The sequence below is a fragment of the Myotis nattereri genome (genome assembly GCF_964212035.1).
Source record: "Myotis nattereri genome assembly, chromosome: 3".
Classification (NCBI taxonomy): Eukaryota; Metazoa; Chordata; class Mammalia; order Chiroptera; family Vespertilionidae; genus Myotis; species Myotis nattereri.
The window spans coordinates 128,445,601-128,517,689 of record NC_138077.1 but is presented as its reverse complement, the minus strand read 5'-3'; the positions used below and the strand labels follow the sequence as shown (position 1 = coordinate 128,517,689).

General features: G+C 40.9%; 1 protein-coding gene across 1 annotated transcript; it reads left to right on the top strand.

Annotated features, from left to right (window-relative positions):
• The first annotated feature begins 48,087 nt into the window (after nucleotides 1–48,087).
• On the top strand, nucleotides 48,088–71,865 carry EEF1E1 (eukaryotic translation elongation factor 1 epsilon 1). Its single transcript, XM_081087244.1, has 4 exons — nucleotides 48,088–48,193; nucleotides 56,445–56,645; nucleotides 62,318–62,413; nucleotides 71,228–71,865. The coding sequence occupies exons 1-4, from the start codon at nucleotides 48,107–48,109 to the stop codon at nucleotides 71,366–71,368; spliced, it is 525 nt and encodes a 174-aa protein (XP_080943370.1). The 5' UTR covers nucleotides 48,088–48,106; the 3' UTR covers nucleotides 71,369–71,865.
• Nucleotides 71,866–72,089: the final 224 nt, after the last annotated feature.

Below are 72,089 nucleotides of genomic sequence, written 5' to 3'. Positions count from 1 at the left end.
CTGGTCACTCGATGGCCCCATTCTGCTGTCTCAATTACCAAATAACCTCCCATCACACCCACTGTGCTCTGCTCCTCTTCTCCTTCTCTGTCCCTGCTTACTGCCTATGACCACCCTCCTCTTTCCCTCTGTTCTTACCCACAGTGCAGTTGTCTAATCTCCCACCTCTTCCCAGGCCCACTCCATAGCCAAATGCCCAGGGGTGAGGGCCTGTGGTCTAAACAGTTCCTCATTAATTGACCAGCTCCTCCTTTCTCCTGCAATTGATCTGAGTCTCCTACTCAACTCATCTGCCTAACCTTTGCTAAAGTGGAGTGTGGGAGACCTCATAGAAGGGACTCTCAGGCATCATAGCCATTTTGTAAATGTTCCCCCTCATTGCATGGGGAATGCCTCTAAACCTCCTAAGGTGAACTACCATCACACTCAAGATTTCATGGGGGTTGGCAGAGGACAAGATGAGGGAGAGGGCTAAGACTCAGAAATGCAGTATTTGTCATACAACCACACACACTGGGTTTTTATTCTTCTTGGGCAGCCACCACCTTAGAGCAGTAAACCATTTGTTTAATCACTTTGCTTTTCCCTGACTGCTAGTAATGAAATGCTGCACTCTCTAAAATAATTTCCTGACTATTTGCTAAGATTCATCTCTGACATTTCATTAAATATGATCATTTAACTGTACAAGTACAAATGCATTTTTAATTTAGCTTACTGCCGATATTACAGATGTGGGGAAATGAATTCGTATTGCTCTGGGACAAATATATTATTCACATATGCATGCGACAAAAGAACAAATTATTAAAAATTACTGAAACTTCCATGAAGATTTATATTTAACTTTTGCATTTTCAATCTCCATGTCATTGTGAAAACATATAGCATGTCACTTTGTCAGCCATGATTCTATGAAGAATGTGTGAGCAATTTCTGAAGGATCTTGATCAATAGTCTTCATCTTTGTCATTAACACAAGGTGGTACTTAAAGAGATGGAGACTGAGTTTCAAGTGTGCAGTTATGAGGTTAGCAGTCTTATTACTAAAGCAGTAGGTTATTTGCCTTCCTCTTAAAAAAAAAAAAAACAGCAATAGGAAGTGTGTTTTCTATCCTGAATACTATAAATCCAACCATAATACATGCTAAAGTTTTCTTTATAGGAAAGTAACCAAAATGTCAATTGACATTCTTGAATGTATTCTTGGTGTCTATTGTAATTGGATTCAAAACTGACCATTGAGAAAACAGGCTAGGTTTTAGGCTTTGAGCCAGGAAACCTATAACTTACAAGTCATGAACTAACAATTATTGTCTCATAGGGTGTCAAGTGTTTCCACAGAATGTACTTTATAGTTGTGAGAAGAAGTAAGCTTATTTTAAAAATCTTTATAATATAGTTTAGATGAGGACAACAGCAAAATAACAGAGGTCTGAGGCAAATGTGTAGAATAAAACTCATTCCAAAAGTGGAAGTTAGAAACTTGTCATTTCCAGATATCAAAAGCTAAAAGAGCTCAAATATCCTTCACACTCAATACACCAATATAATTAAAATAGTAGTTTCCAGTCATCTGTTAATTAGTTCCCACATCAGTTACTGATTATGAGATTTGAGGTTTGGAAAGGATCTTTGAGATCATAGGAATTACACCTAACTTGATCATTTTACAAATAAGAAAAAATGAGGTTCAAGTAATTTGTATGAGCACACAATAAGTTGGTAGACAAATTCAAACTAGAAGCCAGGACCCAATTCCTGGTTAGCATGTGATCCTCAAGAATCCTAAAGCCACATAGTCAGAGAATGTAAGCCTCACTTTGCGTATGAGAGGATATTGAACTTCACAACAAAAGCACAAGTATGCAGCTGAGCAATTGGCATCAACTGAGTGGCCTGTGGCTCACTGTTCACCCTGAGCAGGGATAAGAAGGATTAAATGATAACAGGACATTAGAGGAATTTGTCTCATCAGCCTTGTGAAGAACAAGTAATCTCACAGACCTTACTCCTAGTTTAGCACTTTGTTAGTTGATGCCTGTGATGGATGATTTAATGTGTCATTTCTACCGGGCCTTGAGATGCCCAGATATTTGGTCAAATATTATTCTGGGTGTGTCTGTGAGGTTGTTTCTGAAGGAAATTAACATTTAAATCAGCAGACTGAGTAAAGCAGATTGCTCTTCCTAATGTGAGTGGGCCTCATTTGTTCCGTTGAAGGCATGAGTAGTCCAAGACAGCCTACCCTTCACTGATTTGCAGGGAATTTCTCCTGCTGGCTGCCTTCAAAGTAGGACATTGGCTTTTTTCTGCCTTCAGACTCAAACTGAAACAACAGCTCTTCCTTCAGTCTCAGCCCTGGAACTAAACTAGGTTTTCTGAGTCTCCAGCTTGCCAACTACAGAACTCAGAACTTGCCAGTCTCTAAAATCACTAGAGTCAATTCCTTATCATTCAAATCTTTCTCTCTCTTCCTCAATATGTATTATATTGGTTCTGTTTCTCTGTAGGACCATAATATAATGTCCCTGGCATATTCAAATTTAACATCAATTATAATTGCTTTGTTAAATTGTTAACTCTCTGTTCATAAGGCAAACATTGTAGAAACCCAGAGCTCAAAAGAGTTTGCAGAAATACAAAAACCTGCGTGCTAGAGCTATTGGATTATATTTCTAAAGTTAATGCACATAAAAATCTTGTGTTACAATAAAAAGGCTATCATTCTCCAGGCCTCAGTTAAGTGTGAAACTGACCAACCCAATCATCATCTTTTCCCAACAGAGGAGGTTTTAAAATATCACACTGAGTAATCACACCACTAGCAAGATCACTGGCACTGCTTCCTCACTCACATTTGATTTGGGTTTTCTCTATCTAATGAACAACATGTCTTTCTCCCTTGCCAACCTGCGAAAGGGGATGTTTCCAGGCACCGTGTGTTAAAATAGAATTGAAGAGACACAATTGCCCCAAAGTTTTCTTCCTTTGGAGTGGTAGCATAGGATCACCTTGCTACGGTGAAGCAATTAGGCCAGCCAGTAAGTGCTTTAATTCATGTGCTGCAGGCTGTACAATGCCACCATCTACAAATGTTATTGTTCTGCTTCTGTCCCAAGTGATAGCATTGAATGAAGCTGCGTGCCTGTGAGGACTTTAACTGCTCATCAGCAATGAGGGGAACGAGGGGTGTGCAAGCCTCCAAAGTGATAAGGTGGAAGTGAGATTACCATTCACAAAGATTTTTTTTTAAACCACAGGAGCAAATATGTTCTTTTTCAAAAGCTGAACCACAATCTTCTAATTCAAACAGATTTTTGAATGCAATGTGTCAACACATTAGGAAAATAAGCCTGTCTTTTCCAGGCTGAGAAAGAAGCTGAAGCCAGGACGGAAGTGAACAGCTCTCCTACCAGAAGTGTTTGTTTTCAAATGTTTCCCTATGCAAGTCTGCCACTGGGTCCAGCATTTGAAACATGTGATGATGTTTTGTATCACACCTTTACTTTAAGAAGACTAGTGGCAGTCTCTTTTGTCTTCTGTGAGAAGGAAACTGAACCCTCTTCTCGTGCAAGCAAATATTTTCCTTTGGGTGGCAAAGAAGGAGCAGCTGCATTCTGACCAAGGTAGGAATAATAGAGATGATACACTCACTAGAAATGAGACATAGGGTTGGCATCCTAAAACAATCATCTGGGGAGGAGTACTGCATTTCCCTTCTCTCCTCTTTGGACTTTTGAGTGTCAAGCAGCGCTTTATATGGGATGTCCAGCTTGACCCCTTCACCAACCCAGTTCAGCAACAAACAAGCCTTGTGTAAAAGGAATGACTGCAGTTTCTCAGTCTTCATGCACCTTGGTCCAGAACTGTCACATCTACTCAGTTGCATCCCATTCCGTATCCTGACTGTTACAAACCTCCACTCATTTGTCAATCACCTCTCTGGTGCTTGTCCCTCTGCTCCAAGATTGGTGTTCAAAATGGCCACCAACCATCCCCACTCAAGCCCTTCGAATTCTGGTCTCTTCTCTATCCATGAACTAAGACTGATAGAAACCTCACTGTTTAAAATCAACTCCCCCACCTGACTACTATGCTTGCAGGTAGCTCCTGTTAGAAATGAGTCACCCTTTGGACAGTGGACGTGAGTGGTTGCACAGTGGAAGGCAGTGAACTACTGGAGGGAGGTAAGTGAGCTTCTCATCCAAGCATAAATTCACATAGGTTGCCCCACACATTTTAGCTAGCCATGCAACCCAGAAAATGTTCAGCACCAGCAAAGTTCATCTCCACAGGCTCTACCTCCCACTTCTGTGCTCCTATTCAGCCTCCAACGCTCTCCCCATTCCTCTCGCAGGCACCAAGACTCTCGTTGCCTTTCTGATGATCCTTCAACTTTATATCAGCTTCCACTTTCATTAAAGGATGTACTATCAGTTCTTCACACCCCAGTTGTGTTATCTCTAATGAGCAAACCAGTACTCAGTGCCCAGTAAGTGCATGGTTCTACCTAATGAGAGCAGCAGCAAGGTGGAGGACAGAGAGCACCTGGCTCAGAGTCCAGAAACCTGAGCACAGGATCAACCACATTAACCACTCCGTGACTTTCCCTTCAAGGACGTCAGCTTCCTTACCTCTAAAACAATAGCACTGGACTCGGTGATGTTGAAGAGCTCCGTCATTTTATGGACCCGTGGACTTAAGGTTGCCCAGTATTTTATACTTTCAACTATTGTCATGCACTTATTCAACATACATTCTATCTGAGCTTCAAAACAGCCCATAGGGTGGATTGGGATGCTATTACTATCTCCCATATTAGAGGTGAGGACTCTAAGTGTCAGTGATATTAAATTACTTCCACCAGACCATATCGCTCTGAGGAGACTTAATATGTGGCCAGATAGACAGAATTCATGTAAAAAAGGAAAAAGAATAATAAAAGGTAACATCTGTTTGTAAAGCAGTAAATATGGGAATTCAGAAGGACCACCCCACACTTCCAACCCCCAAATATCACTTGGGACAACTCTATTTGGAAAAGAAAATACCTCCAGATGAAGGGGAACTTGGGCTGGACCAGAATGAAAAAGCAGATTTTAGTAAATTATGGTGATTCAAAAAGGCATTTGTGGCAAGGGAAACAGCATGATATGAGGTCCTATATTTACACTTGGCAGAGGATCTTGCTTTCAAATCTACTAGGAAACACTGATTTCAGAAAGTAAGAAGTCACTACTGAATGCTATTTCTGAGCCATAACTAGAACTGTCCACTGCATTGTAGAGTGAGGTGGTACTTATGATAAATAGAAATAAGGAGGAGAAAAAATTTTCACTGATTCAGATCAAGTCAAATACCTTGTCATGTATCAAGGTTTACTCTAATCACCAGAAATGTCTATCTCAACTGTATCTTTACTGTTGTCCACGATCAGACAAAGAAAATAATCCTACTTTTATTAAAATTACAAAACTAATTTCAATAAAGGTGTTAATACACCTGAAATACTCTATCAAGCAAAACATCTATTTTCCTTTTCTTAAGTAATCCTATATAATAAAAGCCTAATATGTTAAGTGTCCAGTTGTTCACTTGGCCATTCAACCAATCAAAACGTAATATGCTAATGATATGCTATCAACTGCTCACTATGATGTGCACTGACCACCAAGGGGCAGACACTCTGACTGGTGGGTTAGCTTGCTGCTGGGGTCCAGCCAATTGGGACTGAGCCAAACAGGCTGGACATGCCCTGGAGCCCTCCCGTGGTCCCTCCCCGGCTGGCCAACCTCCCGTGTCCCTCCTCAGCCCCAATCATGCACCAGTGGGGTCCCTCAGCCTGACCTGTGCCCTCTTGCAATCTGGGACCCCTCGGGGGATGTCAGAGAGCCAGTTTCAGCCCAATGGAAGAATGATCAGTCACTATGATGCACACTGACCACCAAGAGACAGATGGTCAATGCAGGAGCTGTTCCCTGGTGGTCAGTGTGCTCCCACAGGGGGAGCGCTGCTCAACCAGAAGCTGGGCTCACAGCTGGTAAGTGCAGCGGCAGCAGCGGGAGCCTCTTCCACCTCTGTGGCAGCGTTTAGGATGTCCAACAGTTGGCTTAGGCCATCAGTTGGACATCCCTCGAGGGGTCCTGGACTGTGAGAGGGTACAAGCCAAGATGAGGGGACCCACCCCCACACCGCCACCGAGTGCATGAATTTCGTGCACTGGGCCTCTAGTTCTTAAAATAATGTCCCACCTCTTCCCTAATTCTCTCTCTGACAAATTAGAAGAAGAGGTAAAAACATTCTCCTGACCCTGCTCTAGATTTGAGTTTTCCTTTATGTCTCATACTTAAAAAAAAAAAAAAAAAAACCTGCTATGTGTAAGAGCAATATTTCAATTATTTTTGCTGTCTAAGCTCTTGTTTACCTTTTACTCAAAATTTAATATTCTATTTATTGTTAGTGTATGTTGAATCTTACTTGCCTTAAATTGCATGACTTAAAGAGGCAGGACTATGTATATTTAATTCCATTTTAAGGAATTCTAATGCTACTTCTCATACACACAAATATCTGTTAGTAGTGAAAACAAGGATAATGGAGGTGAGGATGATGATTAAGATGATGATGATGATGATGATGATGATGATGATGATAATGAGGTGGATTATGACAATGATGGCAAGAATCATAGTGATTAATGATAAATTCTTCTCCTTCAATAACTTCTGCATCATATATAAGCCATTTTCTTATGCCTTTCAAATTTCTTTCCTCCTCAGTGATACCAGCTTTCACTAAAAGGCTTTATCACTGCTCTTCAAGATGATTTGGTGAGAAGGAAGAAAATGAGAGGAACTCTTGCTTTATCACAAGGAACTCAGCAATAACGCATGTCAAGTGGGATAAGGGGGAAACATAGGAAAAACAGTAAATCATAATAAGCCTCAGATGACCTCCTCTGAGTAGGAAAATTATTAAAATAGAACAGAAAGTAAATGCAAGAAAGTTAAGTTTTGCCAATAAATGTTTGAAATGTGAGCATGTCTAAGGAGATGCTGGAGGCAAAAATGCCATCTGATAACAGTGATTGGTCTGAGAAGGCAGGGCTAGGCCACCTCAATCCTTAAGATGGACCAGAGCTGATTAGCCCTGACAGGTAACTGAATAATTGCTCTAATCACTTCAGTGAGCCCTCTACCTTGGCCCAGCAAAGGAGTGATGCCTTAGCCAGCTTTAGAGACCAGACACCCCTAAATCTGACACTCTAACCAAGATGCATGTATTATAATGAAAGCATTATTTCCACTATTGTTCATCAGAAAAAAAGATGAGGGAGAGTTCGATAGAGACCTCAAAGTTGGCATAGATAAGGACCTCATTAGATGGCTCAGGAGTTTGCCTATACAGGATAACTTGGTGTGATGACCAGTTAATGGAGACTGAGAAATAGCAAGGTCAAAAATATGTCACTCAGAATACAGTTGTGGATTCAGCTCTTCCACGGAGTAAGAGATAATTAGAGCAGTGTGTCATCAAAACTTTTCATGTCAACTATGGAACACACTCTCTCTAAATCAGAAACTGTTAAATCTGCTTAAAGCTATGAGCGACTGGAACTTCTTTCCAGCCTACATCTACTCATCAGAGATGCCAACTTACTTTAGAGGTGCTTTATTTTAGTCTTATCTCTTGCACATGTGTTTGTTTTGCTACAAAATAAAACATAAATGATAAAACCTTTTTAAACCTTGAGGAAATAGATTTTCTATGACTTTCCCTAATACTCAAGCATTTTTGCCTCACTACTCAAAATTTTTAAGGAAGCCACAAGAGCTTATTCTGAGTCTGAGCAACCAGTTATCCTAGCACTCCACCCACTATCAAGGAATTTTCATGGCAGAGAAGCACTGCATAAAAATCTCCATAAAGTGCTAGGGACTATAGGAGCTCATGGAGCTGAGTCTAAGTAATCCTTTTAGTGTAACATCACCATCCATTCACCAATGTGCAGACTTTTCTTTACTACAGAGCTTAGCATATCTTATTAGAAATCATTATTTTTTGTGTCTGTTTCCCCACATGAACCTGAGCTACTAGAGGGGCAGAAACCAGTGTGCTCACCTTTTGATCTTTAGTGCCTACCCCAGTACTTGGCAATTAGTAGGTGCTGAATATGTGTTGCAAAATCAATTTTTCTTTAAGCCTGAATAATTATTAGGTTAGCAAAATGCCAGAAAATCTTTTTAACTAAAATTGTGTTTTTGAACTAATTTTCATGTTATTTTGATACCATTCCTTTTCTCTTTCTCTTCTCTCTTTGTTCTTTCTTCCTCCCTTCTTTTTCCATCTTTCATTCATCCTATATCATTCACTATCAGGCTTATGTAAGATTTTCCTTAAGGAAAGAGTATATCAGAGAAGAAAGTGAAAAGAAATAGATATTTATTGAGTGACTACCATGTGTTTTATGGGATGCTAATTTTTAAACATTATCTCATTACTAGAGGCCCGGTGCACAAAATTTGTGCAAGGGGGAGGGGGGAATGGAGGAGGGTCCCTCAGCCTGGTCTGCAACGACACCAGCATCCCACACCCCGGCCTCTGGCCAGAGGCCCCTCCCTCCCTCCCTCCGCGTGGCATCTAAATACTTCAGTTTGCATTTCCTATGAATGAGGCTAGAACCTGATCAGCATCCTCAACAGGGCCTTTCTTCCCTGTGGCTAATTTGGGCTTCCTCATACTATGGTCTTAGAAAAGTTGAATTACTTTCGTAGCTTTTAAGAAGCAGCATTCCAAGCAGCCAGGCATCCAGCCCCACCCCGGTTGCTCCATGCCTGTGAGTGCTGCTTAGAGGCCCTCCATGGGTGGGGCGGGGCAGAATGCTGGCCCAGCCACTGCCATCTTTGTCACAGAGTGACGGTCAATTTGCATACTCCATCTTTATTAGATAGGATACCCTCACAAACATATTGAGAGGCAGCTAATATCTCAATTGAGAATCTGGAGCTCAAAAAAGTAGCAAAGTTGCCCTTTGTCTATTCTAACTCCAAACTGCATGAACTTCGCCCTGTACCAAACTGCAAGTAAAAAAATAGGAAAGTTTCTAACTAATGTCAGGTAAGTCACATTCTAAAATACTCAATGTTTCAGTGGATTTCCTTATTATTCAAGTAATAGAATCAGCCAAATTTTCTGTACCTCTCTTCTAAATGTTATCAGAGGGGGAAGGCCAGAAGAGGTCAGTGGGAGATGGTGGGACATATGTAATACCTTCAACAATAAAGATTTTTTTTTAAGTATTCATGTTCAAGTTAAAAACAATAAGGAAAACTACTATTTTGTTTTACACAGCTCCATTATAGTGTATTGAATTTGACCCTAGTTTAGTTTATTAATTGGAAAATTATCACCCCAATACCTCTGACCAAATTATTGTGTGTGAACAGTACAGGTGTGTAAGATTAATTAAATAACACTTTTATGAAATACTCATCATCAGGAAATTCCTTTATTGTGATCAATTCATGTAATATATTAAGAACTAGAGGCCCAAACACGAAATTCGTGCATGAGTAGGGTCCCATGTTATATTGACACCATTAATTGATACCTGGTTGGCGATCAGGGCTGATCTGTGGGGCGACCAGTGGGGTGATCAAGGGAAGGGTCCCCCTATTGGCATCCACCTTGGCCAGCCTGGCACCACTCGCTCACTGGGAAAGGTGACGAGCAGGGTGGTCAGGGGTGGTGCCAGCTGGCCCACTCACCAGCCAGCCCCGCCCCTGCCTCCGCAGGTCGCCTCCCTCTGCAGGGCAATCAGGGGCCCCTGCTGGCACCCCCCTTGCTGGCCTTAGGCCTGCGGGCTGGGGGCAGCTCCTGTGTTAAGCATCTGCCCCCTGGTGGTCAGTGACTGTCATAGCAACCAGTCATTCCACTGGTTGTTGTGCCGTTCGGTTGATTTGCATATTAGCCTTTTATTATACAGGACTAGAGGCCCGGTGCACAAAAATTTGTGCACTCGGGGGGGAGGAGGAGCCCTCAGCCCAGCCTGTGCCCTCTCGCAGTCTGGGACCCCTCGGGAGATAATGACCTGCTGGCTTAGGCCTGCTCCCGGGTGGCAGAGGGCAGGCCCAATCCCTAGGTACAGTCCCTGGTCAGACTCAGAGCAGGGCTGATTGGGGAGTTGGGGCGCCGCCCCCTGTCATGCACAGAGCAGGGAGGATCGGGAGGTTCCGATGCCACCCTCAGTCATGCTCAGGGTAGGGCTGATTGGGGGGTTGGGGTGCCGCCCCCTGTCACACTCAAGGCAGGGTCAATGGGGAGGTTGCGGTGCCACCCCCTATCACGCACAGAGCAGGGCCAATCAGGGGGTTGGGGCGCTGCCCCCTGTCACTCACAGAGCAGGGCCCATCACGGGGGTTGGGGCTCCGTACCCTGTCACGCACAGAGCAGGGTCGATCAGGAGGTTGGGGAGCTCCCCCCTGTCACGCACAGAGCAAGGCCAATCAGGGGGTTAAGGAGCTCCCCCCTGTCACTCACAGAGTAGGGCCGATCAGGGGTTGGGCACCGCCACTGTCACACTCAGGGCAGGGCTGATGGGGAGGTTATGGCTTTACCCCGTCACACACAGAGCAGGGCACATGGGGGGCGGGGGTTGGGGCACCGCATCCTGTCACACACAGAGCAGGGCCGATCAGGGCTTGGGGCGCCGCCACTGTCACACTCAGGGCAGGGCCAATGGGGAGGTTATGGCTCTACCCCGTCATACACAGAGCAGGGCCTGTGGTGGGTGGGGGTTGGGGCACCACACCCTGTCACACACAGAGCAGGGCCAATCAAGGGGTTGGGGCACCACACCCTTTCAAACACAGAGCCGCAGGGCAATCAGGGGGTTGGGGAGCTCCCCCCTATCAGGCACAGAGCAGGGCTGATCAGAGGGTTGGGGCGCCTTCCCCTGTCACGAACAGATCAGGGAGGATAGGGAGGTTGTGGCCCCGCCCCCTGTCATACACAGAGCCGCAGGGCGATCAGGGGGTTTGGGCGCTGCCCCCTGTCACACTGATCCTGGTGCCAGGAGGCCTCTCGGCTCCACTGATCCCGTTGCTGGGAGGCATATTACCCTTTTACTATATAGGATAGAGGCCTGGTGCACGGGTGGGGGCTGGCTGGTTTGCCCTGAAGGGTGTCCTGGATCAGGGTGGGGGTCCCGCTTGGGTGCCTGGCCAGCCTGGGTGAGGGGATGATGGCTGTTTGCAGCTGGTCACACACCCTTCAGGGTGGGGGTCCCCACTGGGGTGCCTGGCCAGTCTGGGTGAGGGGCTGAGGGCTGTTTTCAGGCTGGCGGGTGACTGAAGCTCCCAACTGCTCCTTTTTTTCTTTTTTTTTATTCTGGGCCAGCTTTATCTCTGAGGCTTGGCTCCAGCTCTGAGGCCTCGGCTGCTGAAAGCAGGTATCTGGTTTGTTTGGGTTCTATAATCGAAACACTGTTTCAACTCCAGCTCTAAGATCCCGGCTGGCTGAAAGCAGGTTTCTGGGGTTTTATTTAGCTTCTATATTTGTAACAATGTTTCAAACTGCAAGCTCAGAGGCCGGCAGCGGCAGGCGGGGGATGATGGCTACCTCTGTCACTGAAGCAAGCAAGCCTCCTATTCGCTTCAAGCTGCCTTGCTGCTGGCCGCCATCTTGGCTGGCAGTTAATTTGCATATCGCCCTGATTAGCCAACGGGAAGGGTAGCGGAGGTATGGCTAATTACCATATTTCTCTTTTATTAGATAGGATTATACAAATGGTAACATGTAGCTAGTGTCTGCTATTTTTTAGTACAAGCGCTTCCATGTTATATGAAGAACTTGAGATGGGGGAGAGATAAGTACTTTGTAAAGAGCACATGACAGCAGGTGGACTTTAAGCCCAGTTATGTCCAACTACAAAGCCAATGCATGTCCACTTTTCAAAAGTTTGTAACATGAGTTTCTGTCTTTAAGGCATATAGTGAAAAATAATTTTTAAAACCTTTAGTAGACGATTTTGATTTTAGGAATCAAAAGCTTAGCTCTTTTATGTGACACCTTGAATAAGTGATTTAACCATTTTGAGCTCAGTGCTTCCTCTGTGGTAAGATAAGAGGAATAATACCGACTTCAAAGGAAGTGCTTGAGGTACAGTGATCACTAACTAAGTCTGCCATTTAACTCTTCCTTTCCCTAGGAGAGTAAAGAGGAAGAAGACATTTCCTTGAAGAGGATAGAGGTGCACCATGATCTGTGAAGGGCTTCTTCCATCCCTTCGCACTGCTCTGTGCAGGTTGTTGAAAATGGCTGGTGTTTCCACAGGAAGGACACTTTTTGATGCCCTTCTCCCTGGTCCCTCTTCAGTTGCAGTGTTTTTTCCCACCACTGGTCTTCACTGAAGCCCATAGAGCAAACGAAGAACTTGGCTACATGTCCCTGAAATCAGAGTGACAAAAGAAGCCCTTATACCTGTGCCTCTAGGTCTTCCGAAGCAGGAAAGCTGCTCCTGATGCAGCCTCTGTTCCATGAGTAGCAGAAGGCGGGCTGGGGAAAAACAGCCCCCGTGCTGCAGCACAGGTGTGAGCAGCAAATGCAGCTCTGATATCTTCCTTGATTAAACCTGGGTTAACACTGAAGTAATTCTATTTGGTCGTTGTTCACTGTTGAGAACATAGTTTCCCAAAACTTTGCATTAAATTAGGCTGCCCTAACAATAACAATGAGAAAACTTCCTCATAAGTAGGACTGACCTTTCTGGAAAGTGATGTAAATGATTGTAACTGTGATGATGTGTTTTCCTACTTGGCCTCTGGGTTGGGAGGAGGGTGGTGCTGGAGACCAAGTTTTTATTTCATGATTGTGACCTAAAATCCATTGTAAAAAAATATCACTATTACCACAAAACACTGATCCCACATAAAATACAAAGCATTTTGTATTTTACAACAGCTTTTATTTTACAAAGTAAGGGTTATACTTTAGGCTTTTATCAGTCATTTACCAGTTAGTACAAGTTATTTCCTAAAAACAAGTTGGAAAGCATGAATGTGGGGGGAGGAGGAGTGCAGGCAGAAAGATGGAGTAGGGGCGAAGAAGCACCAGGTCCTTAGAAGGTGATGCAACTGCAGAACCACCTCAAACTGGCTGTATCCTGTTTCTTATAAGATACTGGGTTGTTTCTCAGAGACAACAGAGCAAAACTGCAAGTCATACAGCCAAAGCAATCGCAGAGGAGAAAATGATGCAAATGACACCTAGAACCCAAGTTTCTCCATGCCCCTTTCCCCATAGAACCAAAGGTCCAGGAGAAGATCCGAGCCTGAACACTGGCACCCTTTCAGAAGCAAAGCGTCCGTTGTCCAGGAAGACCCAGTGCTGCAATCCCTTAAATCTCTCCCCAGAACCCTGGATCAAAGAGGCAGATGTCTCCTTGCCCTCGACCTCGCAATAAACCTTTTTCTTATCTCAAAAACCAGTGCCATCGTAATGGCTTCTATGTGCCTCATTGGCTCCATACAATGATATCTAGAGCACCAACAGAAAAGAAATTTGATGCCTGACCTCCCGAAGGCCAATTCTCTTGTTTGACATTTTTGCCAAGGCCCAATCCAAATGTTGAAGGAGCTAAATCATTCTCACATAACTAGCAAGAAGCATCAAAAATCCACCTAATGGTGTCCATTTATTTCTTTCAAAAATGGCTTAAACAAATCAGAAAAATTGTCACACCCTTTCTGATACACTATGCACTACTTTTTATTAGTTGGGAAGAGAAAGCAGAAGGAACTGGGAGAGGACCCCTGGATGGTGGGAGAATATTGGATGAGTACTCCATCAACTATTACCCTCTGAAGAAGGGTTCCACCTTGCCCTTCTTCAATGCTATACCCCAAGATCTGTGCCTGGTCCTTAGTGACCATTGTTAAATGACTGTCCATATGAATCAATATCATAAGACTATCATTAAACCCCTATGAAATATGCAGGGCAGGTATCATTTGGCCAATGAGGGAACTGAGGCTGGGAAAGTTAAGACATTTCCCCAAAGTCAAATAGGAGAAAAATACAGGTGCTCCTGGTTCTTCCTGAAAATCAGCTTATCCAAACAGGTGCCACTCTCAATGAGCTGAATGTTTGTATTCTCCCTCAGATTCATATGCCAAAGCTCTGACCCTCGATGTGATGGCATTTGGGGGTAAGGTCTTTGGGGGAAAATTAAAGTAAAGTCATAAGAGTAGGGCTCCCCTGATGGAATTATTAACCAAAATTCTCTCACTCTTCCTCTCTCTCTCCCTCCTTCTCTCCCTCCCTCTCTGAGTCACAGCAAATAGGGAGGCTTTTGTAAGCCAGGAAGAGGGTTGTCCTTACCAGTAAGTAACCAAATTTACAGGCATCTTCATCTGGACGTCAGCCTCCAGAAATGAGAAATAAATGTCTGTGATTTAAGCCACCCAGTCTGTGGTATTTTGTTTTAACAGCCTGAGCAGACTAACACAGCCTCCACGTTTACCCTCAATTTATTTGAGTCACTTGTCACCACCTGATATGGCACTATATTTCAAAGAATCTAAAATACTGTCTATTGTGGCACACACCAGAATTTTATGAATACCACTACAAGGAGAACTAGCTCCAATTACACAAGGACACAATGCTTCCTTATCACACAGAAAACCATTTTATACTCATTAAGAGAGCTTTTAAAGATCTAATTAGGCATAGATTTCCTCATGTATCCTCCTGCACATACATTTTTTAAAAGTGAGATAAATTGGTTAAAATACTTCTAAAACTTTTTCACGGAGTCCAATTCTTTGGAATCATTTTTTTTTTTTTTTTGAGCCAGAGCCATCTTATCTTTGTTTTGCCACACAACATCACCTTTAGTGCCTTAAGATCATTGACCATGCATCATTTCTTAAAATAAGTCCATAAGAAACCTTCAACCCACCAGGAGTGGGCTCCTGCCCAGCTTTGCATCATGTGGTGTGGGCGGCTACACTCCTCTGAGTCACCGCTGCCCCACCCCATGACCATGTGTTCACAGAGGCTGAAAGAGTGTTGTACTCTGCCTCTAGGGTTCTCTTCCAAGTCCCTGACACCCATTGTGAAGTCTTTGATATCACATTTCAGGAAGTGGCCCCTACAGACCAGTGGCTGTAAGATGCATCTCAATATCAGAGATATTTTTTAAATTATCTGCATGTGGAATCAATAAAATGCAGCTTTTAATGGATTTGCTATTTGCTTCACTAGAATGTGAAATCAGGGATTGTGTCTAATTGCTTACAGCCATGTCTCCAGCCCTAGAACAATGCTGGCATGTTCAGTGCTCAATAAACACTTATTGAAGACATGGTTGAATTAATTCATTCATGAATGCAATTAAGTTAACAATTTAAGAGAGGTTTCTTCTTTTCAGTTAAATTTGTTATTTTTGTAGAAAAGCAGTATTTTTAACATGATATTTTCAGAGAGAAATAAAGAAAAAATAAATATCCCTCTGTTAAGAGTTATAGTTAATTGAGTGTTCTTCCCTTTATTTGTGTATACTTTCTACATTTTCTAACATGAGATTATTATGTTATTAATTTTATAATAGAGTGTAACATCTACACATTATTTTAATTCATGTTGCTTTATTTTTATGTAGTAAAAGGTTAAAGCCATCCATACTGCATAACAACAGCATAGTCTCAATTCAATTATTTTTGTATTAACTCCATTTTCAATACTTGAACTTTTAGAGCATCTTAGTATAGGGCTTCTTAAACATGCAAATCTAAGCCTGAGGGTAAATGGAAGGAGACTGAGTCACTTCTCTTCAGGAACCCAGGCTTGGGCCCTGACTCCTGTGGCCTTGAGCAGATCCCTCTGTTCTCCCAGGTTCTGTGGGCTTCAGGAAGGCTCCCTGGACACCCAGAAGTTCTGTATGATCTCAAGGTTCTGAAGAAAATTGCAGGCTATTGGCAAGCTTATAAAGCATGCTACTCAAAGAGGCATCAAGAAGCTAAGAAAATTAGGGGAAATATTTCAGTCAAATAATCAGCCTCCCAGACTAGTCAACTCCAATCTAGATCAGTGATGGCAAGCCTTTTGAGCTCGGCGTGTCAGCATTTTGAAAAACCCTAACTTAACTCTGGTGCCGTGTCACATATAGAAATTTTTTGATATTTGCAACCATAGTAAAACAAAGATTTATATTTTTGATATTTATTTTATATATTTAAATGCCATTTAACAAAGAAAAATCAACCAAAAAAAAATGAGTTCACGTGTCACCTCTGACACGCATGTCATAGGTTCGCCATCACTGGTCTAGATGGTAAGTGGGAACAGAGGGTGCTATGGGATGAAGTGTACCCCGCACACCCAATTAATATGTCGAAGCCCCAGAATATGACTGTATTTGGAGATAGGTTCTTTACCGCAGTGATTGCATTAAAATGAGGCCCTTAGGGTGAGTCCTATTTCAATCTGACTAGTGTCCTCATAAGAAGAGGAAATCTATGCCCTAGCCAGCTTGGCTCAATGGATAGAGTGTCAGCCTGTGGACTGAAGTGTCTCAGGTTCGATTCCAGCCAAGGGAACATGCCTGGATTTCAGGCTCGATCCCCAGTAGGGGTTGTGCAGGAGGCAGCCAATCTATGATTCTCTCTCATCATTGATGTTTCTATCTATCTCTCCTTCTCCCTTCCTCTCTGAAATCAATAAAGAAATGTACTTTAAAAACAAAAAGAAGAAGAAGAGGAAATCTGAGCACACACAAGAGACACCAGGAAGGCACATTTGCAGAAGGGTGGCCTCGTGAGAACACAAGAAGACAGCCATCTACCAGCTGAGCCGAGAAACCTCAGAAGGAACCCATCCTACCTGACTCCTTGATTTTGGATTTCCAGCCTTCAGAGCTGTGAGAAAATACATTACTGTTGCTTAAGCCCCCCAGTCTGTGACATTTTGTCATGGCAGCCTCAGCAAAGGAATGTGGGGGCAGGGACCCTGCGTCAGCAGGACTCTTCTTTTTGCACAACTTTAACTCATACAGTGTTGTCTGTTCCCTGTGTCCTCTGAGAGAGTGTACGTGATTTGTGGCGGTGAAGAGAAGTGATGGCATAAATGCCTTATACCTATAGGTAATTCCAAAATTCTTATTAGCTCTTACCCTCAGCCCTCCCCCACACCAACCTCGGTGATTTGCTAACACTTTGTGATGGAGAGACTGATTTGAAATTCCAAGTCCAGCTGGGACTCTGTGATGATCCTGACAGATGGAGGGCAGGCACAGAAAAGGGTACAGGAAATAAATCTAGAAAATACATCGCTCAGTTAATCAGCCCCTTTGTAGACAGTTCTAAGTTACTTGTACTTAACAAGATGGAAGTGAAAGCTTATAGGTAGGGAAAAGAAACTGACGAATTAGTGCCCAGACACTCTCCAGCTGCTAAACATAGATAATAGATTCATTATCTCACCACCACCACCTCATTCCCCTCCTCAGCAGTATGGGTTTGACTGCCCTCTTGCCTACAGGTAATTCTCCATCAAAATTAAATCCGTCAGCCAGTTCTCGATTTTATAAACTATGAAGGCAGGAGAAAGAGAGGAGGCTGCGAAGGCTGCGCTGGGTGGGAGGGAGGCTATCTTTCCCAAGGCTGCTAAACCGCCAATCCAAAATTTCTCCTAACAAGGGCCTTGAAATTTGCCTGCATTCACGGTGCCATAGTGACATCAGCTGGTCAGTTCCAAAACAACACCTAACATCCAACCGGCTTAGGAAAACATTTAAAAGTCGATGATGGCCAAGAACCACTAGAGGTAAGTGTATTTTTTTAGTTCCTACACATAAGCTAGATTTTCAAAATGTCTTTTAGAGTGCTTCTTCCAATATGCAATATTAACAGCTGGTGAAGTAAGCTTTTAGAAATGAGAATTTAAAACTTTGCAGTGGCAACAAGTATGATAATAAGTATGATAAACCCAAATAAAGTACATAAATTTTATAGATTGTGACTAGATTTTAATTTTTAAAATATTGGGTGGAAACTAAGAACAGTGTGAGATGGCTTCTCATACAATATTAAGACATAAAGTGACGCCCAGCCAGCATGGCTCAGTGGTTGAGCCCAGACCTATGGTCATAGTTCCATTCCCGTCAGGGGATATGCCCAGATTGCAGGCTGGATCCCCAGTGGGGCTCATGCAGGAGGCAGCCGATCAATGATTCTCTCTCATCATTGATGTTTCTCTCTCTCCCTCTCCCTTCCTCTCTGAAATCAATAAAAATATATTTTACAAAAAAAGACATAAAGTGACTTCTTTCTGAGAGTTACACAGCTATGCCACTTAGTCTAGAATGAATGTGAAATACGAGAAAATTAACAATGTGAGGGTGTGAGCATAAGAAAATATAACTGAGTCCATCTTAGACCTCTTTAAAAAAACAGTCATGTTTTTATTAATTTTAGGGAGAGAAGAAGGAGAGAGAGAAACATCAATGTGAGAAAGAAACACTGATAGGCTGCCTCACAAACTCCCCCTACTGGAGATCAAACCCGAAACCCCGGCATGTGCCCCAACCAGGAATCATATCGGTGACCCTTTGGTGCATGGGATGATGCTCAACCAACTGAGCCACACCAGCCAGGGCAATAGTTAGACCTCTTTTATTGGGTTACCAGATGAAGGACTTTCAGTAGGAATTTTGACACAGTGCTGATAGTTTCTTAACCCTATGGTTTGCACTTATTTTTAACAGTACAGGAGAGCCCATGGTTGAAGCAGGACAGGACTACAGGTTTAAAGGGTTGAGGGGGAGATGGAAGAAGAATCTAGAGCACCATGTCTATAACTCATGGTGGGGATATCAAGAAACATTCCTAGAATCCACAAAACACAGTTTGAAAACAACTATCTAAAACCTAATAGTGTTCTGAGAGGAAGAAATCAGATGACCAAACTTCAAATAAGATAATCTACGAACTCAGGAAATGATTTTTTTCATAATTCAAGGTAAATTCTTTTTAAAGATAAAGGAAATATATTAATAAAGAAAGAATAAGTAGATTAAAATTAAAAATGCCTATAAATGTAGATACTGGAATGTTGCATTAGCCCTGAAACAACCAGTTCTTCAATCATTTGAGTTGATTTGCTCATGTATAGAAGAACTAAGCTCTTATTTGTAACTGCTACCCACAATAACTAAGATTTCTTGTTCACTGTGCATACCAGCACTGGCCAGCAGTTGTTCTGTTCTGTGTCCTCTTCATTCAGATTCAGGCTGAAGAAGCACCCTGTCTAGTGGCAGAGAAAAGAGCTAAGGCCAAACCACTAACAGCTCTTCAAGCTTCTGCTCACATTTCATTGACCAAAATAAGTCCTCTCCAACCCTGACATGGGTGGGGCAGGAATTCCAGGTGGGGAAAAAAGTAGGTTTACTGTTGTTCATATGAAAAATAATACAATAATCCTATATAATAAAAACCTAATATGCTAAGTGTCCGGTCGACCAGTAGGCCATTCAACCATCAAAGCATAATATGCTAATGATATGCTAGAGCCTTTCAATCGCTCGCTATGATGTGCACTGACCACCAGGGGGCAGACGCTTCAACCGGTAGGTTATCTTGCTACTGGGATCAGGCTGATCAGGCCTGAGCGAGGCAGGTGGACATGCCCTGGAGCCCTCCCACAGTCTCTTCCTGGCTCGCCAACCTCTTGTATCTCTCCCCTGTCCTGATCGTGCACCGGTGGGGTCCCTCAGCCTGGTCTGTGCCCTCTCGCAATCTGGGACCCCTCGGGGAATGTCAGACAGCCAGTTTCAGCCCGATCCTGCAGGCCAGGATTAGCATACTTTTCTGTAGGCCTCTAGTTAATAAATAAAAATACAAGAATAAACTCTGTGCTCCCCACACTCACAACTGCCAACCTACTTTCCCCCCACCCTGTATAATCTTGCATAGCTACAAACCACATAGCTATGGACGGGGATGTATAATGCTCTTATAGAGAGGACAGAATAATACAATCTACCACCTCACTAAATGCCCAAAACTTTGTACAAAGTGGATGCTCAATAAATGCTTTGAATTAGTATGTGAATGACTTAATGTTAATATGTCCTCACACTAATTTTACATTGATTCATCTTTTCTGGTGCAGTTTATACCCTGGAGTGTTACACAGTAACTTCCCCTTTTCTACCACAAATGTCCTACTAGGAATGAACCACACAAACGTAATGTTGAACACAAGAAACCAGATGCCAAAAACTACTTACTGTGAGGTGAATGGATAAAGAACTTGTGATGTATTCATACAAAGGAATACTACTCTGCAGTAAAAAGGAATGACCCATTGATACACACAACAGCAGAAATGAATCTCAAAATAACTATGGGGAATAAAGACCAAAAAAGTACATTATGTAGAATGCCATTTATATAAAATTCTGAAAATGCAAACATATCTGTGATGACAGAAAGTGGTGACCTGAGGCGAGGAGAGGTAGAAGTGGGAGAGAGGGTAGGTAAGGAATCTTTGGGAAGAGATGGGTATGTTCATTATCTTGAGTGTGGGGTATTCATATGTCAAAACTCATTAAGTTGTACACTCCAAATATATGCAATTTCTTATATGACAGTTATGCCTCAATAAAACTTAAAAAATGCTTTTGAAAGAATACTTCCCATATGATTATATTTAGATATTGCTAACAACAAGAAAAACTGATCACCCTAGCCGGTTTGGTTCAGGGGATAGAGCATCGGCCTACGGACTGAAGGGTCCTGGATTCGATTCTGGCCAAGGGCACATGCCCAGGTTGTGGGCTTGATCCCCAGTAGGGAGCATGCAGGAGGCAGCTGGTCCATGATTCTCTCTGATCATGGATGTTTCTCTCTCTCTCTCCCTCTCTCTTCCTCTCTGAAATCAATAAAAAGATATTTTTTAAAAAAAGAAAAAGGAAAACTGATCTATGGCGGTTAGGATAGGTCATGCCCAGCAGGACTACAGAGGGAGCAGGAAATGCTGCTGCTTGGTCTGGGTGTAAGAGTCCGTTGGTCAAACTTCATTGAGCCGTATATTTATGATTAGCATACTTTTCTGTAGGCAGGTTAGGCTACAATAAAAAGATTTAAATGTGCTGCTATTTTTAGAACAAAATCAACCATTTAAAAAATACCAAAGTAAGCCATTTTCATGAATTTATTTATGACAGAAAATAATAGTTATGATAATTATGTGATTGCACTCATTTATCATCTACTTTTGAAATTTGAGAACTATCAGTGGATTTTCTTTCCTGCAAGTCTCCCTGACTAAGGACAGACCACAGAGCCTTGTAGGCGAGACACTGGGAGTGAGCAGTCCTGATATTAGCGGAAAAATGCATCTACACGCTACCAAGATCTGTCCCCCAAATTTGCAAATGCCCGATGCGTCTGCTCTCCTTTGTGTCCCTAATTTGTATTACTGTTCCCTGCATTCTCTTCTTATTCGGGGACACCCAGACAACTCAAAAAGCATGCAGCTATGTCCAACTCTACAGACGGGATAATACTATTATTGCAAAGAGCTGAGATAAGGTAAGAAATGAAAACTCCTAGACATCTTTATGAACCCATCATTTTTATCATTTAATATATTTTAAATATTTATTCCTACTGAAGGATTACTTTAATAAATAAATATAATATATAGTCAATGATTTGATGGTTGATGTGGATTAAATTTCCCTTACTGGCACAAATGGTCTTAAATTAAAATGAATTGAAGGTTTATCATTTCATCAACTCCCAAACCCCCAAAATGGAAAATCAGCCTGAATTTCAAATGACTTTGATCTTTGTGTTTGTTTTATAAACTATTACCTGGTCCCCATTAATGCCTCTATGGAGGAAAAATAAATTACAGGGTCTCAAACACTGTACTTAAGTAATTTTAAAAGAAAACTTTTCAAAACGCCATTGATCTCTTGTAAAAACTAATAAATACTCTCTTCTCATGCATAAAACTTTAAAATTCCCCACTAGTTCCCATCTAATAAAAAAAAAATGGAAACCATTACCACGTAGGCTCATCATTTAAAATATGAAAAAGACAAAAATAACTGAGAACCCAATTTTGCATCAAATGCGCACTACTCACCAGGTGCTGTGCTACGGACTGCCTAGATAAATGGAAACCAGATCTGGGTGCCTGGAAAGTGAGGTGATGCCCTAACAAAATCCTAGAACATGTGCCAGTTTTCAGGATCAAGTGGCTGGTAGGAGTCCTGGGGGCCTTCAGAAGACTGCTAGGATGTTGATGATGATGGCCCCAAGGAGGCTGTGGGGTGAGAGCTCAAAAGAAATGGAAGAAAACGCTATGGGAAGCTAAAGAACAGGAGGTTCCTGAGACACAGCAGGAGATTTAGTAACACTGTTGCTGTGGGAACACGGGAAAAGATGCACTTCTGAAAGGAAAAGTCTAGCCAAGGCAACTTCCGAACAGTGCACGCAGAGTGCTGCCCGCCTCTATTTGCTGCTTATCATAAAATGTGAGTAGAGAAAATAGAAAATTAAAGAAGTGCTAAATAGAAAGGAGCCAGGGCTTACTAGGTTCACAAATGAAACCTTTTCTCATTCCCAGCCTTTTTAGATAGAAAACAATGTAACATTAGGAAATACCACCTGGACAAAAGACTTGATCAGGGAAACTTGTCTAAAGACCAAACCAAGAGTGTGACTGTAAAACCTTCTGTTAAGATCTCAGAAGGCAGCACCCTTCCCAAATAGAAAATAGTCTCACTATGCATCTTAAAGTTATTGTCCCCCTGCTGCTTTACAGGGAACCTAAGCTGCAGAAGGGTTTATTCAAGAGATTTCAGGTGCAAGGGTGGGGAACCATTTTCCTGCCAAGGGTCATTTGGATATTTATATCATTTGCAGGCCATTCAAAATTACCAACTTAAAAATTAGCCTGCTGTATTTGGTCAAACTTCATTAACTCACCCCAACTGCCTGATTTCACAGGCCACAGGCCCAGGGGCTGGATGTTCCCACCCCTGGTACCGTAAAGGAATGGATTACAAAGTAATGCACAATAAAACCTGTGAAATTTTTAAAGAATTATATTAGTTTGGATTGAGAAGGATAGACAGGACAAAATGAAACAATACCTTTGAATGCCATAATTTCTATGGTTAGGAAGTAGACTGAGAAATTACTCAGTTTTGAACAAGGGCCACATTTTATACAGAAGTTAGTCTATTTCAGAAGATGGAGCCAAGAGCCATGGTGACTCATTCCCAGGCATCAATCCTGACCCTAATCATGGACCAGGCAACACATGCCCATGGATTTCAGAATTGTTACGAACCGTAAGCGCTGTGTGCCTTCACCTTCTTTGAACTAGAATGTCTACATGTAATGGTTATCCCATGCCTAGAATGGTTACTCCATCATTGTATGTTGGGTAGGTGGGGTCCAAATAACTTATCACTTAGTTCACAGGTCTTTCAGTCTAACACAGGGGTGGGCAAACTTTTTGACTCGAGGGCCACAATGGGTTCTTAAACTGGACCGGAGGGCCGGAACAAAAGCATGGATGGAGTGTTTGTGTGAACTAATATAAATTCAAAGTAAACATCATTACATAAAAGGGTACGGTCTTTTTTGTTTTATTCATTTCAAACGGGCCGAATCCGGCCCGCGGGCCGTAGTTTGCCCACGGCTGGAAAGGAACAGTTTCCAAGGAGTCGTTTCAGAAAAATAATGTTCAAAAAGCCTCATGCTCACCTGGACCCTTAAGTGAAGTTTCCTGTGCAAGGAAACAAAGGACATCAGCAGACATGGATGTGGAGGCTGCCCATCTTCACTTCTCCACAGACACCTAGAGAGGGAGCAGTGTTTGTGAAGGAATGGTATCCAGCAGAGAAATGAGTAGCTGCCCACAGCAAAGCTGAGAGCTGAGATGAAGAGGATCAGCAGCCAAGAAATGGGTCAGGAAGGGCACAGATTATAGCCTTCTCTTTCCATGTATACCAAGAGTATGGCCCTTCGAGACAGGAAAGCTTATGTTGCCTATAAAATGGAATCATGGGGACTTCAGACATCATCCAATCAAACAGTTTCTAAAAGAAAAATTAAAAAGAAATGTTATAATTGTTGAAACTGGGTTATCAGTAATAGGGATTCATTGTATTATTATTTCCAGTTGTCTGTATGTTTGAAATTTTTCACAATAAATATTTTTAAATGACTATTGCATTGAAATTTAATATGTAATGCATGCAGTTTAAATACTGCCAAAGTATTTTTTCAATATTCTGCATACTTGCTAAGAATCCTTCCCAAGGAATTCTTGGCAGATGATTTGCCATTGCTTAAATACTTATAATGACAAGGAAATACTAATTTTAAGGCAGTCAGAGTTGGATGGCTCCGCTTGTGAGAAAATAATGCTGATATTCTTCCAAAATATCACCTCTTCTAACTTCAAGGGAGAATCAGACAATTTCTCCACCAAGAAAGTATATTCATCCTTTTTATTTTCTTCGGTGCATTTTCCCAAATAACTGGCAAAGTTTGGTGTTCTGTATGACAACTAATATATGCTACCAAGTCTGCTAGAAAGATGCTAAGGGCTATGTTTCCATCCTCTGAGTTAAAAAGATGTGAACAAAATATTTAAGTTAAATTAAGCCACCTACAGGCAAAAGTGTTACACAGTATGCTACATAATAGATTGAGATTTTTTAATATCATGGTACTCTCCATTTTCACCTACCTGTCAGCTCCACATCATTTGTCATTAATTTACCACAGAGAGCCTGGAAAGAGCTGCAAGCTAGTGAGAGCTCACAAATCAGGAGAAAGGACAGCCAAACCTCCTTGGAGATTCTTGTTCACAAACTAAGGGAATTTGCAGAATGTGTCTCAATTTGGAGGATGCTTGATATAAAAATAAAATAAAGTATGGAACGCAAGTTTCAGGTGCCTAATTTAAATGCAGAAATCAAGACTAAGATGTGGGCAGCCAGGTCACCTGTGGAATTCCAAGCACCTCCTTCCTTAATTACGTGGACCCATCGCCAACTTGAGCTGATGCTAAGATAGGGACACCTGAGTGCACCTCAGCAGAGTGTGTGCAGGGAAAGTGTTTAGTTTGCAGACTACATTTTGCAGTAGTGCTCCCCCACTGGTGATCACGTTCGGCTTTACACTGAAGAGTTATATGAAACATATTTGTCCCATATTAGCCAAAATCCAGTCTCAAGTGAATGTTTTTTATCTCCATACATGTCCAAATACCACCCTACTCTCAAAAATGTTTTAAAGCAAAATGACACTTTAATGTCAGCTACATGAAAAAGACCGTCCTCTACTACATTTCTTATTCAGATTCCATTTACTGAGGTAGGGACTCACATATACCCATATTTGTTGAAAACCAATGATAACATCTAAAGTTTGGCACAGACCACAATATAAAAGCAACTGACTAAATGCTCACCAAACCTGTTTCTTCCTCTTCTGTTATCTATCAGGATTCTTGCAGAAAATAGAATCCAACTCTGATGACTCAAGAAACTTGAGTAAAAGGACTATTTTCAGAGTCATGGAAAGGATTAAGAAAATTAACAAGAGATGCTGAGGCACCCAGGGACTAGCAAGAAGAGAAAGTCATTACAACCCCAAGGTTTTCAACCATTCTCAGATAACATTGCCCATTTAGGTCATGCCAAGCATGAGAGGTGGACTCCTCTCAATTAATGGGTTGGATGTCTTGGCTGCTGACACATCTTCATGCATCAAGAAGGTTTGAAAGAAAGTTTATTACTTACACCCAAGGAACTTCAGGGGAGCAAAGAGAAGAGAGTAGGTTTGGCCTTCATCGTGCCACGGGGGTCAGACTGGAGAAGGGTTCCCATGCCCAGGCTAAGACTGCGAGGTTAAAACCTCCTGTTGGAGTCAGGAACTCAGAAGTGTAAGGAGTTTCCTTACATAAAGTAGCATAAGTGATGCAGTAGATAAAGGGATGGCGGAAGCCTAAATGTTGTCAACTATCAAACATGAAAAAGAGAGTCCAACCCTTACCCAGTGAAATGCAGGAAGGTATGGGAATAAAACCCCCAAACTCTAGCTCTCCAATCTCCTGCCTATGCTTCCCACACTGAACCTATCTGGAAGTAAGAGGTCCTGGATGATGTCATCCATAGGGTAATGTCAGTCTTCTAGAGCCCAGAGCAGGGGCAAAGAGAGCGGAGATTTGAACTTGGGGACAAAGGCAGAATAACCAGCAGATAGATTCCATGGCTCAGCCTCCCTTCATTCAGGTGTGGCTTCACGGGTGAGTTCTAGCCACTGAAACGGGACGGAAGTGAGGTGCAACATTTTCAGACCAGTCTATAGCGCTTGGCATGGCCCTCAATGCTCTTCCTCTTCCTTCATCTGCAGTTCAGACTTAAAGGGTCCAGAGGAGGACTTCGAGGCCTTACAGGATGATGGAGCCACTAAGCTATGGCCTGGGCTTCTAAATGACTGTGTCTACCAGAGACCCACATTGAACAGTGGCACGAATGAGAAATCAATTATTATATCCTAAACTTCTAAGGTTGTAGAATTACTTGTTATGTAAACAACTGTAACCAATATACACATGAATATTGTTGGGAAAGGACAAGTCGAAACTGAGCTGAAGTTAGCAAAAGATTCTAAGAATAATTTTTTTAAAGCTAGTAAAAACAACTGATTAGCAGAGAAGGACCAAAGTTACCAGACCTTTGTTTCACAGGTTTTTCCCTGTGTTTTCTGGCTGTATTATGGAAGGTGTTCTCTATGGCATGGAAGAAAGGGGATGAAACTAGCTTTGGAGTAAGAATATGACAGTGTCTGTGATAGATGGGGACAGGTGCAGCCCTTCCACACCAGCGTGAGGATTGTCAGTCCTTGTGTGTTTGTATAGTTTGGACCTTTAAAGAGCCCATCCTCTTTCTTCAATGCTATTCTCCCTCCTTAAGATTTCACTCCTGTAATTATTATCCATTTAATCTTCATTCACTCATTCTAGAAATACTTATTGAATGGCTGTTTTGTGCCAGTCACCTGTCAAGTGACTTATAGTCTACTGGGAAGAGTCCCAGATGTGAAGAAATAAGTACTCTGTTCAGTGGGACCCAAAAGGGAGGGTGGCCATCTCTCCTGGGTTGAGGGTAGGGGTAGAAATGGATTAGGAAGTCTTCAGAGAGAAAGTGATCCCGAGCAGGGTCTGAAAGGAAGTGGCTACATGAGCACATGTCTGCAAACAGCCTAATCTCCTCTCGAACAGAAAGGATTGACCTGTCCTGAGGGATGGATCTGTAAGGGTGTGCTGGCTGCAAGCTAACCCTTCACTTTAAGGACTTGCTTCACCTTTAGGCGAGGTTGAGAAGATAGTCTGCTGCTAAAAATCCTGTGATTAACAGCCATCACCACCCCCAGGGCTGCGGTTAAAGTTGGGTCAACAGCTCTTCCCTAACACATCCTCAGCTCAGCAGCAACCTTGGTGCCAGCGCTGCTCCACCACAGTGCAGCACTGACCGAATGGCTCTCAGTCCAAGCTCTCCTTGAGCTCTGGTGAACTGGTGCCCTGTGAAGAGCCGGAGCTTCCAACTGAGCTGCCCCTGAGTCTGAGAGTTATGAGGCGGCAGAGAACAGGTCAGCAGGGGCAGGTCTCCAAACCTGGGGGAATGCGGGTCAGTTCATTCTTCCAAGGTACTTGTCTTTCTGAAATGCTCTGAAAAGTCACGTTCTTGCCCTTCTTTGAGCCCCAGTTTCCTCATCTCTAAAGTGGGAATAATAATAGTATTTGCTTCAAAAGCTGCAAGGATCCATGAGTTAATACCAATAAGGGGCTTAGGACAGAGTCTGACACACAGCAATGACCCATAAATGTTTGACAGTCCAGTGATGAGGATGAGGACGAGGATGGTGATGAGATGATAAATAGCCACCTCCTGAGCCTGAAGAACTTGGTTCAGGAGATCAGTGAGTGAGTGGTTGGGGGACTGGCGAAAGGAACTGGCTTTTCTTTTAATAAACTGGTTGCCAACCCTGAGTCATTTTTATTTGCATTGGCCTCCCCAACCCTGCTTTGGGGGTTTTAATATTTACTTAAAGGCAAATTACAATATCCTCACACTTTGCATGTTAGTTGTTTTGCATTGGCCTAGCTTTCAACCTCATTCTGTACCTTCGCGTGTTCATTTATTTATTTAGTGAATAACTGCGCCTGGCTAGCTCAGTCGGTAGAGCATGAGACTCTTATTTAGTGAATAAATTTATCCAGTGCCCCCTCTCTTCTGATCCCCCCTCATGACAGATCTATGTCCTCAGCAAGCCTGCCAGTGGGCGGTAGAGAGACAAGAAGACAGTTTGAATAGAGTGGGGTCTGTCTTGTGCAGGCAGCATTATCATGGCTGCCAAGAGAGCTCAGAGTCTCAGCCCTAAGAGAGGATGGGTAGGTGGGTGAAGACATTCCTGTGAAGAGAACCACAAATGCAAAGGCCTGAAGGCAAGAGAGCACATGGGGCTTTCAGCAGTTTGAGGAGACAGGCAGGAGTGGGGCACAGAACACCAGGCAAGAGGTGTCAAAGGTGAGTCTGAAGAAGTCAGCAGAGGTCAGATTATAAGGGACCTTAGTTGCCAGGCTAAGGAGTCTGGACTGAATTCTAAGTTCTATGAGAAACTATGGGTATGTTTTCAGCAGGGGTGTGACAAGATAAATTGGCAGTTTAGAGAGATCTTTAGAGCTGCAGGATGGAGAATAGATGAGAGGAGCTAATGGATATCTGGATTCTAGCCAGAAGACCAGACTGCTAAAGAATTTCAGATGGTCGCCTAGCTGGTTTGGCTCAGTGACTAGAGTGTTGGCCTATGGACTGAAGGGTCTCAGGTGCAATTCCAGTCAAATGCATATGCCTGGGTTGCGGGCTCGATCCCCAGTAGGGGATGTGCAGGAGGCAGCCAATCAATGATTCTCTCTCATCGTTGATGTTTCTATCTCTCTCCCCCTCTCCCTTCCTCTCTGAAATCAATAAAAATATTTTTTAAAAAAAGAATTTCAGATGGTCTATGATGGTGCTTGTGCTAAGGCATGAGCAATGAGGATAAAGGGCAGATTTCGAGGAGTAGGCAGTCTGGGCCCAAATACAAATCCAGTGTAAAGACTTTCAGCCAGTCTTCCCGTGGGGCTTGAATCAACTCTCTGTTGCCTGTATATGGGATATGAAAGAGGGCAGAGTCCAGGAGGTACCAGGACTTGTGACGTGGGCAAGTGTCTGAATGTGGTTCAGTGAGATGGGGATGAGGAGCGAAAGAGCATGTCTGGGGAAAGGGCATAAGAGAAAAGAGTTCAGCTCAGACATGCTCGGTTTGAAGTGTCTGAGAGACTTTGGAGTAAAGACCTTTTGAAGCAGGTTACAGGCCCTTCTGATCCAGAATCTGCTTACCTGTCCAGCCTCTCGCCGATTCACCCCGAGCAGATCCCACAAGGAATGGTGCTCTCCTCACTTTATAGCCTTTGCACATGCAGTTCTCACAACTCGGACCTCCCACCCGCTCCAACACCACTCCATTTTACCTCTCACCTGCCCAACTCCTTTTCATCCTTCCAATCTCAGGCTGGGCACCATGACCCCCTAGTAACCTTCAGCGCCCCTCTGTGCGTTCTTATCTTTCTCTCTATTTCCTGATCATTGCCTATCACACAATTCTACTTGTCTGTTTTTAAGTCTCTTCCCTCAAGACACTGTAAACTGGATGGGGCCGGGGCGGGGGGGGGGGGGGGGGCGGCGGGGGTGGTGTTGCTCATCAATGTGTCCCTCGTGTTCAGCTCAGTGCCTGGCACGCGGTGATGGCTTGACGCACACCATAAACACAGGACATACGTAGATGTGAGGAGTGCCTGTGACATAGAAAAACAGTTCATGTAGCACCTACATCACTGTATTTACCACACAGTTGATGTCGCTTAAATATGGGTTTAACCCCAACATATTCTGAAAGAGAAAGATAAGCTCTCCTAAAATTGAAAATTTTCAAATAGTCACCGCTAAGAGCAATCTGATACAGTAACAGTTCCTGGCATGTGCAGCTCATTTTAGCAGATGCCCACATGACATACAGAAAGCTGTCAAGCCTGCCTCAAAGAGGAAAGTCAGTCAGTGCCTGTTCCACTTGCCAAATTAATTTCATTTGACATTTAATTTGTGTCCTAAGGTACTGTGGTTTTCAACTTGACTATGATAACAGCAGATTAGAGAAGTGTTCTGTTTGATAAAATAAAATCATCAAGTTATTTTTAATATGAGTGAGGCAGTCTTGTTAAGATGCTCAGTGGTTGAGCATCTACCTATGAACCAGGAGGACATAGTTCAATTTCGGGTCAGGGCACATGTCCAGGTTGTGGGCTCAATCCCCAGTGTGGAGCGTGCAGGAGGCAGCTGATCAATGATTCTCTCTCATCATTGGTGTTTCTATCTCTCTCTCCCTCTCCCTTCCTCTCTGAAATAAAAATATTTTTTAATTACGTTTATTGATTATTTTAATAAAATACCTTTCCCCTCTTTCTTATGCCTACTGTAGAGTGTCATCCTCTCGGCATGACAGCAGGAAAGGAGACAGTACGAAGTTAGAAGCCTGTGGGCTTAAGAACCAGAAAACTGAGTTGAAATCTCAGATCCTCCATCTATTAAAGGGGGTTTCAGCCCCAGCTGCACATTAGAATCACCTGGAGATTTTTTACCAATGCCTGGTCCCACCCCAGACGAAATAAATCACAATGTCTAGGAGTATTGCATGACATCTGCATTTTTATACCGCCGCCTTCTTCCCAGTGCCCTTTTTTTTTTTTTAATTTATTGCTTAAAGTATTACAAAGGGTATTACATATGTGTCCATTTTATCCCCCCGCCCTAGACAGTCCCCTAGCCTCCCCGATCCCCCAATGTCTTATGTCCACTGGTTATGCTTATATGCATGCATACAAGTCCTTTAGTTGATCTCTTACCCCCCTACCTCCTGCCCCCCAACCCTCCCCGGCCTTCCCGCTGCAGTTTGACAATCTGTTTGAGGCAGCTCTGCCTCTGTATCTATTATTGTTCAAAAGTTTATAATGGTCTCTATTATCCATGAATGAGTGAGATCATGTGGTATTTTTCCTTCATTGACTGGCTTATTTCACTTAGCATAATGCTCTCCAGTTCCATCCATGCCGTTGCAAATGGTAAGAGTTCCTTCCTTTTTAGAGCAGCATAGTATTCCATCGTGTAGATGTACCACAGTTTTCTAATCCATTCATCTACTGATGGGCACTTAGGCTGTTTCCAGATCTTAGCTATGGTGAACTGTGCTGCTATGAACATAGGGGTGCACATATCCTTTCTGATTGGTGTTTCTGGTTTCTTGGGATATATTCCTAGAAGTGGGATCACAGGGTCAAATGGGAGTTCCATTTTCAGTTTTTTAAGGAAACTCCATACTGTCTTCCATAGTGGCTGCACCAGTCTGCATTCCCACCAGCAGTGCACAAGTGTTCCTTTTTCTCCACATCCTCTCCAGCACTTGTCATTTGTTGATTTGTTGATGATAGCCGACATCTGCATTTTTAAAACCCACAGGTGATTCATGCATATATCTATTAGCTTTGTGAATTTGGGCAAGTAATTTAATATCCCTGATACACAAAATGAAGTATGATAGATATCTGCCTCTGTCATGACTGATCATCAACCCTGCAATTGCTTGATATGTCTTTATAACGCTTTAAATGTATAGGTTTCACTTTACCCCTCTCTTTTCTTTTTTCTTTACAATTTATAGATTATTTGTTCTATGGAGTTTTCTTGTCTAGAACTTGTTGATTGGTTCTTCATGGTGTCACTTAACATGTTCCTGGTTCTCACTTTTATGTGTTGTAAATTGGTTCTTAGATCAAAAGGCTTGATCAGATTCAGGTTCAATGGCAAGATTTATTCAACCAGTCTCCTCAGCAGTGGTGATGTGTACTTCTTTCAGAAGCACATTATGTATATTAGTCTCTACTTTTGTGATGTGAACAACCTATAATAATAAGAGCATAATATGCTAATTAGACCGGATGTCCTTCTGGATGACCTTCCGAATGAAGCCGGGGCTGCAAGGGAAGCCCGGGTCCTGGGTGTCAGAGGGAAGCTGGTGCCAGCAGCCGGCAGAAGGAAGGCCTACTCTTGCACCAGTTTCCTGCATTGGACCTCTAGTTATTAATAATCATTGCCTAGATCCATTATTTCAGTGAAAGATACAAAAAAAAGTGATATTTCATTGTGTTATCATCACTTGTCAGCTGGAGCACTTCTGTACAGAGAAACCTTCCCCTCAGTGTGTGGTTTCCCTGAGATAGAGTATCGATAGGATAATCAAGAAAAAAAGTCTCTTTATTTGTTCCTTTATCACTTTTCAAAATAATGAATTGGATCTCTAGAATCTTCCAAAGGGAACTGATGAAGGTTGTTTAATTTTGTTTTTTGTTTTTTTTTAACTCATAGATTTAAACATGTTTTAAGTGTTTCAATCCATTGCAATTATCATTGACCCTTACATGATTCTATCCTATCCTATCCTTTGACACTCCCATTACTCTTTGTTAACGCCTTTGCTTTCTGCAACGACAAGATGATCCAGGCTCATTTTTTTTCCGTGTCCTGTCCCAGATCTAGGACCAGCCAATTCTCCAATGAACACTGATTTGCCCTTGTTTCGAAGACTTTTAATTAAACAGAACTAGATAGGAAATACTTTTTATTTCCTTTAAGATAAAAATTACCAGGAGTTTATATATTGATATTTTAATTCAAATTCAGGACTGAGGAGTTTTGATAAATTATCTATCTTGCATCTGCTTCTCTTTTCTGCCATACCCAAACCCGAGCTTCCAGCAACACCACAGTTCCCCCTTTGCTTTGTGGCACTGTACACATGCCTTACTACACAGCACAAGTTTTCTAGTTTCCTTAGAGCCAGAGAAATAGTACCATCACTAACACCGCTAATATGGCAACCAAACCAAAAATATAAATTTTTTCATAAATGTTTGCACTATATGATCATGCCACCAACTTGATGTACATCTTACTTTATTTTACTTTCAGTTCTTTAGGGATTTCTTTTTTAATTTAATGAGTTTATAATTATGTAAAAATATATATCTGATTTCAAAGTCAAAGCTATATAAAAGGTAGAGTCACAAAAGTCTGGTTTCTATTTCTGTCCCTTTCATACTGTCTTCTCTCTCACAGGTAATCTTTTCCTTTTAAGTGTTTGTTTATAATTCCTTTATTTTTTACATTTAATCTCTAATGCATTTAGAATTTATTAGTGTGTATTTTGGAGACTATTGAACACCATTTATTTAAAAGTACATCTCTCCCCCACCATTAATTTGAGATGCTGCCTTTATTGCATATTAACAACTGCAACTGGGTCTATATCCGAATTTTCTATTCTGTTCCATTAATTGTCTATTCATATGTCAATACTACTGTTTTGATTATAGGGGATTTATAATAATGTTTTAATATCTTAAAGGGCTCTCCCAACTCACACCTTCCATTGCTCTTTTTTAACCTAAAGAATTTTTATAGCATTTCTTTCTTGTCTGTTCTTCCAAATGAACCTTTTATTGTCTCCAGTCTCCAAACATGTGCGCGCACACACACGTGGGTTTTTATTAAAATTTGCTAATTTATAAATTAATTTAGAGAGGATTAAAAGCCATATGGCATGCTCAAATATACTTTGCAGCCTTTTGTTTTTATATATTTACTCATGTAACTAATACCTCTTATTATATTTACATCTAGTTTTTTAAATATTTAATATAAATGGGGTCTTCTCTCTAATTATAACTTCTAACTATTTATTTTTAATGTTGATATTATAATCTGCTGCTTTGATAAATTCTCTTATTGTTTTTAGTTTTCCCATTGATTCTTTTGAATTTTCAAGATATGAAATCATATTATCTACAAACAGAGATAGCTGGTCTCTCATTTCCATTTGCATTGCCTCTAATTACTTTCTCTCATCTAAGTGTGTTGGCAAAACCTTCGAACACAATGTTACAAAGTAGGGGAGATGAAGAGCATTCCCCTTATTCCTTACTTTAACAGAAAAGCCTCTAATGTTTTCTCATTAAATAAAAAATAAACTACTAACTTTCAGACTTTGGAATTTACATGCATATATTTATATTGATATTTTATTGAGGGTTCTATATGTAAATGAGTACTAAATAATGTCAAATGACTTTTCTGAGCCTGTGGAGATGATTATATAATTTTTCTCCTTAGCTGCATTAATATGATGGATTTTATAACAGATTTCTGAATGTTGAACCACCCTAGCATTATTTAAATAAATTTACTCATTACCTATTATATTTAACTAGAGGCCCGGTGCACAAAAATTTGTGCACTCGGGGGGAGGGGGGGGGGTCCCACAGCCCGGCCTGTGCCCTCTCGCAGTCTGGGACCCCTCGGGAGATAACGACCTGCTGGCTTAGGCCTGCACCCGGGTGGCAGAGGGCAGGCCCAATCCCTAGGTGCAGCCCCTGGTCGGGCTCAGAGCAGGGCCGATTGGGGAGTTGGGGCGCCGCCCCGTCATGCACAGAGCAGGGCAGATAGGGAGGTTGTGATGCCACCCTCAGTCACGCTCAGGGTAGGGCCGATTGGGGGTTGGGGCACCGTCCCCTGTCACAGTCAAGGCAGGGTCGATGGGGAGGTTACGGCGCCACCCCCTGTCATGCACAGAGCAGGGCCAATCGGGGGTTGGGGCACTTCACCCTGTCACTCACAGAGCAGGGCCTATCGGGGGATTGGGGCTCTATACTCTGTCACACACAGAGCAGGGCCAATCAGGGGGTTGGGGCGCTGCCCCCTGTCAGGCACAGAGTAGGGGCAATAGGGGAGTTGGGGCACCGCACCCTGTCACACACAGAGCAGGGCCCATCAGGGGGTTGGGGCACCGCCCTCTATCACTCACAGTGCAGGGCCGATCAGGGGGTTGGGGCACCGCCACTCTCACACTCAGTGCAGGGCCAATGGGGAGGTTATGGCTCTACCCCGTCACACACAGAGCAGGGCCCGTGGGGGGTGGGGGGGTTGGGGAGCTCCCCCCTATCAGGAACAGAGCAGGGCTGCTCAGGGGGTTGGGGCCCCGCTCCCTGTCACACACAGAGCCGCAGGGCGATCAGGGGGTTTGGGCGCTGCCCCCTGTCACGCTGATCCCGGTGCTGGGAGGCATATTACCCTTTTACTATATAGGGTAGAGGCCTGGTGCATGGGTGGGGCCGGCTGGTTTGCCCTGAAGGGTGTCCTGGATCAGGGTGGGGGTCCCCACTGGGGTGCCTGGCCATCCTGGGTGAGGGGATGATGGCTGTTTGCAGCTGGTCACACACCATTCATGGTAGGGGTCTCCACTGGGGTGCCTGGCAAGTCTGGGTGAGGGGCTGAGGGCTGTTTTCAGGCTGGGAGTGACTGAAGTTCCCAACCGCTTCTTTTTTCCCTTTTTTTTTTTTTTCATTCTGGGCCAGCTTTAGCTTGAGGCTTGGCTCCAGCTCTTAGGCCTCTGGCTGAAAGTAGGTTTCTGGCCTTTGCATACAATGTTGCGAATCTGCTGGCTGAAGTCCGGTGGTATTTGTTACAATGTTTGAAACTGCAGGCTCAGAGGCCTGGAGCCACAGGGGGGAACGTTGGTTTCCTCCGTCACTGAGGCAAGCAAGCCTCATGTTAGTTTCAAGCTGCCTGGCTGCCGGCCGCCATCTTGACTGACAGTTAATTTGCATATCTCGCTGATTAGCCAATGAAAAGGGTAGCGGTCGTACGCCAATTACCATGTTTCTCTTTTATTAGTGTAGATGTGCAATTGGGTTCTATTTACCAATGTTTTATTTATAATTTTTGCATTTATATTTAGAATTGATATTGTTCTGTAGTTTTCTTATTTGGAGAAATTGTTGACAGGGTTAGGGATCAATGTTTTACTCTCTGTAAAACAAATTTACAAGTTTTAAACCTCCCTCCTCCTGCCGGGGTAGTAAAGCAAGCTTCTTCCTGTTGAGGTCTGTGAACTAGAAGGAGGAGGAGGAGGAGTGCGTGAGAGCTCCCCTTCAGGTCTTCCCAACTCTATTTCAAATGAGGTTTCCTTCATTTGTTTTCACATTAAGTTGCATTTTTAAAAATGTATCATTGTTGTTGAAGTATTACAGATGTTCCGTTTTTTTCCTCTTTGACCCCCCTCTACCCAGCATCTGAGTCCCCCTCCCATCTCCCCCTCCAGGCCTGCCGAACTATTGTCTGTGTCCATGGGTTACACATATCCTATCTAATAATAGAGAAACATGGTAATTAGCCATACCTCTGCTACCCTTCCCATTGGCTAATCAGGGTGATATGCAAATTAACTGCCAACCAAGATGGTGGCCGGCAGCCAGGCAGCTTGAAGCGAACAGGAGGCTTGCTTGCTTCAGTGACAGAGGAAGCCAGTGACATTCCCCACCTGCCTCTGCCAGCCTCTGAGCTTGCAGTTTAAGAAACATTGTTAGAAATATAGAAGCTAAACAAAACCCCAGAAACCTGCTTTCAGCAAGCCAGGCTTCAGCCAGCAGGACCACAACATTGTTTCAATTATAGAACAAACGCAGATCCCTGCTTTCAACCAGCCGGGATCTCAGAGCTGGAGTGAGCACGACCACAACAGTGTTACAATTATAGAACCCAAACAAACCAGATACCTGATTTCAGCAGCCGAGGCCTCAGAGCTGGAGCTAAGCCTCAGAGCTAAAGCTGGCCCAGAATAAAAAAAAAAGAAAAAAATGACAGGTTGGGAGCTTCAGTCACCCGCCAGCCTGAAAACAGCCCTCAGCCCCTCATCCAGACTGGCCAGGCACCCCAGTGGGGACCCCCACCTTGATCCAGGATACCCTTCAGGATGGCTAATCAGCGAGATAGGCAAATTAACTGCCAGCCAAGATGGCGGCCGGCAGCCAGGCAGCTTAAGCGAACATGAACATCAGGCTTGCTCACTCCAGTGATGGAGGAAGTCAATGTTCCCGCCTGTCGCAGCTCAGCTCTGAGCTCCGGATGAAACAATGTTGCAATTATAGAACCTAAACCAAGCCCAGAAACCTGCTTTCAGCCAGCGGGGCCTCAGAGCTTAGAGTGGCCAGTGATGGCAACAGAGTTTCAATTATAGAATCTAAACAAACCCAGGTACCTGCTTTCAGCCGGCAACGGCCTCAGAGCTGGAGCCTGCTCTCAGCTCCAGTGACAGCTATAGAAGGTAAATTAATCCCAGAATAAAAAAAAGAAGAAAAAAGGAGAGGCTGGGAGCTTCAGTCGCCCACCAGCCTGAAAACAGCCCTCAGCCTCTCACCCAGACTGGCCAGGCACCCCAGTGGGGACCCCCACCCTGAAGGGGGTGTGACCAGCTGCAAACAGCCATCATCCCCTCATCCAGGCTGTCCAGGCACCCAAGCAGGACCCCCGCCCTGAAGGGGGTGTGACCAGCTGCAAACAGCCATCATCCCCTCATCCAGGCTGGCCAGACACCCAAGCGGGACCCCCACCCTGAAGGGGGTGTGACCAGCTGCAAACAGTCATCATCACATCATCCAGGCTGGCCAGGCACCCAAGCAGGACCCTCACCCTGATCCGAGACAACCTTCAGGGCAAACCAGCCGGCCCCCACCAGTGCACCAGGCCTCTATCCTATATAGTAAAAGGGTAATATGCAAACTGACCCTAACAGCAGAACGACTGGGAATGACTGGTCACTATGACACACACTGACCACCAGAGGGAAGACGCTCAATGCAGAAGCTGCCCTCTGGTGGTCAGGGTGATCTCACATGGTTGGAGCTCTGCTCAGCCACAAGCCAGGCTAATGGCTGCCAGTACAGCAGTGGTGGTGGGAGCCTCTCCTGCCTCCTCAGCAGCACTAAGGATGTCCGACTGCAGTTTAGGCCTGCTCCCTGCTGGCAAGTGGACATCCCCCGAGGGCTGCCGGGCTGCCAGAGGGATGTCTGATTGCCAGGTTAGGCCCAATCCCCCGGGGAGCGGGCCTAAGCCATCAGGTGGTCATCCCCTGAGGGGTCCCAGACACGAGAGGGCACAGGCTGGGCTGTGGGACTCCCCATCCCCCGAGTGCACAGATTTTTGTGCACTGGGCCTATAGTCTAAATATATAAAAGGTTAAGTGACCAGCCGGTAAGTATGACACACACTGACCACCAGAGAGTAGATGTTCAATGCAGGAGCTGCGGAGCAACAGCAACTTTGCAGAGTGCCCTCTCGCACTCCGGGACCCCTCGGGGGATATTGGACTGCTGGTTTCAGCCAATCCCCACAGGCCAGGCTGAGGGACTCCACCTGCCAGAGGGACCCTGCTACTCTGCAGACACCCACCCTTCAAGCCCCAGCACTGCCCCAGGTGTGGCCAGCCAGGGAGGGACCACAGGAGGTTGGCTCCAGGGCATGTACAGCCCATCTCCCCCAGTCCCACCCTGCCAGCCACCTTCTAATTAATTTCCTTTCAATGTGCAGGAATCTGTGCACTGGGCCTCTAGTATGCATATAATTCTTTGATTAATCTCTTAAGATCCTCCTTCCCCCCCTTCCCTCTGAGATTGTTTCATGCTTCCATGTCTCTGGATCTATTTTGTTCATCAGTTTATTTTGTTCATTATATTCCACAAATAAGTGAGGTCATATGATACTTGTCTTGTTCTGACTAGGTTATTTCACTTAAGAAAAAAAAAATTGGAAAATTTTTTCTGGAAAACTTCACTTAAGTTTACACATTTGCAGAATCTTGTACAAAATAAAATTCTCTCCGCTATGGTAGATTTTTTCCCTCTTCCCACTTTCAATTTTTGTATTTATGTTTTCTCACTATATACAGTAGCTTGTGGTTTATTTAGTTAACTTTTCAATTTTTGTAATTTGAATGTAAATATAGTCCTACTCTTGTTGTTATTGTTTTCTTACACATTGCTTTTATCTTTATTACTTCTTTTCTTCTTTCTTTCACTTATTTTTAACTTCTTTATGTAGATTATAGTTTTATTTTAAGTTATTTTTCATTTTTGTTAATAGTATAAGAATATCACAGTATGAATTTTCCTCTGATAACTGTCTCTCAGATTTAAGTTATTCTGCAATTTCAGCCTGTGTTTCCTCTTTGACCCAAGAGTTGTTTTTGAGACTATTGTTACATTTCTAAAAAAGCCTTTTCAAATTTTTACTTTATTAATAATTACTGATTTTATTTCATTGTGGTCAAAGAATCATGTTTTAGTTCTTTTTATTCTTTAGAATTTATTTACTTTTAAAAAGTGTTTTTTGTAACCTAAGCTACAATCAATTTTCATGAAGTCATGTGCACTCAAAATGAAGGTATGGTAGGCTGACAATGGTCCCAAGTGCATCAGGTGCTAATCCCCAGAATCTGGAAGTATCACTTCATAAGGAAAAAGGGTCTTCTCAGATACCAGATACGATTAAGTTAAGAATTTGTAGGTGGGGAGATTACTCAGTTGGGCCCTAAATGCAATCACAGTGTTTTTTTAAGAGAGAGGCTGAGGGAGCTTTGGCACACAAAGGAGAAGGCTGTGCAAAGACTGAACAGAGATTTGAAGATGCTGACCTTGAGCACTGCAAAGATGCAGCTCTGCTGTCCTTTGCTTTTGGCCTAATGAAACTGATTTTGGACTTCTAGCCTCCGAAACATGAGAGAATAAATTTCTGTTGTTTTAAGCCACCAAGATTATGGAAATTTGTCACACCAACCCTAGGAAACTAATACAGAAGGTAGAGAAATAGAGAAATCTATTAAGTTTCAGACATTTGTATTTAAGAATATGTTCTATACTATTGATTATCCTATCTATATTTTCTATATTCTTCCTGTTTGTTTGTTATTTGTTCATTGGCTCTGTCTAAGGTTGAGAGAGATATATTAAAGGCTCCTATTATTACTGGGCTTCTATTTCTCCTAGCATCTCCCTGTTGTATCTGCTTTAATGAAAATTTTGTAATGTTATTGACAAATATCAATCACTATTTTATCTTCACCCTATATTGTAGCCTTTAGCATTATAAAATGCCCTTTGTATTGTTTTGGGTGTGCTCCTGTAAACAACATAATGTGAATTTTGCTTTGTTAGCTAATTCAAAAATTATTTTCTTTTTATAGGTCAATTAAACCTATATAAATTTATTCATATAATCTGTAAACTGTACTTCAATTCTTTCATATTGATTCATGCAATATACTCATATATACTCATACAGACAAACATATAATCATCCACCTATGTGGTCTGTTTTGTTTGCAATCTCTATTTTGATGTTTACGAAAGTTCATATTTTTGTTCTAAGGTTACCTTTAGAATAATGTTTTATGTAATAATCTTAATCCCCTCTTCTTTTTATTACTGCCTACCAGTTACCTATTATAAAAAATATTGGAATTAGCTAGTATTCTTTTTTTATCCTTCCCTCCTGCTCCTTCAGCATCTAATTTGAAATAATAGCTTTTTTCCTAATTAAAACCATCAGCAAGCTGTTTTCATTTCCATATGCTCACCTTGATATTTGATAGTTATACAAATAATTATAGTTTTTGATAGTTATACATTTTTGTTATTGTTTCTACAATGCAGAGCAGACAAGCATTGCACAATGTGCAGCTCCTTTATTGCAATCATTAGTCATGGTACTAAAGGTAAATATATAATCAAGGTCCTGCAAATATAGAAGTCAAAACTCAATTTCCCAGGTTACCTTACAGCCAGGACACAAACAACTGTCTAAAAGTTTGTCCAATCACACATTTTGACTCAGAATTGAACAATGTTGAGAAGCACACTGCATGGAGCTGCCATCTGTACTGGAATAGCTAGTACTCCAGGGCATCCAGCTTCCAAAGGCAAAGGTGGGAGAGGAGCAGTTTCCCAATGAATTAAAGGTCAAGTTCCTACCCTGGCCGGTGGCTCAGTTGGTTGGAACCTAATCCTGTGCACCAAAAGATTGTGGGTTCAATTTCAGGTCAGGGAACAAACCTAGATTGTGGGTTCTGGCTCTGGCCAGGGAGCATGAGGGAAGCAGCCAATCAATGTTTCTCTCTATATCGATGTTTCTCTCTTTTTCTCTCTCTCTTCCTCCCTCCCTCACTGTCTCTGTTTTTCTCCCTTCCTCTTTCTCTAAAAATCAATAAAGACATATCCTCAAATGGGGATTAAAAACATAATAATAAAGATCATGTTTCTGATGCCAAAATGGTATTCGTCGTAGTAGTAGTGGCAATAAAATCTAATTTCTGGTGTTTGTACTTTGTAGCCATGACATCAGTGGTAGCAGTTTCCTAAGGAAATCAATTCTACAGCTTGGTTTGGGAACCCTAGCTTTGAGATTGTTTCTCCAGTCTTCCTAACATTATTGTGAACTTACTAAAATTCTTTAATACTGAATATTTCTAATCTACTTAAATTAATCAAAGTAGATATTGTTGTTTGCATCCAAAGCCCTGAATGATACCTGAAGGCAATGCTTCTCCCATTACTGCTATGAAGACAGGATGATGTAACTTATGCTAAAAAAAATTTTAATTGAATTTCTTGGGGTGGCATCCTATCTAATAAAGAGGGAATATATTAATTGACCCTCACGCCATCACAAAGATGGCGGTGCCCAGAGCCAATAAGGAGGGAATATGCTAATTGACTGCCATGCCCTCAAAGATGGTGGCGCTCACAGCCAATAAGGAGGGAATATGCTAATTGACTATCCCACCCTCAAAGATGGCGGCGCCCACAGCCACAAGATGGCTGGCAGGGGAGGGCAGTTGTGGGCGACCAGGCCAGCAGGGGAGGGCAGTTAGAGGGGGATAAGGCCGGCAGGGAAGGGCAGTTGTGGGTAACCAGGCTGGCAGGGGAGAAGTTAGGGGGTGATCAGGCTGGCAGGCAGAAGCGGTTAGGGGCAATCAGGCAGGCAGGCGAGCAGTTGGGAGCCAGCAGTCCTGGATTGTGAGAGGGATGTCCGACTAGAGGGATCCCAGATTGGAGAGGGTGCAGGCTGGGCTGAGGGACACCCGCCCCCCCCCCACCCCCAGTGCATGAATTTCGTGCACCGGGCCTTTAGTTGCTTAATAAAAGTATATGTTTCAGGTGTACAAATCTACAATATATCATCTATGTACTGTATTCTGTGTCCATCTTCCAAAGTCAAGTCTCCTTCTGTCACTAATTACCCTCTTCTACCACACCCCACCCTCCTTTACCTCTTGTATTCACCATACTATTATCTGTGTCTATGAGGGTTTTGGGTTTTAGTGTGGGTTGTTTTTTCTTTATCCCTTCACTTTTTTCATTCAGCCTCACAACCCCTCCCTTCTGATAGCTATCAGTCTGTTCTCTGTATCTATGAATATGTTTCTATTTTATTTGTTTATTTTGTTCATTAGATTCCACATGTAAGTGAAATCATATGGTATTTGTCTTTTGCTGACTGGCTTATTTCACTTAGCAAAATACCCTCCAGGTCCATCCATGCTGTCACAAAAGGTAAGATTTCCTTCTTCTTATGGCTTAGTGCTATTCCATTGTGTAAATGTAGCATGGCTTTTTTATCCACTCACCTACTGATGGGCACTTAGGCTGTTTCCAGATCTAGGCTATTGTAAATAATGCAGCAATGAACATAGGGGTGAATATTTTCTTTCAAATTGGGGTTTCAAGTTTCTTCAGATATATTCCCAGAAATGGAAACATGGGATCTTGAGGAAATTCCATTTTTTAATTTTTTGAGGAATCTCTATAGTGCTTTCCATAGTGGCTGCACCAATCTGTATTTCCACCAACAGTGCATGAGGATTCCCTTTTCTCCACATCCTCACCAGCACTTGTTCATTGATTTATTGATGATACCCATTCTGACAGGTGTGAGATGATATATTATTGTGACTTTAATCTGCATTTCTCTGATAATTAGTGATGTTGAGCATCTTTTCATATCTATTGGTCATCTGTATATACACCAGGGAGAAGTATCTGTTCAGATCTTTTGCCCATTTTTAAATTGGATTGCTTGTTTTTTTAGTGTTGAGTTGTATAAGTTCTTTAAAATTTCAGATATTAACCCCTTATCATATATATCATTGGTGAACATGTTCTCCCATTCAGTGAATTGTCTTTTCATTTTGTTGATGGTTTCCTTTGCTGTGCAAAACCTTTTTATTTTGATGTAGTCCCATTTGTTTATTTTTTTCTTTTGTTTCCCTTGCCTGAGGTGATTATATATATATATATATTGCTACAAGAAATGTCTGAGATTCTACTGCCTGTATTTTCTTCTACGATTTTTGTGGTTTCAAGTCTAACATTTAAGTCTTTAATCCATTTTGAGTTTATTCTTGTGTATGCTGTAAGAAGGTGGTCTATATTTTTGCAGATATCTGTCCAATTTTCTCAACACCATTTATTGAATAGGCTCTCTTTACCCCATTGTATGTTCTTGCCTATTTTGTCAAATATTAGCTGACCATTAAGGAGTGGGCTTATTTCTGGGCTCGCTATTCTGTTCCATTGACCTATATGTCTATTTTTATGCCAGTGCCATGTTGTTTTTATTACTGTGGCCTTTTAGTATAATTTCATAACAGGTAGCATGATTCCTTGAATAATGTTCTTCTTTCTAAAGACTGCTGAGGCTATTCAGGGTCTTTTATAGTTCTATATAAATTTTTTGAATATTTATTCCAGTTCTATAAAATATGCCATTGGTATCTTGATTAAATCTATAGATTGCCTTGGGTAGTGTGGACATTTTAATGATGTTAATTCTTCCTATCCATAAAGTATATGCTTCCACTGATTTGTATCTTCTTCAATTTCTTTCTTCAGTGTCATAGTTTTCTATAAGTACAGGTCTTTTAAATCCTAGATTAAATTTATTCTGAGGGTGTTATTTATGCAATTGTAAATGGGATTGTTTTCTTAGTTTCCTTTTATTATTGGTGTAAAAAAAATACAACTGATTTCTGGGTATTTATTTTGTATCCTACTACTTTATTGAATTTATTTATCAGTTCTAGTAGTTTTTAGGTGGAATATTTAGGGTTCTCTATATATAGTATCATATCATCTGAAAATAATGACAGTTTTATTTATTCTTTTCTGTTTTGGGTGTCTTTTATATCTTCTTCTTGTCTGATTGCCTTAGCTAGGACTTCTAATACTACGTTGAATTAGAGTGATGAAAGTAGGCATCCTGCCTTGTTCCTGATCTTAAAAGAAGCACTTTTAGTTATTGTCCATTGAGTATGATGTTGGTGGTGGGTTTGTCATATATTGCCATATGATGTATATTCTCTCTATCCTACTTTGCTGAGGGTTTTTATTATAAACTAGAGGCCCGGTGCACAAAATTCATGCATGGGAGGAGGTCCCTCAGCCTGGTCAGCCAGCACCCTCTCCATTCCGGGACCCCTCGAGGGATTTCTGACTGCCGGTTTAGGCCAGGATCGGGCCTAAACCAGCAATCGGACATCCCTCTCGCAATCCAGAATTACTGGCTCCTAACTGCTCACCTGCCTGCCTGCCTGATTGTCCCTAACCACTCTTCCTGCCTGCCTGGTCACCCCTAACTACCCTCCCCTGCCAAACTGGTTGCCCCTATCCACCTCTGCCTCAGCCCCACCACCCTGGCTTTGTCTGGAAGGATGTCCGGAAGAATGTCCAGCATAATTAGCATATTACCCTGTTATTAGTATAGATTAGTGCTAGAGTTTATGAAATGTTTTTTTTGCTTCTATTGATATAATTGTGTAATTTTTAGCCTTCATTTTGTCTATGTGGTATATCACATTTATTGATTTGCAGATAATATCACCTTGCATCCCTGAAATAAAATCCACTTGATCATGGTGTATGATCTTTTTAAGGTATCACTGGATCCTGTTTGCTAATATTTTGTTGAGGATTTTACCATTTATTTTCATCAGGGATATTGGCCTATACTTTTCTTTCTTTGCAGTGTCCTTATCTGGTTTTGGAATTAGGAAAATGCTGGCTTCATAAAATGAGCATGTAAGTCTTCCCTCCTCTTGAATTTTTTTGGAATAGTTTGAGGATAGGAGCTGGTTCTTCTTTGAATGTTTGGGGAAATTCACCTGAAAAGCTATCTGGTCCAGGACTTTTGTTTACTGTCAGTTTTCTTATTACTACTTCAATTTCATTAGTTTTAATTAATTTATTCAGATTTTCTGATTCTTCCTGATTCAGTTTTGGAAGGTTGTATTTTTCTAGAAATTTATCCATTTTGTCCAGATTGTCCAATTTATTGGCATATAGTTATTTGTAATACTTTCTTACAATCCCCTGTATTTCTATGGAGTCAATTATTACTTCTCTTTTTCCATTTCTGAATTTATTTGGGTCCTCTCTTTCTTTTTTTCCTTGATGACAATCAGGCAGGCAGGCAGGTGAGCAGTTAGGAGCCAGTAATTCTGGATTGCGAGAGGGATGTCCTGGCTAAAGGTTTGTCAATCATGTTTATCTTTTCAAAGAACCAGCTCTTGGTTTCAGTGATCTTTTGTATTGTTATTTTAGAATCAATTGCATTTATACTCTGATCTTTATGATTCCCTTTCTTCTACTCATGAGGTCTAGTGCAAAATGAAAATGCAGGCCCCATTTTTAAAAAGACTGTTAAGAATTTTAAGATGGCAAAAGCAGAACATTAAATCAACTATAGGGCCCTTCTAAGCATCTGTACATGAAGCTCTTCTGATCCTCTTTGTCACTTATTGGTATCAGTGTAGAGAGTATGACAGAGACACCTAGACACCTCTCTCTATGGCCATCCATAAATTCTGTTTAAAGCAGGCAAGCCACTATATTTATACACCACAGTTTCCCACAACAAAAGACCCTTTCAGCCAACTACACAAAATTGAATTAGTAGTACAGTTACATTACAAAATTATAATTACAAAATTATATCAATAGTACAAAAATATATGTCCACTTTAAGGCAAAAGTATACAAAAATACATGTTCACTTTAAATATTGAAAGACAGAATCTCAACACTAAAAGGCACAAGAAAGAATACCTAATCAAAGCCCACTGGGTTATTTTGGGGAAACTGAGTCCCAATGAGGTTAGCTGCCTACCTCGAGTGACATAATTAGCTACTGTTGAATAATCTCTGGCTCCTGAAATCCATTTTAAATTTGTCTCTTTTCATGTGGTATCACCTCTGTTCCTTTTCATCTCAGAAGTGTTGGAGTGGTCAACCAATTTTATTTTTCTAGTCATAAACATCCAAAACAAAAGTATGAATACCAGAGAAGGAAAGGAAATTCAGGGTTAAAAAAACTTCAGGATAGCAGCACAATTCACCATAGCTAAGATCTGGAAACAGCCTAAGTGCCCATCAGTAGATGAATGGATTAGAAAACTGTGGTACATCTACATGATGGAATACTATGCTGCTGTAAAAAAGAAGGAACTCTTACCATTTGCAATGGCATGGATGGAGCTGGAGAGCATTATGCTAAGTGAAATAAGCCAGTCAATGAAGGAAAAATACCACATGATCTCACTCATTCATGGATAATAGAGACCATTATAAACTTTTGAACAATAATAGATACAGAGGCAGAGCTGCCTCAAACAGATTGTCAAACTGCAGCGGGAAGGCCGGGGAGGGTTGGGGGGCAGGAGGGAGGGGAGTAAGAGATCAACCGAAGGACTTGTATGCATGCATGTAAGCATAACCAATGGACATAAAACACTGGGGGGTAGGGGAGGCCAGGGGATTGTCAAAGGTTGGGGGAAAAGAAAGGACACATATGTAATACCCTTTGTAATACTTTTAGCAATAAAAAAAAAAAGAAAAAGAAAAAAAAAGAAAAAACTTCAGGACTTGAAGGGAAGAAAGAAGCTTGAAACTACATTAAATCAAAGTTTCTTTTTAATTATAAAACCTATTTTCAATAACTCAATCAAAAAGCATAAATGAAAAGTGATATTCCACCCATTTACTCAATATTAATCCAAAAAAGTTATCACTTTTAGATAATTCATCACTAAATGAGAAACACAGAAGCTTACAGGGGAATCTTGTATTATGTGACATGTTTCCTAACCCAGAATACTGGCAGCAGGAGAAATATAAGGAAAAGAGAATTTCCATTTCTCTCGAACTAATACACATTTTGTTTATTCATTCTGCGATGTAGAATTTTTTTTTTTTCAGAAATCTTTTGGAAATATTCAGGCCTTCAACATATACTGCCCATTTTCTACTTTGAAATACAAAAATATAGCAACTTAAGGGGAAGACGTCATGTGCACTGCTTACTTACATAACAAAAGTTACATAAATCATATCACTATCTTTCTGGTATCACTAATAAATATCCTTAAAACTACTAACGGCTGAAGGGGTGGAGGGGGCGGGCTTCAGGAATCACTTGATACTAACTACCCAGTGCTCTATAATTATCTTTAAATTTATATTCTACTGCAACTATTGAGCTGTAGATTTACATAAGAAAATTAAAATAATTTAATTTAAACAATTAAAATCCCCATAATTAACGCTATATGTTGGAAACCCCTAACAGATTGTGAACTCCTTGCTCTTCAGCTTGATCGTTCAAACTCAGACTCCTGAGCCAGACTAAGGTAAATTTCGGTTTCCACTATGTATAGAAAGTGTCAGTTAACCAGTTACCTCTGCAGTCAAGCAGCCTGCCACTTAGAAGTTGGCAGATGCCGTCCACTGGCCACCAAGGGCTGGCTCTCCAGCACCCCCGGCAGAGCTCCGCGCCCAGGGACACCGACCGCTCCACCTGTCTCACGCCACGCCCATTCCCAGGCCCTTCTCGTGGCCCCGCCCCCCGCGCGCAGGCGCGCCTCCCCCGCCCCCTGCGTTCAGCCAATAGCCGGAGAGTTTGCGCAGCGCCTTCCCGCCCCGCCGACGCCGGGGATCTCGCTGTCACGCCCCTGCCGGGAGCTCGGACGGAAAGATGGCGGCGGCCGCGGAGTTGACGCTGCTGGAGAAGTCCCTGGGGCTGAGCAAAGGGAACAAGTACAGCGCTCAGGGCGAGCGCCAGGTGAGAAGCGCAGGCGGCGCCGAGGGGAAGAGCTGGCCGGGAGCGGGGCCTGCGGAGCCAGGGCGGACGGGCCGGCCGGCCGGCGGAGGCGGAGGCTGGAGGAGGCGGCTCTCAGCTCCCACGTGTCAGCGCCGCGGGGCTGGCTGGCGCCTGGGGTCTCCTCTTGCAGCCCTCGCCCCCGGAACGGGCGAGGGACCGCCCCCTGTGGGCTCGGCCGGAACTCTGCCTTCCGGTAGATGGCCGTGACCCGGTTCTGGGGAAGCGAAGAGAATCCCCCCACCCACCCACCCCACCCGAGCCCATAGAGACACCAGCCCGGAGGCTGAACGCTGGCGTTCAGAGGCAGCAGCTGCCGTAAGGGGAGCTTTCATTCATCCTTCCGCAGCCGCTGCGGGAGCGGACGCTGCCCCGCCCCGAGCCCTGTGCGGGCCTGGGGGGTGCGCGTGATGGGTAGCGCTGACACCCCTCAGAGAGCTGGCTCCTGAGCCGAGTGCCAGCCCTGCCGCGGTTTCCCTCGCTCGCGGTCCTGAGCAGAGCTGCATGAAGCGGATGCAGTGACCTTTGAACAATATGGTTTCCCTCTGGTTCCTTTCTTTCTTGCTTTCTTTTAGCAGGAGACAGCTATTTATGTGTTTGGGGAAGGGATGAGGGTTTGTGGTAAGATTCAGGCTGCTGTTTGTTTTTTAAGACAATTGACAAGTGTAAGCCAACAAGTCATTTTCTGCAACATAATAATAATTATCAATAATAATTAAAAACTGAATTAACAATAATAATTGAAAACTGAAAACAATTCAGAGATCCAGCTCTAGGGGAAATGGTTCATCATATTACTTATGCGGCCGTTAAAAGTGATTAATTGAAGACCATTAAGATGAATGTGAAAATAGTAGATGTGCCATGATTGCAACTAAGATTTCTGTACTAAAGAGAATGACTTTGGAGCCAATTGTATTTTGTTCAAACCCTCACTCTGACATTACAAACCTGGTGACCTTGGGTTTTTTTAATCTGTAAAATGAGGACAAGATTACATACCTGTTTTGGAAGATGATTTTTTTGAGTTAGTATGCTGGGGTTGTGCATAATTTATTTTTACTAATAATTGTCTCTAAATTGTCATCTGCCCCCCCCCCCACCACCACCACCACCACACACACACTCTGCATTTGCAAGTTCTTTGGTTTCTTTCTCCCCTCCCCTCCCCTCCCTTCCCTCTCCCATCCCCTCCCCTCCCCTCCCCTCCCTTCCCTCTCCCATCCCCTCTCCTCCCCTCCCCTCCCATCTCCTCCCGCTACCCTCCCCTCCTTTCCTTTCCCCTCTCTTCTCCCTTCTTCCCCTCCCTTCCCCTCCCCTCCCCTCCCCTCCCTCCCCTCCCCTCCCCTCCCCTCCCTTCCCTTCCCCTCCCCTCCCCTCCCCTCCCCTCCCTTCCCTTCCCCTCCCCTCCCCTCCCCTCCCCTCCCCTCCCTTCCCTTCCCCTCCCCTCCCCTCCCTTCCCTTCCCTTCCCCTCCCCTCCCCTCCCCTCCCCTCCTCTCCCCTCCCTTCCCCTCCCCTCCCCTCCCTTCCCTTCCCCTCCCCTCCCCTCCCCTCCCCTCCCTTCCCTTCCCTTCCCCTCCCCTCCCCTCCCCTTCCCTCTCCTTCCTTCTCCTCACCTCTCTTCCCCTTCCCTCCCTTCCTCTTCACCCCCCCCCCCCCAACATACATTCAGAAAAGGTATACAATTCTTAGTGAGTTACCACACAGTGAACATACCCAAGTAACCACATAGTCAAATAATGGAACATTACCAACACCTTCAGAGGATTCCATATTTTCTTTTAATACATTTTTAAGGGAAGTTATGGGTTATGTTAGAGGTAGTAGTTTTATTTGAGTGTGAAGGCAAAAGTGAGAATTCAAGAAGCTAAGTAGTGAATGGGAAATACAATTGACCTTTGAACAATATGGAGGTTTAGAGCACCAACCCCTCACGCAGTTGAAAACCCATGTATAACTTTTGACTCCCCAAAAACTTAACTAGTAGTGGTTGAGGAAGTGGAAAGTGGTGTTACTTCCTTTAACGTTCAGGGGTAACCTTTGACTCTAGCTATGAAAAGTTAATCTCCCCTTATACTTCACAGAGTCCTGTTGACTTAATGTAAGTATCAGAGTTCCCTGAAAAGTATAAATCACTAGGTGAGTATAAGAGCAGCAGCCTTCCCAAGAATGTATTCATTTTTGGTTTGCATAGGTCATTTAGATTGTATCCTTGTTATTTATAATGGTCAGTCTTCCCCTTGGATGAAACGTTCCATTTTCTTTTAAGTTTTTTATAATGCTTCACTTAGTTGGGCATCAAGAACACTTAAACTAATTAGCAATTTCTTATAATCTGACCCTTAGTATTGCTGTTGGAGGGGGAAAATGAAAAGGAGGATTATTTTTCAGAGATTACCTGAAGCTGACTTTATTTTCAGTAGCCCCAATTATATTTTGCAATGTTTTTTAAAAATATGAAATATGGACCAACACTTAGAGCAGCAGTTCTCAATCTGTGGGTCGCGAACCCTTTGGGGGTCAAACAACCCTTTCACAGGGGTCGCCTAAGACCATCGGAAAACACATATATAATTACATATTGTTTTTGTGATTAATCACTATGCTTTAATTATGTTCAATTTATAACAATGAAATTGGGGGTCACCACAACATGAGGAACTGTATTAAAGGGTCGCGGCATTAGGAAGGCTGAGACCACTGACTTAGAGTGACCTCTCTTGAAATGACTCCAGAATTGATGAATATGCTATCCATGAAAACCAAGTCACCGGCACACTCTGCACCTAGTTAATGAGATAGGTAAGTGTATTATTAGATCACATATCACTAAAATCAGCCTAGATCCCATTTGGTGCTTCTAACTATAGCAACATGAACTCAGTGTCACTATAACTTTCTTGTTTTTGTTATTACAGAAGTCAAGTTTATTTAAGCATGTTCACCTTGCTAAAATAAAATAGGGTATAGGTAAACTTAATTGAAATTAATGCAGTGTTATTAGGATTTTCACCTTTTTTTGTACATACACAGTTATAAACATTTTGTACATATAGTAGTATAGTTATTATCAGTATCATTATCAAACATCTCTTATCAAATGTAAATTACATAACTGCTCTTCTCCTGACTTTAATTTACATAATTTAGTACATAGTTCAGTATTTTAAAGTAAAATCTTTTTTAAAAAATTTATTGTTGACAGTATTACAATTGTCCCCCATTTTCCCCTCCTTTGCCCGCTTCCACCCAGCCCCAACCCCACCCCAGGCCTTCCCCACACATTGCCTGTGTCCATGGGCAATTCCTTTACGCATATATGTTCTCTGGTTAATCTTTTCCCATCGATTCTACCCCTCTCCCCTCTGTGTTCTGTCATTGTATCCCACGCATCTCAATCTATTTTGTCAGTTTATTTTGTACATTAGATTCCACATATGAGTGAGATCATGTGATACTTGCCTTTCTCTGACTGACTTGTTTCGCTTAGCATAATAATCTCCAGGCCCATCCATGCTGTCTCAAAGGGTAAGAGATCCTTCTTTTTTAAAGCTGCATAGAATCCACTCATCTACTGATGGGCACTTGGGCTGTTTCCAGATCTTAATTATTGTAAATTGTGCTGCTATGAACATAGGGATGTACTAGCATATATTCTTTCTGATTGGTGTTTTGGAATTCTTCAGATATACTCCCAGCCTTAGCCTATTTGGCTCAGTGGATAGAATGACGGCCTGCAGGCTGAAGGGTCCCAGGTTGGATTCCAGTCAAGGGCACATGTCTGGGTTGCGGGCTTGGTCCAATGTGCAGGAGACAGCCAATCAATGATTCCCTCTCATCATTGATGTTTCTATCTCTCTCTTCCTCTCTGAAATCAATAAAAATATATTAAAAAAAGATATACTCCCAGAAGTGGGATCACTAGGTCAAATGGCAGTTCCATTTTTAACTTTTTTATGAAATCCCATACTGTTTTCCACAGTGGCTTCACCAGTCTGCATTCCCACCATCAGTGTACTAGGGGTTCCTTTTCCTCACATCCTTGCCAGCACTTGTTGTTTGTTGATTTATTGATGATAGCTGTCCTGGCAGGTGTGAGGTGATACTTTATTGTAGTTTTAGTAATTTGCATTTCTCTGATGACTAGTGCCATTGAACATTTTTTTCATGTCTATTGGCCATTTGTATGTCCTCTTCAGAGAAGTGTCTATTTTGCTCCTTTGCACATTTTTAAATTGGATTGTTTGTCTTCCTTTTGTTGAGTTGTATGAGTTCTTCATGTATTTTGGAAATTAACCCATCATCAGATGTATAATTGGCAAATATGTTCTCCCATAGAGTGGGTTCCCTTTGCATTTTGAGGATTGTTTCCTTTGCCATGCAGAAGCTTTTAGTTTGACATAGTCACATTTGTTTATTTTTTCTTTGTTTCCCTTGCCCTAGATGTATCAGTGAAAATTCTGCTATATGAAATGTCTGAGATTTTACTGTCTATGCTTTCTTCTACGATTTTTAAGGTTTTTGCAACTTACATTTAAATGTAAGTCTTTTATCTATTTTGAGTTTTGGTATAAATTGGTAGTCTAATTTCATTTTTTGCATGTACCTGCCCAGTTTTCCCAAACAATTTATTGAATACACTGTCTTTACTCTATTGTATGCTCTTGCCACCTTTGTCAAATATTGATTGACCATAATGGCATGGGTTGATTTCTGGGGTCTCTGTTTTGGTCCATTGATCTGTATGCCTGTTCTTGTGCCAGTATCAGGCTGTTTTGATTACATTGGCTTCGTAGTATAGTTTGATGTGGTATTGTGATTCCTCCAACTTTGTTCTTCTTTTAAGATTGCTGTGGCTGTTTGGGGTTGTTTTCAGTTCCATATAAATTTGGTTCCATATAATATTTGTTATAGATCTATGAAATATACCATTAGTATTTTAATAAGGTTGTGTTGAATCTGTAGATTGCGTTTAGGGTTTTCTGCGTATAATATCATGTCATCTGCAAATAATGACAGTTTTACTTCCTCCTTTCCAACTTGGATGTCTTTTATTTTTTCTTCTCATCTGATCACTGTGGCTAGGACTTCCAGTACAGTGTTGAATAAGAGTGGTGAAAGCAACACCCTTGTCTTGTTCCTGATCTTAAGAGAAACACTTTTAATTTTGTCCATTGAATATGATACTGGCTCTCGGTTTGTCATATATGGCCTTTATTATGTTGTGGTATGATCCCTCCAGTCCCACTTTGCTGAGTTTTTCTCAAAATGGATGCTGAATTTTGTTGAATGCTTTTTCTATATCTATTGATATGATCATGTGATTTTTTTTTTTAACCTTCATTTTGTTTATGTGATAAATCACATTTATTGGTTTGTGAATATTGTACCAGCCTTGCATCCCTGGGATAAATCCCACTTGGTAATGGTGTATGATCGTTTTAATGTACTGCTGGATCCGATTTGCTAATATTTCGGTGAGGATTTTAGCATTTATGTTCATCAAGGACATTGGCCCATAATGTAATTTTCTTTCCTTGTAGTATCTTTATCTGGTTTGAAATTAGGATAATGGTGACTTTGTAAAAAGAGCTTAAATTTTTTGGAATAGTTGTATTTCACACTAAGTTCCTTGTAATTCTCACTTAAGTTCCTTGAGCATTTTTATAACCATTATTTTGAACAGTATTCCTGATCATTGCTTACCTCCATTTCATTTAGCTCTTTATCTGGAGATTTCTCCTTTTCTTTCATATGGAGCTGTCTTTCATATGGAGACCATTTTAGCTGTCTCTTTGTGTTTGTTTCTATGTATTGGATAGAACTGTCATGACTCCCAGTCTTTGTAAGGTTTCTTTATGTAGTAAGTGTCCTGTGGGACCCAGCAGTGCAGTTTCTTTGATCTCCTGAGCTGGATGCTCTAGGGATGCCCCTTTTGTGGGTTATTTGGGTTCTCCTGTTGCAATTGGTTCTTGATTATATCTGTCCCATTCATGGGCGGGATCTTGCCTCAGGCTGACTGACTGTGGGGCTCACCCCCTAGCCCCCAAGTTGTGTGAGCTGTTATGCAGGTGTTGATAGAACAAAGGAAGTAAAACTAGAAAGTAAACAAAACATACAAAAGACCCCCACAACAACAACAAAGAAACTATAAAACAAAGGAGAATTAGAAAAGAGAGAAGAGAGCAAGAATAATAAAAGAAAGGAAAAAAATTACGAAAGGAAAAAAATAGTAGGAAGAAAAGAATATGGAAGGAAAGAAGGGAGAGCAATTATAAAAATAAAGAATAGGAAAAGGAAAACTATAAATGAAAGAATGTAAAAAATTATGAAAAGGAAATAAATAAGAAAGAGGCTAAGAGGAGAAAGAGAAAAATAGAATAAGAAAAGGAAAGAGAAAAGAGATATGGAAGAAAAAAGAGTAAAAAATAATTACAATGCAGTAAAAAATGCAAAAATAATTGAAGTGGATTTTGTCTCAGCAGAGTTAAATGCATTATGGGAGCTCCCTTTGGATGCTGCTTTATGTTGACTGAAGCTGACTGTTTTGTATGCTCTTGAGAGGTAATTTGGTGCTGATTGCTGTCCAAAGCTAACCATGTTTTGCCCTTCGCAACCTTTTCAAGGCTTCAAGTGATCCATGGTTTATGGCTGCCCCCACAGAGCTCGGCTGTGCTAGGGAGAGGCCAAGCTGTGCTCTAGGGCCGGCTTGTTAGCTTTACAGGCCATGTCAGCAAATGTCCCAAGGCAGCTTGGGCTCTGCCTCTGCTTGCTTCTGCCTGCTGTCAGACTTAGTCACTAAAAAGGCTCTTTCCGAAAGGGCTTTTGGCAGAATTGGGATGAGACATCTGAGTCTCTTGTGAGGGGGAGGTGCCGTTCTGATTTCAGCAAAGATGGTGGGTGTGTTCCCCCATCGCAGAGCCACTCATTTGAGTCTATCTGGAATATTCCCCTGACCTCAGCAGGGTGGATCTCATATTTAGTCTGGTGGGGTCTTCTGGAAATTGGTAGTTTTTACCAGCTCTCTCGCAAGGGAGAGGTATCAGTCACTTTACAGTGGGGGGGATCGCCCCATCCCAAAGCCAGTCAGTGATGTTCCCTGAGACTACACAGCTTGTAGGCTTGGCCTCTGCTGCAGACTCCTCAGCAGGGGTTGAGATGCAGGATGAGGCGAGCAAGCTTCCTGAAGGTGGAGTGAGGTATATCCTTGGGGGCAGGGATCCTTGCCTTTCCCCAGGTTGCTGGTGCTGGGAAAGGCTTGTGCTTCTCAGGAAAAATGGCTACTGCAATATGGGGTGGTGGGGAGGTGACTGAGCTCAGGTCTCCCGCCTGTCGTCGTCGTTCCACCACTTCTTCCTCCCAGTACCTCCCATCTCAGAATCTCCTCAGGGGACTGCAGTTTGCACTGCCCTCCCTCCACCAAAGCCTGGGTGAGTGGCTGTAAACAAAAATCCTGTGCGTTGTGTGTGTGTTTTTTTTATGTTATTTTTTTAAGTGGTTTTATCTCTGACAGGCTACCTTTCTCTTTGGCTTTCATGTTCTCCATCTGGGGGAGCCCTGGGCCTTATTCCTCCTATCACCCCCCCCCCCCCCCCCGCCCCTTGCAGTTAAAATATATCTCCTCCTCCTGACCGGTTTGGCTCAGTGGATAGAGCGTCGGCCTGTGGACTCAGGGGTCCCGGGTTCGATTCCAGTCGGGGGCATGTACCTTGGTTGCGGGCACATCCCCAGTGGAGGGCGTGCAGGAGGCAGCTGATTGATGTTTCTCTCTCATCGATGTTTCTAACTCTCTATCCCTCTCCCCTCCTCTCTGTAAAAAATCAATAAAATATATTTAAAAAAAAAAAAAAGATATATCTCCTCACCTTCAGCCTGGTGCCTGTAGGAGCTGGGCCAGCTGCTCTCGTGACCCTGCCCTTCCTACAAGTCTCTGGATGGTTTCTGCCCTTCCTTGTTAAAAGTCTCCTCTTTGGCTAGTTTTTACTTGGTAATTTAGGGTGAATGTACCCCAATTTAGTTTTATTTTCATTTTGGTATTGGGAGGAGGTGCAAGAAGGATCCACTTACTCTGCTGCCATCTTGAAAAAAGCCCTAAAAGTGAAATCTTAAGAGTATTTGAAAAATGGTTGAGGGATTTAGCGATTACATAGAATTGCAGTCCTGTTAGTATTTGTTTTAAAATTTACATGAAGAACTCTTTTTTTTCTTTTTTAGATTCCAGTTCTTCAAACAAACAGTGGTCCATGTCTGACAGGATTGGCTACTATAGCAGCTCATCTAGTCAAGGAAGCCAACAAAGAATATTTGCTTGGGAGCACTGCAGAAGAAAAAGCAGTAGTTCAACAATGGTTAGAATACAGAGTAACTCAAGTAGATGGCAACTCTAATAAAGATGATATCCGCATTTTGTTGAAGGTATTGTGACTTCTCTTTATAGGTTGAAATGAATGACCTATTAATAGCAGGAATCTCTTCCCTGAATGTCAATAGCTGAAACTTTGGCCTTCTTATTTCCTTCTGCCTCGGGGTTTGTACCTGGTATTACTTTTACCTGAACAGACTCTGCCAGCCTTCCCTGTTCAGATCTCAGCTTAGATACCCCTTCCTCAGGAACATCTTTGCCTACTTCTCTCTCAAACAGATGCCATTCCTTGTCCTTTAGGCTTTTCCTTCATAATACCACACCCTGTACTTTTCCTTCATACCACTTACCATAGTCAGTAATTATAACTTTTTAAGATTTTTTTTAATGTGATGGCTTAATGTTTGTTTTTTCACTAGGAAATCCTGATTCCTTAATCAGTAAAGTAACTTTTTCAAAGACAAAGATAATTAGAATCTTTTGGGATTGTAGTTTGAAAAAAATTGTCAGATTGATATGAGAAAGCTCATATTTCCCTCCTTTAAGACTTAAATACATTAGGATTTATATTTTCTTTCTGAAGAAGTAACATTAGAACAAAAATATCTACTGAGATAAAATATAAACTAAATATGGCTCCAGAGTCACCAAGAATGAAAAACATTCCAACTGAAATTGTTTTTCTTAATTATGTTTATAAAAATAAAGCAAATTGCTCAGCTTATATGTCTCAGCAGTTGAGCATCAACTCATGAACCAGGAAGGCAGGATTCTATTCCCAGTCAGGACACATGCCTGGATTGTGGGCTCGATCCCCAGTTGGGGGCGTGCAGGAGGCAGCCGATCAATGGTTCTCATCGATGTTTCTATCTCTGCCTACCCTTCCTCTCTCTGAAATCAATAAAAACATATTTAAGTAAGTAAATAAAAATAAAGCAAATTTTTTAAAAATTATGAAAACTTAAAAGTTAAAAGAACCTAGAGATCATCCAGACTAGCGGTCGCCAACCGGTGTCCGCAGACTGCTGGTGGTCCATGAGGTCTGAAAGGTTGGTGACCACTGATCCAGACAATCATATATCATTGCAGGAACTCCTTCCTAATTTTATTTCCATTATCATATAAATCAATCATATACTAGTAAGTTGTGCAAGAAGATATGGTACTGAAAGTTTTTCATTTATCATTCTGAGGAAAATGGCTTAAACTATGTTTTTTGTTTGGTTGGTTGGTTGGTTTTCTGTTGTTGTTAATCCTCGCGTGAGGATATTTTCCCATTGATTTTTAGAGGGAGTTGAAGGAAGGGGGAGAGAAAGAGAAATTTTGATATGAGACAGTCACATTGATTGGTTGCCTGCTGCACACTCCCTGACCAGGGCTGGGGATTGAGCCTACAACCAAGGTTTGTGCCTTTGACCGTGATCAGACCAGCTAGTGCTAAACTAGTTCTTAATAGATACCATCAATAGAACTGGTAGAAAATAAATTTCAGGCCTTGTTCCTTTGTAGGCATCTCTTATAGTTTTCCAGAAAAGAGATAGTAATAAAGTATTTGATTCTGAAAGATAGGAGCAGGATTTCATTGAATTGTTTTTTTAAATTCAAAACATAGATTTGCTGTTAAGAGCATAAAATGTAATTCCACCAAAATGTTGTATTTGAGATATGTAAGTTTCAATCGGGACAATCTGACTGGAACTATTGCCATTTTCAAAATATATGAGGACCTGGATGATTTGAGTTATGGTCCTTGCTCTGCCATCTGCCACAGTATCTGTACGTACAGCAATGTGTCACATATGGTAGTGACCCATCAGACACAGTCCCTGACCTCACAGAACTTGGACCAGTGAGGAGACAATTCTACAGATAATGGACTGCAGTGTGGTTTTGGCCATATGAGGACAGATGAGAAGGGTTATATTCTGTTTTGCTTTGCTTTTTGCTGTTTTACAATAGTGTTTTTATTTTAAAGGTAATAGATATTTATTGTAGAAATTAGGAAATATAAATAAGCAAATAAAAGAAATTTCAAACATTTGTAGTTCCATGAAGAGAGAACTGTTAATAACATTTATGTTCAGTCATCAGATATTTATTGAACCCTTTTTGTGTTCCTTCCAAGCTTTTCCTTTGCATGTAGGCGTGTGTTTTCTTTTCTTTACTGACAGTGTGTTGTAAATATATTTACATGTTCATAAGTATTCATTTAAATTATCTTTTTGATAACCTGTTAGTGTTCCATCATATATTTGTACCAGAATTTAAATAGTCTATCCCCATGTAGTTACTAGGTTATTGCTAAATATCTTACCATATTTTCATTAGTTTCCTTAAGCTAATTCCTACAGGGGAAATTGCTGAGCCAAAACTATATGCATTTTTAAGGCTGTGTAGCTAATTTGCCCTCCAGGAAAGTGCATTATTGCAGTTTTGGTGGTATGTAAGAGTAACCTCTTCCACAAAACCCTTGCTGACATGGATATTACCCTTTTTTCCTTGACCACCCCAATTTCATTACCAAAACAAGTAAATCAAAAAGTGATTTCTTAGTTTACTTTGTTTTTCTTCTTAAAATTATTAATGCTATGGCATTTTTTAAATAATGCTTATAGCATTTTCATTATTTTAAAAGATGTGCTTACATGTATTCTTTGCCCATCTAGACTAGATATTTATCTTTTTATTATTTCTAAAATTCTTGCTATTAGGGCATTATGAAAAGGGTTTGATTCTTGCTCTCTAAAGTTGCATTTCATTACTAAAACCATGATTCTGAGTATAAATGGCTCATAATTAAGATAAATGTGTAATTTCAAAAAGCAGACATTATAGAACACTAACATTTGCTGAATCTAGATAGAGAATATATAGTTGCTTATTATACTGCTTTATCAGTGTTATTAGTGATTAGGAAGAAACAGAAAAATCAGGTGGAACTCTATATGGGGAAATATTTTTTTAAAGTTTGGCGATAGCATCGGAAAGACTTGTAAAAAAAAAAAAGGAAATAAAGAGCCCTGGCCTGTGTGGCTCAGTTGGTTGAATGTCATCCTGTGCACTGAAAGGTCGCTGGTTGGATTATTGGTCAGGGCACATGCCCAGGTTGCAGGCACGATCCTTGGTCAGGGTGCTTGTGGGAGGCAACCAATTGATGTTTCTCTCCCGTTCCCTTCCTCTGTCTCTAAAAAAAAAAATCAATAAAAACATTTTAAAAAAATATTTTATTTTAATACTTTATCAACTTTTCATTTGAAGATGTTTGGAGTAAAACTATTTCCATTCAACAGATTATTATAGAATTTTAAGTGGTAGCTCCTAATATATTTTATTGTTCCTATCCAAATTTTACTTTGATTCTTCAGAATTTATTTTCTCATTTATGTCTACCTTCCTTTATGCCCTCATCTATATCATCCTTGGCAGTCCATATTCTTATACCATTTTGAAAATTACTATCTTTAAATGAAGGTGTGGGCAAATTTAAAGAGATTAAATTTAATTTAGCAAACATTTACTGATTACTGAACTACTTATGTGTCAGGCATTTGGAATGCGATTTAAGAAAACAAAATGTTCTCTACAGCTTCTGGAATTTTCCCAAAATAAATGCTATTGGCTACTGGGCAGTGTTTAATAACTAGTCTTTAGAGGAGCCTGTGAGAATATCTGATAGTATTTCATATAATCTATTTGTAAACCTTTTTGTAAAGTTATATGAATGTTTTTTCTTATTTAATTTAAAGGTAATTTAGTGTAAATTTCTGTGCTGTTAAATTTGAGGACTAAAAGTATTATATAACATTTTTTTATCTAAATTTTTTTTCTTTTCTCAGGAAATTAATTTATTTTTGCTGGTCTATCAGACAATATTTCAATTTAGATTAGGAACTATTAAGATTTTTAAAAATCATTTTTTAACATGTACTTAAAATACTTTTTCCTTCAAAAGTACCTATTGGTTATTTAGGGAGCTCAGTGCTTATTAGTATTTGGGGGAGAGAGGGAATGATTTTAAATGAACTATTTTTTTTATATACTTAACATAATCTTTTAAAAATTGATGGTAATTGTCTGGAGAACAAATGACAGAAAACTTTTTTGCTTTAAATGGTGTTTAAAACTGGAGTCTTTAAGGTGTTAGAAAAACTAGATATCCAATTGCAAAAGAATGAAGTTGGACCCTTTACATGATATGTAAAAATTAACTCAAAATGGAAAGTCCTAAATGTAGATCTAAAACTATAAAACTCTTAGAAGAAAACGTCATTTGATTTAACAATGATTTCTTGGGTATGATACCAAAAGCACAGCAACAAAAGTAAAAATTTTGTTCATCAGCAGACATAATCAACAGAGTGAAGAGGCAACCCATAGAATGGGAGAAAGTATTTGCAAATTATGTACCTGGTAAAGGGTTAATATCCAGAATATATAAAGAACTCTTATAACCCAACCAAGAAAAAACTAAGAACCCAAATAAAAAATGAACAAAGGACCTGAGAGACATTTCTTTAGAGAAGATACATAAAACTAATAAGCATATGAAAAGATGCTTAACAGTAATAATCACTAGTGAAATGTAAATCAAAACCACAAGATGATATCCTCTCACCTTCATTAGGTTGGCTACTACCAAAGAAACAGAAAATAACAAGGTTAATGAATATGTACAGAAATTAGAAACATTGTACATTGTCGGGAATGTAAAATAGTACAGCTGTTATATAAAAGTATAGTGATTCCTCAAAAGATTAAAAATAGAATTACCATATGATCTAGTAATTCCACTTATAGATATATACCCAAACTGGGTTTCAGATATGTGTACACCCATGTCATAGCAATATTATTCACAATAGTTGAGCAGTGGAAACAACCCATGTCCATTGATAGATGAATAGATAAACAAAGTGTGATAAATACACACACACACACACACACAGAAATATTCAGCCTTTACAAGGGAATTCTGACATATGCTACAACCTTGAATACATTATGCCAAATGAGATCAGCTAGTTGCATATGACAAAAATTATATGATTCCACGTATATGGAGTATCCAAAGTAGTCAAATTCATAGAAACAGCCGAATGGTTGTTGTCATGGCCTGGAGTGTGAGGGAAATGGGGAGTTGTTTAGTAGAGTTTTAGTTTGGCAAGATGAAAAAATTCTGAAGATTGGTTGCACAACAGTGTGAATACCCTTAACACTTACTGAATTATACAGCTAAAAATGGTTAAGATGGCAAATCTTATGTTACATGTATTCTACCACATTTAAAATTTTAAAAATATATAAAAATGCAATACACCAACAAATTATAATTCTCTAAAGAGTTAGAAATCGAAGAGCTTTTTCTATTTTAATGAAAAAAATAAATCCAACATGAGCGTGATTTACAAAATGTTCCTCTGCATACCCACTCCCACTCCCCGAAAAAAATTTAGGGATCTGAAATGATCAGTTTGAATATCATTTTTTAATGTTTTCTTATTTCTTTAAAATAAGACTAACAATGTTTGCCCTATTTTTTAAAAAATGAGGTGATTTTGATTGTGATTCTGAATAAATTTGGCTCTATTAATGTCAAAGATAGTTTATTAAACTAACATGTCAGTACTGTGTATTTAATAGCCTTCTAAATGTTTTAAAATCAAATGATACAGTAGTTAACTTTAGTATTACTGTTTTTTAAATAAACATTTTGTTTTCTTTCTAGGATCTTAATTCATATCTTGAAGACAAAGTCTATCTTACAGGATATAACTTTACCTTAGCAGATATTGTTTTATACTATGGACTCCATCGCTTCATAGTGAGTATTTGAATAGTTAGTTTTTTTTCCTATAATGTTCAGATGATTATATTTATTTGTCTTGAATTGAATCAAATTTCAGTTTTCAGTTTATCAAATAAAAATGAAAGGAATAATTTTTATACACGGTACCTTATGCAAATATTCCTTCCGTGTGTCCATCAAACAGTTGTTTCCTGTTTCTTAATCTGCTTATTTCTTGTACTTGCTTCTGCTCCTCTTTGCAACTACTCCTCTTGCCACCGTTTGGACTTGATTGTCATCATCTCCTGAACCCCACCTCTCCATCTTAATTCCAGTACCCCATGTTCTGTGAGACCTCCTATACTTAGCTCTTAATCTCTTACTCCCTAAATCCCATCATCAGAAGTCACCCCTTCCCTTTTTCTAACCTATATACTTTCTTCCCCATCCAAACTAGATCCCCTTTTGTGTAACTTCAACTACATCCATCCTTTTTTTACAATACCTTCAGCTTCTTTGTTACACTGTACACTTACCACCCTTTCCCTGTCAATCCTCAACTCTTGGTTAGTCTAAATAAATGCCTTCAATACTATATCCAGGCTGAGTTATGTTGGAGAAATTACACTAAGATTGGTATCACTATAAATTTATCTATTCAGTTTCAGCCGGGCTATAATGCTGATCAGCTCTTTTATTCCTCCCAGGCACAATTTCAGACCTTTAGCCCTTTGCTCAATCCCACTCTTCCGCCTCCCCCGTTTATCTTCAATCATTATCACAGAGCCTTCCTCCCTTACTCAGAAAATAGAGGCTAGCCTTTGACTACACTCAACCTTTCAGCCTTTTCTGTGTTTACATCCTTATTCATCTTGTCTCCTCTTTCTGGACTAAAAGAATTATCTTGCTGTTTTCCTAGGCTAATCCATTCAACTGGCCTTTTACCTCAATTCCCTCTCTACCTTCTGCCCCTTTTCTGGGTCTTGTCCCAAATTTTATATCCTTTCTTATATCTTCAGTTTTTCCCTCTATCTGGTTAGTCTCTTTACTTTAAATTGTTTCCCATCTTAAATTTTCCCATTTACAAACAATTATATGTCATTAACTATATAGGGACTGTTTTATATGCTTTATAGATGTTAACTCATTTAATCCATATAATAGCCCTGTGAGATAGGTACTGTTATCATTCCCATTTTACAGATGAAGTAACTGAGGCATAGAGAGGTCTAATGTCTTCTTTGAGATCACCCAAGTGAATGGCAAAACCAGATCTGGAAACCAGGCAGTTGGGTTCAGAGTTTGTACTTTCTTACATCTCTATCTAAAACCTCCTCCCAACATCCATCTTCCCCTTGTGGAAAAAAGAACTCATATGTTTTCTGTATTTTTTTTTTTTTTAAATATATTTTATTGATTTTTTACAGAGAGGAAGGGAGAGAGACAGAGAGCCAGAAACATCGATGAGAGAGAAACATCGATCAGGTGCCTCCTGCACATCTCCCACTGGGGATATGCCCGCAACCCAGGTACATGCCCTTGACCGAATCGAACCCAGGACCTTTCAGTCCGCAGGCCGACGCTCTATCCACTGAGCCAAACCGGTTTCGGCTGTTTTCTGTATTTACCTCATGCATTCAGTCAGTGAGGCCTTGTTTCTATCTCATGGATGCCTCTCCCATGTGTCTATTTCTGTGATCCTAGATGACATTTCCCTAGTTCTAGAATTCATTATGTTCTGTCTGAGCTATTGAAATGGCCTCCTGCAACCAATCACATCTCTTACAGTCCATCTTTATTGCCACTGGGGCAATTTTTTTCATGACTATACCTTTTTCTTTCTTTCACTCCCTAGGACAGGAGACCCTTCTTCATGTGGCCCTACCTCCCTTGCTAACCTCATTGTCATCATTCTCCCCACACACCTCTCTGAGCCATAATGTACTCCCTGGAGTCTCCTCAGTCTTTGCTCTTTCTGCTCAGTGTCCTTGCACTGCTCCTCTCTTTTACTACTTGGCCTAGCCTTTATCTTCCTCCCAAATTGATTTGTATTTCTCAAGCATCACTCAGTTCTAGCACTAATTTCCTGGTAAAAAACATGGATCAGAGAGAAACACTGATCTTGGGCTCCTAAAGCATATTAAAGTACTCTTTCCTCTGTTTCTTTTTGTACTTTGCAGGCTATCTCAGTTCTGACTTGTTTCATTTTTTACTGTAACTCTTCTTGGAAAAAATTGTCCTTCTGTTACAGAGAAGGAAACTAATGCTTAGGAATATTGAGTACTTTATACAAAGACACAGCTTCTGTTTTGGAAGGGCCAAGGAAAACTCTGTCTTCTGGCGGAGCTGTAATTCCTCCATTTGGGTTTACATGACTTATGAAGCATTATTTCTCAAAGATCCCTAAGTGATTGTGTTAAGTTCTATAACATTATTATTGTAATGGCCTAGTCTGATCCTTAATTCAGCATAGTACTCTTAATTATTATAAATTTACTTAATAAGAGCTTACTATGTGTGCCCATTCTATACTGGAGGGACATAAAAGAAGTGTAAAACTATTTTCAAGCAACTTTTTAAATCTCATTGAAGAGATAAGACTGTTGTGTTTTTTTTTATAGATTTTTAGAGGAATATAGAGGGGGAGAGAGAAACATGGATCAGAGAGAAACATTGATCGGCTGCCTCCTGCGAGCCCCCTACTGGGGATCAAGCCCACAACTGGGCTTGTGTCCTGACTAGGAATTGAACCAGTGACCTCTTGGTGCATGGGTTGATGCCCAACTACTGAGTTACACCAGCTGGGCATGACTGTTTTACTTGAAAACAATTAGTGAATAAGAAAATGGAATCTAGTGCTAATTTCTAATCAGAATATTAAGTGACCAATTAAAGAGACATTTAGAGAAAAATAGAATGTAGAATCATGAAATTATCAGAAAAATATGTTGACTTCGGATAGTTTTGGCTCTCCAAGGAAATATTTATTGTTTTAGAAAGCTTTTGTTAAGTTTGACTAACTATTGCTTATAAGTAGAATGACTATATGGTTTATTATCCAAAGCAACAGTTTTGTCAGTGACATTGGGGTTATTAGTAATTATACTCATGCAACAGGAATAAAGTGGGTTGAATATTCATCACACTCAAAAGGAGTAAGACTCAATTTAAAGCAAAATGAGATTGAAGAGAATCGTTCATATTTCTCTTTATACCTCTTCAGCTCTTAGAACAATGCCTTGTGTAGCTAAATGCTTGTTGAAATTAGCAGTATTTAGCAATCTCTTTATATTTCCTGTTTTAGGTTGCATAACTTTATAGTGAAAGTATAAGCTTTGATTGTATACTTCAATATAATTAAATCTAAAGTATTTAAATGATGGCAGTTTAAATAGAGATGAAATACTTTGATCATACCCGCCTCTTTCTATTCCATTCTGATTCAAAATCTGTTAGTAGTTTTTTTGTTTTGTTTTTATCTCATTTGGAAGTGTAAAAAGCCTCCAGGTAAAGAGAGCTTGCTATTAAGATGTCTGTCTCCTGGTGCTGCAAACCAAGGAGTCTTTCAACTTGGGGAGTCCATAACTTGATTTGAGTTAGACTATGCTGCTGTGAGCAAAGCTACCTTATAGAAGGGAACAAGAACGATTTATATATAACAATAACAACATACTGTCACTATAAATACATATTTAAATGGCATTACTTAATTTTAAAGTTAATATTAGAGATGCCATCTCTAATCCTATGTGATGCTTCTCAGCAGGCTAACAAGGGCCTGTCAGGACCCTCTGAGGTCTGGCTTTGTTAGCATCAAGCTTTCGTTAAGAAGGACAGTGTTTCTTCCATGTAATTAAAAAAAAAAAAAATGAAGTGTAACTCTTGCAAACCAAGTGTATATTTACATTTTTCTCTCTTCTGGCTTACGCAGGTCATGCAATAGGGAAAGGAATACTCTGAGAAGGAGGGAGCTTGTGTGGAATTTCTTTGCCAGCAGAGTGAACAAGGTCATAATTCCATAATGTAAAATATTCGTAGCACCAGCTGCAGTTATTTAATTATGGATCTAGGTGCCTTCCAGGGCATTTGGTTTTCAAGCAGAGTAGTGCTTCATTCAATGCTGCATGTTAAAACTAGGGTTACATTGACAATACTTAATGATCTGGACCTATTTATAGTTCTTATTTTGAAATGTATATCCTCTTTATATGTAGTGACTAGCATATTACAATTAAGGATATTATGCTTATCTTTTTAAAAACATAATTGAGTGGAATAATATCTAAGTTAACCATTCTTTTGTGTACATAAAATGAGTTCATAACCAAACCATCTCTCCCACCCTGGTCCAAGTACCGACAAAGTACATGGGAGAAATAAATACTTTCTCAAGGAACAGGCCTCGCAGACTAAAACCTGTACTGTGACAGAATTGCACTGAGGTGTTAACTGACATCCTATTGAGTTAGGTGTAAATATACCCAGATGAGGAAAAAAATGATTACTAGATATTAAATTCAGGCAGAGTAGATGTAAAGTTCAGATTGGCTACCTGCTCAAATTCATCAGACAGTTTCCCATGCTCTGTTTTGGCAGTATACTTAGTTTTGCCCTCATTCTTTCATTTGTTTGTTCATGTTATTAAATTCTTAAAATGTAATCAGTGCTGTGTACAAAACAGCAGTCAGGAAACCTTCAAGTCTTCAAATAATCTTACTGTATTTTGTTTCACTGTGAGCCCAATTTTAGTTGTGGCCGACTTACTCTAATTCTAAGATCTGATCTATCTAAATTCCCTTTGAGGAATAATACGTTGTTCTTCCTTTGTTAAACTGCCAGTTAGTGTGGCTGTTTATTATCACACCAGTGACTCATTGCTTTTTTAAGCTGATTTCACTAGTAGATAGCAGTACCTATGAGCAGACTGTTTCTCAAGATTATTATAATCCTTTGTAACATTATGTGCTGCTTGAGTATAAGATTATTATCTACTAAAATCCATTTGTTTTGAAGTTCGGAACACCGATGGAGATATGCTGTTCTTTTAGAAAGAAAGGAAAAGTAAAAGAAATAGCTGCAGAGCAGTCCAGGACTGCTGGCCATAAAGCATGTCTTAAAGGCAGCAGGGTGCCAGTTGGAAAGGTAGCAAACCAGCATTTCTCCCTGATCTGGAATGGGTCCCTTCAAGTGTTTCTCACATGTCTTCATGGAAAATTAATGACCAAGAATATTATCTGTTTGGCTTTAAAGTTCAAACTAGTTATAGAGTGCCAATAGAAATAAAAAAGGCATGGCTAAAAAAAAAAAAAAAGGAATGGCTAAGAAGGGAGAGCCAAGCATCACTGCAGACACACTGGCATGTAGACCAATAAGAGGCAGGAAGTAGTAACTAGAACAGTTGCATTGTGTTTCCTGTTGTACAGAGTGGGGGTGGAGACCCAAACGTTCTAAGAAAACTAAGTTTCATGCAGAGAATCTGTTTATTTATAGTAAGTTCAAAAGTATATAGTTCACTGAAAAAGTAGCAAAGGTAGCACATTGAGGTCAGTCATAATTTTCTCAGACTCAAGGGACAAGCTCCAAAGTTTAAACCAAAAGGAGGTTAAGGGGTGACTTGATCATTGTAGGAAAGCTCTGTGTATTTCTAGCAAAGTTTTCTGAGGGAAAATGAACACATTTACATCCTCTAAAATGGATCATCTGGTTTAAAATCATTAGAATAAAATGTTAGACAAAGTTTAAGAAGGTCTTGGAATAAAAATAATTTTATACTGTGGGTCTGTTATAATCCTTACACTAGAGACTCTAAATATGAAAGTTTCAAGTTGAAGAATATTGATTTTGCTGTGGTAGAGCTTGTTATTGTTTTAAATAATGAGCCTAGTAGCAGCATATGCTAGTCTTCTGAGAGCAGACGCTGCTGTTCTGAAATGTAAATCGTGAAAATGCATTGCCCTCTTAACCATTTCAAAGTCTGCATGAGCAACTTGAATATAGATCAACAAGCACTTGTACGTAATTGTTTGGAATTGCTTTCTTCTTAGTGCAGTTTAAGTCATTCTGAAAAATAACATCTCACAAAATGGCCGAGTGGAGACTTTAAAAGAAAGAGTTCTGGAGAGACTAAATTGCAAGAAAGTGGTCAGATTTGAATGATCATGAAACCAACCCGGAGTAAAACTTGTTTTTCTGTTTACTTTAATGATCAGTAAAGAGGTGTGCAGGAGTTGATTTTGAATTTTATTTATTTATTTAAGAGAACTCACCCCCATTTCCTATTCGATTTGCAGCTATGTTTATATTTTCTTCTAAATCAGTGGTGAAGTTTACATATAGTAAAGAGTTAGAAAAAGAACCAAAAAGTTTTTTTTATAAAATGTTTTACCTTTTGAAATATAGACGGATATTTAGTTTATTCCACAATGTGTGTTTAAGCGCCTCCTGTGCACAGCACATCAGACAAGAATAACATAATTCCTACCTGTGAAAGCATGACATCTTGTTTAATAAAAAGTACCTTTTGCATAAAAAAGACATTCTTGACCAATTTTTTTGACAGATGTGTTAATTTTTTTTATCTCTATGCCATGGATTAACTAAATTGTAGGTGAAACAGTTATAGTAGCATATGTCTGATAACTAGATGCAACCTTAAACCCTCTGAAACAAGATGAGTATCCTATATAATCCTATATAATAAAAGGCTAATATGCAAATCGGCCGAATGGCGGGACAATCGGTCGCTATGATGCACACTGACCACCAGGGGCAGACACTCAACACAGAAGCTGCTCCCTGGTGGTCAGTGTGCTCCCACAGGGGGAGCACCGCTCAGCTAGAAGCCAGGCTCATGGCTGGCAAGTGCAGCAGCGGTGGTGGGAAGCTGGCAGTCAGACATCACCCGAGGGCTCCTGGACTGCGAGAGGGCACAGGCCGGGCTGAGGGACACCCTCTCCTCCACCCCCGCCCCCCACAAGTGCACGAATTTCATGCATTGGGCCTCTCGTATTTTTATAATTTGCTATAGCAGCTTGTATGTGGGACTTAAACCCAAACTTAAATTCTTATGTAACAGAAGCAGTGAGACTCTTACTGCTAATAATTTAAGTAAACTGGGCCAACAGATAGATGAGCCCACCAAAGATAATGTTAACAATAGTATCCTGATGTCATAATGGCAAAAAGGAAGGCAGGATAACTTGCATCAATTTTTCTTATTAAATTGCCTTGTAGTAAACATAAAATGGAAATAGGATTTTGCTGTAACACTTATTGAGAAAATACTGTGTGCCTGTCCTTTTATTGATATTATTTTGTATTCAGTATTAATAATTGCATACTAGAGTGATTTATCCTTCAGTTCTTTTGACCCAGTAACTTAACAGAATATTTTCCTGTAAGCACAAGTATGTATATGCTAAATTCTGAGCAGACATGGGACATCCATCTCACTAAAAGTACCTTCCAACAAGCAGACTACTCATGGGTTTGAACCACAGAAGGGTGACTGAGGTGTTTTTCTTTGTTTAAGCATGCATGTCAGTTTTACGGAGACATACAATATCTGTTAAATGAATGCTGAATTAACAACAGCAGATTTAACTGCACTACTTTTACATGGGTCATGGCTGTGAGTTATTGCCCTATTGGCTTTCTCTTTACCTGACAACTCTTCATGATTCCAATCTAAGATTTGTCTTAGAGAAAAGTCTGTAAGTCCCCTACTTTGGATTTTGAGCCCAGTGAAATGATTGTCATGAGCTGTTATTATTGCATCTGTCTCCAGCCAAATCTCTGGGCATTCTTACAGCTTGATAGTAAATTCAGTGACCTGCTATATCCACTGAAGATAGAGTTCAGCTTTATTGCAAACAGAATTTAGAAGGTCTATTGTCCATCTGAGGCACTTGCCACTGGAAATAGCTCTTCCTTCTTTGTAGTAAGCAGTGAGCACTTAAAATTAAGTGGGTCATTGTCTTCTTTAGCGAAATTTTATCCCCAGAGTTCAGTAAAAAGGAACCAGTAGTCCACATATGTATACACCACCCATCTATAGCCAGCTATCTATCTATCTATCTATCTATCTATCTATCTATCATCTATCTAATGAGTTTACTTAGTATACCCTTGTTAAGTTGTTAGATGCCAATAAACTTTTTTTTTCTTTGAGGTGTGCTGAAAAATATTAGAGAATGAACCAGCCTATTAGAGAATGAATAGGAATTATGTTATTGTCTGGTGTGCTGTGCACAGGAGGCGCTTAAACACATATCTTAGTCTCTTGGGAGCTATTCTCTTTTTTTCTCCTATCTTCCTTTCCAATAAAGTAAACAAACTCTTTGGGCTTCCATATCCTGGGTTAATGTAAAATTGGCATTTATTGAAAACTCGTGTCCTCCCATGTACCAAAAGGTCACCAGTTCAATTCCTGGTAAGGGCACATGTTAGGTCATGGGATCGAGACCTAGTAGGGGCACGCTGGAGGCAGAATCGATGTTTTTCTCTCTCTCCCTTTCTCTCTCTCAAATCAATAAAAACATAAAAAATTCTTGCAGCACACCAGTTGTGCCTCTTGTAACACACCAATTGAAAGTCACTATTATACACTAATGCGCTAAGCAAAAGATCCATTCATTTTTCTCAAGATCTTAGAAAGCATATCTGGTTTTGAATTGAACATAAAAGCATTAAACAAATGGATAGCTCTTCTAAGTGACTAAAATTTTTCACTCCTACATGTTGGTTTGAGAACTGGTTTTTCCCCCCAATTTCTATCTCCTACTCGGATGATATTAATAGTTGTGCTTATGTAATGCCTGTGTTGTGTGTGTGTTTTTAATCTCTACTTAGGTTGACCTGACAGTGCAAGAAAAGGAGAAATATCTTAATGTGTCTCGCTGGTTTTGTCACATTCAGCATTATCCAGGCATCAGGCAACATCTGTCTAGTGTTGTCTTCATCAAGAACAGACTGTATACAAATTCCCACTAGAAGCTACCCATGCCGTGCAGAAGAGATATTAAAAATATTTTACATGGAAAGTGTATTCTGGACCAGAGGGCTAATGTAAATTGATATGCAGTCATTTTTATTTGCTGAAGTTGATAGAATTTTTAAAGTATAAACATGTCTGAATGTTTTATTTTTTCTTTAGTTGAAATTTTGCAATTTTTTAATGTAAAAACTCAACTGCTATCAAAACTTGAGTTAAGATCAAGTTATAAATTAATTTGTTTTTATAGATGAAATTTATTTTAATAAAAGTTGCAAATCAGTGGCTTAATTTTGAAAAAACATTAGTCCTTTTAATGATTGACCTATTTGGCTATTTATTGACCTGTCTTTCATATTTTAAAATGCATTTTCCCCTTATGAATATTTACCGTTGTTTGTTTATTAAGATCTATAATAAATTGTGCCAAGGATAGAGAAAGGGAAGACAGATGTGTTTGTTTTCAAATATTTATGCGAACCAGTAAATGTGTTGGAAAAAATCTTTTTTGTTTGTTTCTTTCTTTTCCGTCATCATTACTCATTGAAGTGAAACTAACTACTGAGTGCCCTAGAGGGAGCTGGAATAAGATGCATTCTCTTGAGTTAATGGTTCTTTTGTTGTTGTTGAGCTTAGTGGAATATGCAGTAGATAAAAAGAGATGGGAAATTCCTGCTACCCCACTAATTTGGGGCTAGATAACTACTAGATTAAAATTAA

What these genes read in the sequence shown, in the direction of transcription:
- EEF1E1 (XM_081087244.1), top strand. Translation starts at nt 48,107, where the DNA reads ATGGCGGCGGCCGCGGAGTTGACGCTGCTGGAGAAGTCCCTGGGGCTG. An exon ending in GCGCTCAGGGCGAGCGCCAG is followed by an intron (nt 48,194 to 56,444) that starts GTGAGAAGCGCA and finishes TTTCTTTTTTAG; the next exon opens with ATTCCAGTTCTTCAAACAAA. An exon ending in ATATCCGCATTTTGTTGAAG is followed by an intron (nt 56,646 to 62,317) that starts GTATTGTGACTT and finishes TTTTCTTTCTAG; the next exon opens with GATCTTAATTCATATCTTGA.